Genomic DNA, 72089 nt, shown 5'->3' with positions numbered 1-72089 from the left:
CCCCACACAAGAACTCTAAGATTTCATCTTCAAAACATTTATAGGAATCCAAGATTCAAGCTTTTCATCAAAGATCATCAATTAATGTATGTGAGGTTTTTCAACAAGGATAATTATTTCGTTCTTATGCCCAAAATTTATTTTAAATTTAAATTTACTGAATTTTATATGATTCCCCATGAAATTCAAGTTAGGGTTTACACCTATCATTGTTTTTTTCAAGTTTATAATATTTTCAATGATTTAAAAGTTGAATTCTATGATTATGTTCATATTTTCATGCATAATGCTGAAATTTACAGATTTTATGATGAATTATAAATGTTTATATTACCTAGCATAAATTTTAAGTTGTTTTAACATGAGATTGACGCATGGGTTATTTATCCCAAGATTTAGTATTATTACTTTAAGAAAGATGATGCTTTAAGCATCTTATGAGCAGATTATTTATAGTTTTTCAGTAAAGCTTTGATCTTTCAATCATTGGTTTAGCTTTGGAATCCACTATAGATTATTACAGTAACAGATTTACTCAGATAAATGCATAACTTATTTTTATGTAAATCTTTATGCTAGTTTTAAAAGTAGATTTCCAATGGGAGCATACAGATTTAAGAGGAGTAGTATTTAGCATCGAGCGGGAAGTATGAAATTAGCATGCCTTATCTTCCACAGAACTACAAGCCAACGTAGGTACTGATTGAGATTATTCTCATTTTTATATGGATGACAGATTTAGCTTGTGATCGATCACCTAGATTAGGTTATACTCCTTGGAAAGAGTATGGCACCTCTCCCCAACGTGAGGTTTCTTCGTTAGAAGGTCAAGACATTGGACTCCATGTAGCTTACATGGTTTATGTTGGTTAAGAGAGCCTCTCTAACAGTAAATATTTTCAGAATAAATTTTTATGTTTCACTTAGCCTATATGATTTGAGATTAAGAACAGAATGCAGATTTCAGAATTAAGTGTAATGGCTTACAATATTTACAGTATATGCTTTATTATTTATGATTTATGATCTTCAAATTTCAGATTTACTCAAGCCTATGTGAATCATTTACTTTTAGCATGCATGATTTTATAATTTGTGATGATATTGCTCACTAATTGCATTCACCCCCATATACCTAGTACATCATCATAGTATTGATCCACATATATGTCTATGTGGTACATTGTCTCATAATGTAGGTTCAGGTGCTCAGCCTCAGCAGTGCGAGTGATTTTTGAGTATCTCATCTACATCTCTATGATTGGTGAGTCCTCATAGTTCGGGGACTCAGTTATTCATATTTTTAGTTTATTAATAGATGTTTCTGTATTCATTTCAGACAGTTTAAGTAAGTTGGGGGCCTATCCCAGTGACTCTCTAGATTCAGTTAGTTGAGTCTTGTCGGACTACTAGATTCATTTTTAGATATTTGATTCAGTATTCAGAATCCTTTAGTATTGTTTTACCAAAACTTTTAGTATGTTTCAGATAAGATTTCTACATATATTATGATTTTACATTCATATCTCCTATTTTGAGATCCAGAGTTAGTAAAAGGCAGCCAGGGTTAGCTGTGGACTACTTGTAGTTCGAAGTACCGTGTGGCATCCTGGGAGCTCAAATTTCATGGCATTATACCTAGTGCCTAAGGGAAGGTTCATTTCTTATCTTAGAGCCTGAAAGTTAATTTCCAAGGGGTGTCTTTATCATCTTTTGCATGTTAAGTATTCTAATTTAGAGGGTCCCTCTCTTTAATCTAACTCCGTGGTCTGTGAGTTTCTCGAAGTGTTTCCCGATGATCTTTCTAGTGTTTCTCCAATAGAAAAATAGACTTTGGGATTAACCTTCTACCGAATATTCATCCTATCTTTGTTCCTCCTTATAGAGTGGATCTGACTGAGTTGAAAGAACTTAAAGAGCAGTTGAAAGATCTTCTTGACAAAGGTTTTATTCTCCCTAGTTTTTACCCGTAGGGTGATCCTATTTTTTATGCGTAAGAAGGATGGGTCCCTTCGTATGTGTATGTATAGTCTACCGCCAGTTGAATAAAGTGACGGTGAAGAATAAGTTTCCTCTTCCTAGGATTGATGATCTCTTTGACCAGCTTCAGGGTGCTAAGTACTTCTTTAAGATTGATCTTCTATCAGGCTATTATCAGTTAAAGATTAGGGAGATGGATGTACCTAAAACTACTTTCCAAACCCAATATGGTCATTTTGAGCTTTTGGTGATATCCTTTGGTTTGACAAATGCCCTAGTGGCATTTATGGATCTTAAAAATTGGGCATTCAATAAGTTTTTTTTCTTGTTCATTATTGTATTCATTGATGATATTTTGGTATACTCAAAGTATGTGGAGAATTATGCCAATCACTTTCGTATAGTGTTGTAGATCCTTAAGGATCAGCAGTTGTATGCTAAGTTTTCGAAGTACGAATTCTAGTTTAGTTTTGTTACTTTTTTAGGTCATGTTGTTTCTAGTGAAGGCATTTTAGTGGATCTACAGAATGTTACGGTGGTTAAGAAGTGGCCTAGACCCATGACTCCCACCAATATTAGAAGCTTCTTGGGTTTAGGTGGGTATTATAGGAGATTTATGAAAAGTTTCTTTTCGATTGCTACCTCATTGACTAAGTTGACTCAGAAGAAGGTAAAGTTCTTATGGTTTGATACTTGTGAGGGTAGTATTGAGAAGTTGAAGTATAGGTTGACTTCGACTCTAATTTTGAACCTACCTGAGGGTACTAATGGTTTTATTGTATTGTGATGCATCCCATGTGGGACTTGGTAGTGTTTTGATGCAGCATGGTGAGGTAGTGGAGTATACTTCTAGACAACTTAAGATGCATGAGAAAAATTATCTGACTCATATTTGGAGTTGTTTGCTGTGGTTTTTGCTTTAAAGATTTGGCGTCATTACTTGTATGAAGTTTATGTTGATATATATTCTGATAATAAGAGCCTACAGTATGTGTTCACTCAGAAAGAGTTGAATCTCAGTCAAAGAAAATGGACTGAGTTTCTCAAGGACTATGATATAAATCTTCACTATCATCTAGGTAAAGTTAATGTGGTTGGTTATATTCTTAGCAGGCTATCCATGGGGAGCTTATCTCATATGGATGAGGATAAACAAGGTTTGGTGAAGGATATTCACTAGTTGGCTAATCTTGGAGTTCATCTTTTGGACTTCGAGGAGGAAGATGTAATCGTACAAGAGGTGATGAAATCATCTCTTGGTGCAGAGGTGAAGGAGAAGCAAGTTTTGGATCCTATTTGATGACGATCAAGGATGATGTTGGCTAATAAAAAGTCTTGGCTTTTGAGAATAGTGGTGATGGTATCCTGAGGTACCAAGGTAGATTACGCGTCCCCGATGTTGATGGGTTATGGGAAAGAATTTTAATCGAGGCTCATGAGTCAGTATACTATTCACCCTAGCTCAATGAAGATGTATAATGATTTGAAGGAGATTTATTAGTAGAATAACATAAAGAGAGATATGGCAAATTTTGTGGTTAAGTGTATGGTTTGTCAGAAAGTGAAGGTTGAGCACTTGAGGCCTGGTGGATTGACTCAAGAGATTGAGTTGCCTATACAAAAATGGGAAGTAATTAATATGGATTTTGTTATCGAACTTCAGCAATCTCATAGTCAGTTTGATTCTATTTGGGTCATCATGGATAGGATAACTAAGTCTGCTCACTTCTTGCATGTGAGGACTAGTTATTCCGCAAAAGATTATGCAAAGTTGTTTATTCAAGAGATTATCAAATTATATGGTGCTCTAGTCTGTATCATATCTGATCGAGGTACGTATTTTTTGTCTCACTTCTGGCATTCTTTTTAGAGAAGTTGGGAACTAAGGTAGTATACCCTCAAATAGATGGGTAAGTAGAGAGGACCATTCTAACTTTGGAGGATACGCTAAGGTCATGTGTCATCAATTTTGATGGTAGTTAGATTTACCATTTGCCTCTCATAGAGTTTGCATATAATGACATCTATTATTCCAGCATTTGGATGGCTCCATTTGATGCTTTATATGGTAGGAGATATCATTCTCTTATTGGCTGGTTTGAAGTGGGTAATTCTAGGTTATTTGGTCCTGATTTGGTTCATCAGGCTATAGAGAAGGTAAAGGTAATAAGGTAAAGACTTAAGACTTCCCAAAGCCACCAAAAGTCCTACTTAGATATAAGGTGAAGAGATTTGGAGTTTGATGTTGATGATTGGATATTCTTTAAGGTGTATCCTGTAAAGGGAGTGGTGAGATTTGGAAAGAAGGGGAAGCTTAGGCCACGTTATGTTGGCCTATGCTTGATCTTGAGGACAGTGGACAATGTTGCTTATGAGTTAGAGTTGCCTTCTAGTTTGAGTTTTCTTCATCTGGTCTTTCATGTTTCGATGTTGAAGATGTGCGTAGGTGATCCTTCCTTAGTTGTCCCATTGGAGAGTATTGGCATTTCAAATTCTTTGTCTTATAAGGAAGTCCCGATTGAGATTTTAGATCAATAAATCCACCGATTGCGGACCAAGGATGTGTTTTGGTGAAGATTCTATAGAGGAATTATAAGGTTGAAAAAACAACTTGGGAAGATAAAGAAGACACAAAGTCCAAATATCCATTCCTATTTTCTTCTTGGGATAATCGTGCTCAAGGTATGTGTTTCCTTGATATCTTTGTTTTCTGACTTTGTTAAAGGAAATTGTGTTTTACTTTATGTCTTTGTTTTTTTGTCTTTGTTAAAGGTAAGTGTGGTTGTGTTCCATGTTAAAATTGTGCTAATGGATGCCTTGTCTCATTATTCAGGGATGAATGATCCTAATGGGGGGAGAATATAACACCCCAGATGCCTCGGAATTCTTGAGATTTTACAATCATTACCCAAACTACGACTCTCTCTATGAGTCTTAGGGAGTCATTATGGATCGTAGAACCCTAATCGTATCCCGACCAGTGTGTTAAGTCTTTGTGTTGGTCAGGATTGGCACCTAGTGAGTCGTCAAGACTCATTACGAGTCATTTAGTAAATCTCGTAGCCAAACCAGTAAAGGTGACCAATGTTTCTGTCTTATCTATGATTTGACCTCAAGAATCGTAAGGTCTGAATATGATTAATAGGGCACGAATCATAGTCAGACCAATATTGGTGCCTATGGATATTGTCCAACCTACACTAAATGTCACAAGTCATAGGGTGACCCTACGAGTCGTAAAATCACCTGTAACGACTGGGCAATAGTTTTTCAATCTTTTTGAGGGAACTTTGGACATTTCCCCTCTTCCCTAATAGCGACCCGTGACTTAAAACTCCTTTAGGGTATCATTAGAACTCCAAAACAAATCAAAATAACTTCTTAAACTCTCTCAAATTCTTTCAAGCAAAAACACTAGGGTTTTCAAGCAATTGGCATCTAAGGGCTCAAGGATTGATTTCTCTCCATAATTCTCTGTACTTTCGGGCATATTACTCTTCCCCAAATATTTTTTTGTTAAAGCATATGTTTTAAGGTGTTATTCAAGTGGTTTTGATGTTGATTTTGAAACATGGGTTGAGGGTTTTAAATGTTTGTTCTATGAATAATGCTTCTCATGGTTTACATATGATTGTTCATGCTTATTTATGGTTTTAAACTTGTAGGGTGCATGGGCATGGTGAATAAACTAGGGGATTATGAGTTTCCCTTATTTTATGAATATTGACAATTGAATTGGTAATAACCCCAACCCAATATTGTGAAATTGGTTTTGAGTATGAGTATAATTGCATTGAACTACTTTTGGAGCAATTGCATGTTATAAAGAGGTTATTGAAACATGATGGTTTGATTTAATGAACAGAAGGGTCAATGTTTTCCCCCATCTTGTATTAATGAACAAAGGGAGTTGTTTTCCCCAAGTGAATGGAATTTTATTGGCATAATGATGTTACCTTGCAAGTGTAGTTGGTATGATGATACCAATAGTGTATGCCTTAATGAATGAATTGGTTCAATGAATGGGAATGTGTGAAAAGTGTTTTAGTTGGGATTAAAAGAGGGTTGTGTAGCTGGGCCATGGAAGTAGAGGTACCAAGGGACTAATACTGGAAATCGTGTATGTTGGCGCGGGTGGTCTAAATGACTGAGTGGTTCGAGTCCCCCTTATTAAATGATTGGGTGGTTTGAGTCCCCCATGTTAAATGACTAGGTGCTTAAGTCACCTTTGATATATGATCGAGAGTTCGAGCCCCTTATGATACATTTGTACATATGATTATTCTCTGATTCGTGCGGCTACATGCACTGGGCCCTTTCCGCTAGGGGAAAGTTGAACCCATATAGCCCGAGGGTGCCTTTTTATGACGGCTGAGCTACACAGTCTAGACTAATGTTTTAAGGTTCTATCTCTCTCTCTCTATATATATATATATATGTATATATATATATGTTTACATATATATATATATATATATATTTGCATGCATGTATATGAACATTTACATTGAGTTGAACTAGATTTTGAATTGTCATTACTTTATACTTATTCCTGAGTTATATGCTAGCGCTCAACCCACTAACCGTCTTTGGACGTTGTATCCCCATGCAATGCAGGAACTAAAGATACTTCTTTCTTTCCTGCACAGTGATAGGATTTTCAGATTGTCAGTAGTTAGCTTGAAGTAGTGAGCCTCCCTCTTTCGATGTCTATTGTTTTGTGGTTTATCTTTTATCTTAGATTTTTCTTGAACTTATTTTGTCTATCATTGGGGGCATGTACTGACATTAGTTTGATTTAGTTTTGTCATAGAGGTTTTGTGGATTGCTGCGGATTGGGTATTGATTGTGGTTGCATTTTATACTTCTTGAGTTCTGATTATTCTATCTTGTTATATGTTCAGAATTCAGTCACTGTTAGTGTATTGTGTTCTTTGTGATTAGGCAAAGGGGGTGGTCTTCGGTCCACAGTGGACTTGAGATGCCCGTCACCGTCAGGCCCTGATTTGGGTCGTGACAGAATCCATTTAAAGATGATCTATATACTATACTTTATTGGACTAGCAAATCACATAATATACAGTGTGTATTGCGCTTGTCAAATTACGACTACAATGTGGTTTATTTTCTTTAAATAATTTTATTTAATACTTATGAATTCCTTATATATATTAATGTAAACTTGTATGCATATGTCATCAAGCGATGGTGATCTAGGTCGTCATAGTAAGATTAGAAAATCAAGTAAGAATAGTAGAAAAGTAGCTAGGAGACCTATAGATTCTAGTAATGCATTAGGTGGCATTTTATCTTCTCCACAAATGTAGTCTTCTCCACCAATGTCTTATGTCCTCAATGGAACTGCGCATCCCGTACATTTCATGGCAGAACCCCTTGAATGTACTCTTCTCCTACACCTTGACTGCCTGCATTCCCTATTTCTCACACATTTATGTCTCTAGCAGCGATGCATCTACCATACAACCCGACATCCACATCGTCAGGCACTCCATCTCCACGTTGTTCATCTTTACCTCTCCAGCTGGCAACTTAGAGATAACAGTTTTAAGTCTGACACATAGAAAATTCACTCTGCCCTTCACTCAGTGTTATACACTTCCATCACTATTACTTGCACCATCACACACACCTGTACCAGATACTGCACGGGCACATGAAGGAGCCAATCTAGCATATGGAGATCTAGACGATCTTGATAGAGTAATGATCAAACCTAATGGAGATGGATAAGTTTATTTTGTAAATTAAATTAAATTTATTTTTTATTTTTCTTAATTAATTATTTGTTACTTGATATGTCTATTGTATTTATTGTGCAGGTTCAATATAGCAAAAAGAGAGTGGGCCTACTCTAAAGGAGAACATTAGGAGGCTTTATCAACATGGTTATCCCTTTGGATTCCACGTAAGATATGACCGATGATGATTGAAGAATTTAAGGTATAAAATTTAGTCATTGCTTAGTAAAGGTTTGTATCAACTTTTCATAGTATATCATCTAATGCTAGAAACTTAATTTACAGACATTGTATATTTCATATTCAAAGTACAATAAGATCATTCTATGATTTTTGACATGAAGGTTAGTTCCAGAATGTCCAACTATTTTAGGGTTGCCTGAAAAATGAAAAAGAAGTATGTTTCGCTTCTACGTCATCTTTATGAGGAACTTTAGGCTTATTGGAGGACGCTTAAATTTCAAGCTAAGTTTGAACAAATAAAGAAGACCAGGAGAGAAGAAAAAGATGATTCCTTGCACACTAGGGGTGAAAGAGTCAAGGTATGATATCTAGAGAATTGGTAAGTAATAACATTACCCTTATAATTTACATATTTATATAAAGTTGATTAAATTTTGCTTTATTAAGTTTAGTTATATTTTGTTTGCAGACCAAAAAATTAGGATGTATGCCGACTCAGGAAAATCACTTTTAGGAAATATACATTAAAATAAAGAAAATGAGTCACATTTGGATGAATGAATTGAGCCAAACAAGCCTATGTAAGTTTAAAAATTTTAGATACAAAATACTTATATGTCTCCAATATGTATATGTTAAATTTTGTTCTTACATATGCAGAGTGATCATCAGTTATTTTTGTCTGATTATGATTATATTCAGACTCAACAAGCCCTACCAACTCAACATCTATCATATGTTGTAATCCTAATTTTATCTGATATATGAGAGAAGGGGGACAAAAGTGGAGAGTCTACTGTCTAGGCTCTAGGAACTCAATAGGTAAGAAATGGATGGTGCTGACACTTCACATCAGACCGTGATAGTTGATGGTGTTTAAATCACTACTATGTTGTAGTAGATTGAACAACTTACATAACTAATGGAAAGTTCCTAACTTTGGTATATGTCGAGACAAGAGAGATTGTTCAAAATAGAAACATGTGCAGTATTGTCGAGCCACTCAAGGCATAAGTGAATAACCTTATTGAAATTGTTGACGTGGTGTGTCCCATTCGCCTCTCTTCTCAGTTGATGAAAAGAGTTCTAGTATTGATAGGGAGTATGTGGCACTAACCCTTTGGCATTAGGATTCTTGTTGTTGAACATTATTGAATATATATATGTGTGTGTGTGTGTGTGTGTGTGTGTGTGGAGTGTTTTTTTTTTTTTAAAATAAATTCTGAAGAATTTTTAGATCATTTTGGGAGATTTTAATTTTATATTGAATTTTATGCTCTTAATCAATAATAAGTATGTCGTTAACACTGTAATTGATTTAGAATTGATTTGATAGCAATTAGTGGTGGAATATAGCTGATGCTGAAATAATTTTAATTTGACATGTATAGGATGAAAATATTATAGGTTTTTGCATCTCGTTTTTTCAAAATCCGACGAACTAGATCAACTAGTCCGCTGATTGTCTGGAAAATAACTAATGCAATAACTAGAAAACTGACATGTCTGTCAGTTTCTTGGGTTTGTTAAAAATATAAAATTTATCAAGCAATCGTCTTTGTCTGTCATTTTTTTACGTCAGAAAAATAATTATAAAATCAATCTAATGGAACTAAAAGAAATTGATAGACGTACATCGATTTTAACCGACGCTGTCCGTCAGATTGCTAAAAGCGACGATCCTAATTTTGATGTCAATTTTGATTACAAAAATCAACGCATTTCAAATATTTTGACCTTAATTTGTTTGACAGTTTTTAGTTATGTACTAGTATAAAAAACGAGGGATAATGTTCAATAGTCTCGCGTCTAAGGTCATATCCTACATAAGTTGAAATTGTATCATATTGTATCTAATCAAAACTCTCAGTACTTATTTGACCTACCTCTAACTATCCTTAAACTATTTATAGTCAATCTCCTACACATTCACATCAGAGCATACATACATCTACTCCTCACATATTCGAATCATCTCAACCTTACTTCGCACATGTTATTCTCCACTAAGGCTATAAAAGAATATACTCATGTATTATTCCTAAAATAAAATATTAAATTAATGAAATTATTTTTTTTTTTGATAAACATATTTCAGTCAAAAAATACATTAGAATTTACTAAATAAAAAAGAATATTATTGGTATGAGGTGGGGAAAAAAAAAAGAAGAAATTAGTCCTTATAATTGGAGACTCTTTGTTAAATAAACCCTTTAAATCTATTTTGTAATTAAATGGACCATAAGTTTTTTTATTTAGGAAAATGACCCATTTTATGAATAATTAAATTCTTTTGTGATTTAAATTCTTTTACAAGTTTTAATAATTATAAATTAGTCCACAAATCAAAAAATCTTTCTTCGCGGGAGTTCCTCCTCCTCCTCTTCTTCCACTCTTAATCCATTCTCTATGCACATAATGTGTTGGAGTTATTAAGATCCTTTAACTCTTCTCATTTTGGTAAATTCAATAAGTTTTTTAAAATTTTGAAGGAGAGAAAAGCTACAATCAAGTTAAATCAAATTAAGGTCTATTTCGAAGTAGCATTAGCTAGGGCTTGTGTGCTAATATCAAGACCTCAAATTGAAAGTATACTAACAATTTCTCTATATATTTAGAATTCTATGTAAATAAAAGCTGATTTGTGATGGACAGATCAATAATCGGTCCGACAGATATTATATCCGTCTATAACAGATTGATTGTGGTAATTAGTCCAACAGATTAATTATTTATCATTTTTATTTTGATTTCCTTATTTACAATAATGCTTCATTTTACTAATTTTAAATAATGTTAAATTATTTATTGTAGGTACAAAATCATAAGAAGAGTTGTCTTACTTGTTGATTATTTTTTAAAGTGGGTAGAAGATAAAAAATTTTAGAGATGAAATTCTAAGGATGACACGGTTAGAACAATGCTTGTTAGTGGTGATGTTACATTTGATAAGTTCATGAAAACAATCATTAGAAGAGGTTAACTGAGTTGCGGACATGACCTTATTTGTGTCAAGTATATGACTAATGTAGGAACTTTTTCGAGGGACAAAACACCGCCTATTGAGATAATGAACAATGAAGATGTCCAAATTATTTGAATGGTATAAATGGTGAAGGTGGTAGGTCGATTGTAAGAGTTCCTCGATAGAAAAATATTTGAAAAGAGGATGATTTTTTGTAAATTATATTATTCATTTTAAATTGTACGATTCATACCACCTCTCCTAATAGATAGATTACGTATTTGTCCGATAGATCATAGATTTGTGGAAGATTATATTAAAGAAAATATAAGGTACAACCACTTTTTTCAAAATTAAAGAAATAATATAATATATTAAAAAGAATTTTGGACTTATAATCAAGAATTCATGACCATATGCAAAGATAATGTATCTCTCCTAACAGACAAATTATGTATCTATCCTACAGAGTATAGACTTTTGGGCAATTATATGAAAGGAAATATGAGATATATTCACGTTTATCAAAATTAAATTAATAATATAATATATTAAAAAATATTTTGAACTTATAAGCAAAAAAAATTAAGAATTCATGGCTATATGTAAAGACAATGAAGCTCTCCTAACAGACAAATTATATATCTATTTGAATATCATAGATTTATCGGCGAATATACGAAAGAAAAATATGAGGTACATTCACTTTTTTCAAAACTAAAGAAACAATAGGATATATTAAAGAGTATCTTAAACTTATATGCAAGAAAATCAAAAATTCATGACCATGTGCAAAAACTACGCATCTCTCCTCACAGATTGATCATAGATTTGTGAATGATTATACGAAAGAAAAATATGAGGTACATTCACTTTTTCCAAAACTAAAGCAATAATATGATATATTAAAGAGTATTTTTGACTTATAAGCAAGAAAATCAAGAATTCATGACCATATACAAAGGCGATACATCTTACCTAACCGACAAATTCTATATCTATCCGACAGATTATAGACTTGTGGGTGATTATACGACAGAAAATATGAGGTACATTCATTTTTTTCAAAACTAAAGCAACAATGTGATATATTAAAGAGTATTTTGGACTAATAATCAAGAAAATAAAAAATTCATGATCATATGCAAAGACGATATGCATCTCTCCTAATAGACATATTACGTATCTATCTAACCGATTCTAGACTTGTGGGCGATTATACGAAAAGAAATATATACATTCATTTTTTTCAAAACTAAAGCAATAATATAATATATTAAAAAGTATCTTGAACTTATAAGAAAATCAAGAATTCATGATCATATGCAAAGACAACACATCTCTCCCAGTAGACTGATCATAGATTTATGGGCGATTATACAAAAGAAAACTGTGAGGTACATTTACTTTTTTCAAAATTAAAGAAACAATATGATATATTAAAGAGTATTTTGGACTTATAAGCAAGAAAATAAATAATTCATGACCATATGCAAAGACGATGCATCTTTCCTAACAGACAGATTATGTATCTATCCGACAGATTATAGACTTGTGGGTGACTATACGAAAGACAATATGAGGTACATTCACTTTTTTTCAAAAATAAAGCAACGATGTGATACATTAAAGAGTATTTTAGACTTATAAGAAAATCAAGAATTCATGACCATATGCAAAGAAGACACATCTCTCCTAAGAGACAGATTATGTATCTATCTGATAGATTATAGATTTGTGGGCGATTATACTAAAGAAAATATGAGGTACATTCATTTTTTTCAAAACTAAAGCAACAATATGATACATTAAAGAGTATTTTGAACTTATAAGCAAGAAAATCAAGAATTCATGACCATATGTAAAGACAACACATCTTTCCTGACAGACATACTATATATCTATCTGGCAGATTATAGACTTGTGGGCGATTATACGAAAGAAAATATAAGGTACATTCATTTTTTTCAAAACTAAAGCAACAATGTGATACATTAAAGAGTATTTTGAACTTATAAGTAAGAAAATCAATAAGTCATGGCCATATGTGAAGATGAGCAACTCTACTAATAAACAAATTACGTATCTATCTGACAGATGATAGACTTGTGGGCAATTATACGAAAGAAAAATATGAGGTACATTCATTTTTTTTTCAAAACTAAAACAAAAATATAATATATGAAAGATTATGTTGGACTTATAAGTAAGAAAATCAAGAATTGATGACCATATGCAAAGACGACACATCTCTCCTAATAGATAGATTACATATCTATTCGACAGATTATAGACTTATGAGCGATTATAAGAATGAAAATATAAGGTACATTCAATTTTTTTTAAATAAAATAATAATATAATGCATGAAAGAGTATCTTGAACTTATAATCAAGAAAATCAAGAACTTATGAACATATGCAAAGACGACGCATCTCTCTTAATAGATGGATTAAGTATCTATCCAACAGATTGTTAACTAATCTGATCAATCTATAGTTTGTCTGACAAATATAAAAGACATCTTAACAAAATTACAAACTATCAACATCAATCTTTCTTTTTCTTGTATAAATCTTCATATTTTTTAGAGTCTCCCTTACTTTCTTTTGTCCAACCTCCATTGCATAAGGAAAATTATATTTTGGGTTAGTTTTTCTAGCTCGTTTCACTCTTGTAGTAGCTTCTTCCACAAATTTAGAACCAACAACTTTCTTAGCTATATTGCTTCCTTCCTTTTCAACATTTGTATATTTTCTACAATACGCCACTTTGATAAAATGGACACAAGTGCATTAAAGTGGTTCTCGTCATCTAAGTCGTTGTACAAATAATATTGGAAGAAATCTATCGAGGTTTCACATTCAGGTATCACAAAGATATCATTCTCCTCAGCAGGCTCATTTCCGTCGCTAAATGCTTCAAATGACTCACCCCCTTCATCAGATGTGTTACTAAAGATAATATAAACAAAGTTCATATCAAATTAATGAAAAAAAAAACTCAAAATTATTATCTTTGATTCTTTTATCTCACTTATCAAGTTTCAATATTTAAGTTGCAAAATTTTAAAATAAATAAGGTTCACCTGATTTTCTCGAGCTCGTAATCAACATCTTTAGCATTGACTATTCTCACTAGTTCTTCACAAAAATCAAGTAAAATCTATTTAAAAAAAAATACAAGAATGAATTCTACTTTAGAAAAAAAGAACATTGAAGAAATAATAAGTTTTTAGCAAGAAAAAAGAGAAAAGAGAGAGAACGAAACCTGAAAGGTGAGAAAATTTAACTTTTATCTGATGAGGGAAAATACGAGAAGAGGAGAAGAAAAGAGGGAAAAAATGAGAAGAGGAAAAGAAAAGAATGAGACCCGTCAAGAATTTGAAACTAGAAGAGAAGGATGGAAGATTTTTATCTTTTATACTTCTTCAGTTTTATAATAAATGAATTGTTGGATTTTGACATGTAGATTAAGGAAAAAGCATTAAAGACATAAATTTAACATAACTTTTCATTTTTACCTCAAAAAAAAGAAAAAACTGATCTTGTAATATCTTTTCAAAAGTTAATTGGTTATCAAATAAGGGTAAATTTGAAAAAAAATTCAATGATTCACTTATTTTGAAATACTAATAAGTACTCTAACAATTCACTTATTTCGAAACGGAGGAAGTATTTATCTTCAAATAAGTTTCATAATTTTTAATATATTATTATGATCTATTTTTCAATTAAATTATTTTTTATTTTATTTTTAAATGATTAAAAGATAAAGAGGTCATTTTGCAAATTGAGAACCGAAAGAGCTTATCAGCCAAATTTCTCCTTGTAATTTCTTGCATTGGCAGCAACATTGCGCAACCAACGGCCAATCTCATTGTTTGTGACATTGAAACGAAATATGCCTAATTCATCAATCTTCATAGACCTATGATCATAATCATAATGAATACAACATTATTGTAAATAAACAAATAATTCTTCTTGTATATATATAAGGGAAATACACACATATTCAAAAATAGTTTTGACGTTCTTGTTAGGGATTCAGAGTCCCAATTATCCTTCTTGTTACAAATTATGCTTCTTTTTTTGATTTTGTACATGGGAAATTGCTCAGCAAATTTGCAATTCTCCTGTTTCTGATCATGCATGCGGCCTCAGAAAAATAGGTAATGCCTTTTTTTTTTTTTGGAGTAGGTTGAATTTCTTTATCATTTTCTTGATTTGGTGTCTGGATGTTCAAATGATTCTATGTTGGTTGCCTTCTTTAGAGATATATTTCTTTTTGTCTTACTCTGATAAGGTTGTGCAGTGTGTGGAGGGATTGTTCTTATGAATTAGCTAAAGGAGAAGTTGTCTGCTTCATTCTGCTTTTACCTGACACTTTGTGTCCTGGACAGCATTTTGATTTCGCCTAAAAACTCGTGCATTTTCTATAATCGGATATGGTTCTGACTGACTCAGGGAAAGCTTCAAGATTTTGTTGTTTAACTTGGGAGTGGATTGCAATTGGTGTCTGTATACTATTAGTGAATTGGTTGCCAAGTTTGGATGTATAGAAGGATGCAATTTACAGCATATTAGGTATCCTAGTTTTATGAAATAATTTCCTTGATGTTTGCAAATATTTAAATTGTATAAGAAACATTGTAAATCTAGCTAGCTTTGGTGGTGGTGAGATGTTAAAACTTTTATCCTCCACCTCCAAGTTATAGAATTTGAAATTCCACTATCTGTGACAAAATCCCCTCCAACAAATGCAACATCTTCTCTGGCCTTTTCCAGCAAATGTAACATAGTTCGTCCTAGCCACACCACCAGTATCACTACCTCCAATGGATTCTTCACCACCTCATAAAGAATCTGCTCCTCCAACCAATGTCTCACATCCAACCTCTAGTCCTCCACCTACACCTTCTAGCACACCTGATGTCTCACAACCACCTCCATCTTCTAGTCCACCTCCTAGTACACCGCCACCTTCACCGTCTAGTCTACCTCCTAGTTCACCTCCACCTGCATCTTCTAGTCCGCCACTGGCCTTATCTCCACCTGCAGCTTCTAGTCCTCCACCGGCCTCACCTCCAGCTGTACCAACTCCTTCTCCTCCTACCAGTTCAGCTCCACCACCATCATCACCTCCTCCTGCATTGTCACCTCCGCCAACAATACAGAATCCAGAATCTCCTCCAGTGCAACAATCACCTGCAAATTCATCTCCCCCACAATCTCCTAAACCTCAAAAAGGGTCATCATCTTCACCACCTTCACCACCTTCTTCCAACTCACCTGCAGATGGAGGTTCACCTCCATCCCCCGCATCTAATCCATCAGAAAATTCGCCTCCTTCCCCAGCCTCAGTCCCTCCTAAAGATTTGCCACCTTTACCAGCTGCATCATCTCCCAGTAACTCACCATCTTCTGATTTCCCTTCGAACTCATCAACACCAGCACCTGTAATACAATGGTCACCACCACCTCCATCATTTAATGGTGCAAAACCTTCTCTTACTCCTCCTTCATCTCCAGTTCCTGACGCTGATGCTAGTAAATATAGTTCTGGAAACCATTCAGCAGAAAATCCAAAGTCGTCTGGTGGCAACAGCAATGTTACTGCAGGGACAGTTTCCATTGGCATTGTAATTGTTCTTCTATGGGTTGGTATCATTGGAGCAGCTGGATGGCTCATATGGAAGAAAAAGAAGAAGAATTCTGGCCAAGGTAGTGGTAATGTCAAGCTGATCTCTGCAGGCTCCTCTCCAAAATCAGGTAAATTTTAAGAAACTATAAGTCACTCCTTCTAGTTTGTTATTCAGCACTCAAGATACTTGCAAAAAAAATCAATGTAATATTTGTAGTTGAGACCTTTCAAGTGAAATCTGAGAAGATGTGAAAGTTGTGTGCAGAGGCTGCTTTATTGAAGGTCGCAGAATCAACATCTGATAGAAACGGAACTAGCTCCAATTTCCTCAATTCTCCAGGTGACCCTGGCGGATTCAACAGTGCAAAGACATGGTTTTCTTATCAAGAACTAGTTGAGGCCACTAATGATTTTTCAGCGAAAAACGAATTAGGGAAGGGTGGATTTGGTTGTGTATACAAAGGCTATTTAGCGGATGGAAGATATGTTGCGGTAAAGCAGCTAAATATTGGTGGGAGCCAGGGGGAGCGGGAATTCAGAGCTGAAGTTGAAATCATTAGCCGGATACACCACCGTCATTTGGTTTCACTTGTAGGTTATTGCATTTCAGAGAACAAGCGGCTCCTCGTTTATGACTATGTCTCCAATAATACCCTCTACTTTCATCTTCACGGTAAATGTAACATCTGTAGATTTAATTATTTCATTTGTTATGTTTGGTCACTACAGTAGCTGTTGATACTTGCAATTTACAGCACAAGGGAGGCCTGTCATGAGTTGGGCAACACGTATTAAAATTGCTGTTGGTGCAGCTCGTGGAATAGCTTATCTACATGAAGATTGTAATAATGTTCTCTTACTCAATTCTCATGAGTTATCCATGTTTTATTCACTTCACGTCTTTCATTGGTTGAACAAACCTTCCCCTTAAAGTTAAAAGAGAAAGTAAGGTTAGAAATGTTACCACAACTTGAAGCTGATTGCAGTTGAGATACACCTGCTCATCGTTACTTAGTAGTTTTAATGATCCCTAAAGTTGTGGCAAGATTATGGACAATAATCTAAGCTCCACAAACACCTTCTTCCTATTCTTCTTAAAGCGGGCATTAACGGAAGGATAATACAAAAAAGAGAGAAAGCAAAACATGTAACTATTTTCAGCTCACAGAAGTAGAAGGCCTTCCAGTTAGCATTTCCTTTTTGTAATGTAATGATATTACTAATGCAGTTTAGAATTGAGTTCTAAGGTCCTTTTTCAAGTCATATTATACTCCCTCCGTTTCAAAAAGAATGACCGAGTTTGACTTGGCATGGAGTTTAAGAAAATAAGAAGACTTATGAATCTTGCGGTCTTAAATTAAAGATATGTCAAATGTACCAAAATGCCCTTCAATCTTGTGGTCTTAAACATGTCACGTGGAAAGTTAAAATTTAAAAGTTACTAAAAAAAGAAAGGGTCATTCTTTTTGAAACGGACTAAAAAGGAAAGTAGGTCATTCTTTTTTAAACGGAGAGAGTATAATTTTTTGGCATGATAGTGGAATATCAAAACTGCATGAGGATTGTAATTATTGTTCTGTTCCTGGATCCTTTTGCGTTAGCCATGTTTATCTTTACTTCATTTCTTTTCTGGCTGAACAAAATGTGTTTCCTCTTTCCTGCCCCAAAAGCTAAAGAGCGAAAATAGGAGATCCAAAATTTTACCATATGGTGAATCTGATCGTGATATAAGATTGTCTGTTCCTACTCATGTTACTTACAGTTCTTTTTATTGATCCCTACACCACTAGCTGAACAACTGTGGTAGGTTAATGGATACAATCTGAGCTACTTCTTGGACCAACTTTCTCCTATTATCCCTATAAGGAACTTGAAGTAAAAAGTGAAAATGGAACGTATAAATAGTTTAAGATCAATGGAAGTAGCAAGACCTTGCTATTGGCATTTCAGTTTTGTAATGTAATGATATAACTTTCGTAATTTAGAATAGTGTCCTCAGTTTTTATTCATCTCGTAAGTTACCTCGATATACGACCTTTTGGCAGGATAAGTAATGATATGTAATCACTTCCTATAGTTAGTTACTGAAAAGATGTTTTTGAAACTTAATGTACCAAATGAGGTTTGAAATCGAACTATGACTGAGCAAAACATGATTGGTTCCATTGAGAGAACAGAAAAATCTGTAAGACTCAGTTCTTTATATGCTCTTGCTTTGCAGTTTGCACCATCTAATTACATTCCTAAGATAGGAATATTTTGATCCACGAGCAGGCATAGTCTCCTTGAATATGCTGAGTATATCTTTCAGTAGTACTGCATTATATGTTTCTGGATTTCCAATATTTACTCCATGACAAGCATTTCAAATAAACCTTCACTTATCGAGACATCACCAATCCGTGTTGAAAAGTGAGGAAAACATGTCCAACAACTCTTGTGCAACATAAATTGAGAAGCAAGTGAAAAACTGGGTTTTCCATATAACAAAGCTGAATGTGTTAATCATCACTGAATTATTATGTTATACTGTTTAATAAGAGATGAAGAGTTAAGAAAAGTAGACCAGGCGAAGCTACTATAAGTTTGTGATTGTCTATGCTCATTTCCTTCATTCTGGTTACTTGAGATACCGTAGGCCATGAAACTTTAACAAAGTTATAATGTCAGTGTGGTGCTCTTGTTCGACATATCACTCTTTAATTACAGAGTAAAAGTATGATACCCGTTTTTGGTTTCTTAATTAATTCTTTTGGTGTGGATGACAGGCAATCCTCGTATTATTCACAGAGACATTAAGTCATCGAACATTCTTTTGGATGATAACTTTGAGGCCCGTGTATGTCAAAGTCCTCGAACTCCTATATTTGCATTCTTTGTCTCGTGAGCTGCCTTTTACAATTAATTTACTTCCTACAGGTTTCTGACTTTGGACTAGCTAAATTAGCTCAGGATGCAGAAAGCCATATCATAACACGTGTCGTGGGGACATTTGGGTATGTTTTAATGCCAACTTTTACATGAAGATGTCAGCATAAGACAAATATTTCATTCCATCTTTTCAGTTGCCCATATTTATTCTAATTCCTTAGATTGGAATCAGATACATGGCTCCTGAATATGCATCGACCGGCAAGCTGACTGAAAAATCTGATGTATATTCCTTTGGTGTGGTGCTTCTGGAGCTAATTACTGGAAGGAAGCCAGTGGATACATCCCAGCCTCCAGGGCAAGAGAATCTAGTTGAGTGGGTACGTGTTTAGCCAATCTATTATTTGTATTTTTCCAAGTCCATATTTTCATCAGGTCTGCTTTATTACCTCTTTGTTAGAAATCATGACATTGGCATCCGACCTAAGGCAATAAACTTGCATATCAGCATGCAGACAGTTTCGCAACCTTTTAGTCCTTTAGCTCGGATAACCTATACATTTCATTTGAGTCAGGATTTGGTTGTTCCCCCTGTCGCTTTCCACACTTCACTAGAACTTGGTAGCTGATGTTTGAAGAAACCACCATTTTGCTACTGTACAGTAGGCCTCTAGTTGGTACACTTGTGAAGTTCCTTTTCTTTACTTTTCCCCTTTTGACCATGCAGTGAGGCCTTATCCTGGTAAGAATGAGGTTGCAATGCTGTACGCCCTGAAAAGTTCCTTTTCTTTATTTTTCACCTCATCGTAAGGCCTTATCCTGAGAAGAAGGAGGTTGCAATGCTATAAGTCTGAAAATTGTGAAATCTGATAAGGAACCTAGATAAGATTATCAGAAACTTGAAATATTAGCCACTGGATAGCTTGGTTCCTTTTGTTTGTCAGGAAAGGAGTATATGTATAATACCCAAGTGGTTGATCGTTCGAACAACCTGACAACAACTTCTCTATTTTGATACTAAATTATCCCTTAAGTTTTTTTTTTCTTTGTAGTCAAAAAGCTTTTCATCTTTGAATGGGTTCTGAATTATATTAGCTATTTTTGTTGTAAAAGCGCTGTATTTTTGTGAAGTATAGTGAGCTTCTTTTTTTTTTTTTTTTTTTAAATTGGGGGTAGGGTAATGCGAATGGGGGAGGGGATTACAATGTGGGGAATCGACCCCTCACCAACAAGGTGGAAGTTCAGGTAACTAACCAACTAAGCTACTAAGATTTCCCTAGTGAGCTTGTTTGATGTTTGTGGGATAGAAAATTCATATGACAGTTTAAACATAATGATTCCACTCTGAACTGTGTTTATTTTGAGGTGAATAATCTTTTGCAATATTTGACAGCCTGTATTTATCACATTTCTCTTGAACCTATTAACGCCTGTTAAAATTACCTCAATTCCCTCCCCCTTTCTGTGAGAAAGGGAGTATTGGGGCTTACCAAGGGAACACTGGATTTCATAGAAATGACTTGTTAAGTGATTGATAAGGGCTAAATGAGATGTGATGGCCTGGGGCCCTGGGTACTCTAGCTTTTTTTTCTTTCCTCTCTCTCCTAGCTCTTGTACGAGTTGACCAAATATGGACAAGAAATTTTTCTTCCTTGCCGGAGAGAAATCTTTTGAGACTGCAGATGTTAGCATGAACAACTACAGATGGTTCTCTATCACTGAAAATGGTAGATGTTTCACTAGCAAGATCTCCATCAAGGAAGATAACCTTCATTGGGTCTGCAAAGCCCTAAAGCATGCATCTATGGGCCAAGTAGACCTATGTAGGAGATGAGACAGGTGAATAGAAATTTTTTTATTTCATGATCTGTAGAAGATTTGTTAAGATCGAAGAGCTAATGGGGAATAGAAGACTCACCATCCCTGAAACAAGCTATGGCAAGGGCTGAGAGTAATAGTGAAAAATTAATCTCCTCCTTGGGAGAGCCCCACCTCAACACAGCTCTAGTTCCAGCTCCAATTAAAGTGTCATATGTAGATGCAGCAAGGAAGATGGACTAAACTCAGTATCAAGCTCACCCTATCATGAAGGAGAAGAATATTATCGAAGTTCCCAATGACAACCACTCTCAATATCTTGTGAAGTGCCTTCTAGGCATTTTAAATAATCGCTTCAGCTTAGTCCCTTTGTCAGGAACTCTTCAGACTTTGTTCACCAGTGGGTGGAAAATTTCAGCAGGGCTTAGATTCACCTCCATCTTGCACAACAAGTTCCTCTTTGAAATGTTGTGGTATCAAGAAGCAACAAGGATCAAAATGGGAGAATAGTTTTGGAATGGTAGAAAACTTTCACCGTATTGGTGGTCGCAGATAGCTGGTCAGAATTGACAAATCCATTATTGGAGCACAAACAGAATACGGTTTTGGGTGTCCCATTGAGTGCTTGGTCGAAGGATACTTTCAGATTCATCGGTAGTCTCTGTGGAGGATTTATAGGTATTGATGTTGATACCACAAACAAATGCCTTCTGCATTGGGCTTGTATCTGTGTGAACAAGTCATTTCTGAAGCCTTCTCGGATTCTCGAACCGGAGGTGGGTGACTGGATCTTCAAAATCATGATAATCCCAGATGAATCAACGATATTATTTGCTTTGCTTGGTTGAAATGCCAAGTCAATCATGATTTTTCTCAACCGTAAACTTGATTAACAGCACATGACGCGACAACGTACTCTGCTTCAGCTATTGATTAAGACACAGACCTTTTCTTCTTAGTGCACCAACAAATGACATTTGATCTGTGAGTGAAACAATATCCTGAAGTCTTTTCAGGTCATCAAGTGACCCAGCCCAGTCACTATCTGTAAACCCTAACAATTTCATAAACGTGGTTCTTTTATAGAACACACCATAATCAATGGTGTCCTGCATGTACCTCAAAATTCTTTTGGCTGCTTTGAGGTGAGTTTCAGTTGGTGAATGCATAAACCTTGATAGAACACTTGTTGCATACATAATATCAGGCCTCGTGGCTGATAGATACAATAGAGAACCACTCAAACTTCTTTAAATCGAAGCTTCAACCAAAACAGATTCATCCTCTTTCTTCAGTTTCTCTCTTTGAACTGCAGACATACTTACTGGTTTGCATTTGTCAAGACAAAACTTTTTAAATATTTCAGTAGAATATTTCTTCTTTCTGAGAAATAAAAATTGATTGAAGAATATTGATTAATCTCCATTCCCCAGAAATAAGTCATCTTTCCCAAATCTTTATTTGCTCTCTAAAGTCTATGATAGACTTTGTGGTGCTACCAGTCACCAACAGATTGCCAACATAGAGGGAAACTACGAGAGAATCATCATTTTAAAGTCTAATATACAAGGTTGCTTTATTGCAACTTCTATTAAACCCCAAATTCATTAAGTAGCTATCAATCCATGCATACCATGCCCGAGGTGCTTGTTTCAAGACATGAAGTTCTTTTCTTATCAAGTATACCTGATCACCAACTCCTCTGAAACCTTCGGGCTGCTCTACATAAATTTATTCTTCAAGAAACCTGTTAAGAAAGGAAGACTTTACATCCAGTTGAAATACTTGCCATCCTTGGTATGCTGCGACTGCAAGAAGCAATCTAATGGTATCAAACCTTGTAATTGGTGTAAAGATTTCAAGAAAATCAATTTCATACTGTTGGGCATACCCCTTTACAACCAATCTTGCTTTATTCTTGTTGAATGTGCCATCTGAGTCCAACTTAGTCTTGAACACCCATCTAGTTCCAAGAACCTGCCTGTCGTGAGGTCTAGGTACGAATACCCATGTATTATTCTTGTTAATCATATAGAACTCCTCTTCCATGGAAGCCCTCTATTCTGGAATTTGCAACGTATTGTCTACACTTGTTGGCTCCAATATAGCAACATTGCTTCTGCAATATATATCTTCAATTGATCTGGTACTGTTGGTAATAAACCAAGATACTATCATAATTTGTCTAGGAATTAATATTTGGTATTTATTTAATTCATGTCTACTTAGGATTATGATTTATTTGTCTTAGTTCATATCGGAATAGGTTTTCGAGTCTTAGTTTAATTTGGTTGTCTAGTATTATAAATAGGGTGCTCGGTCCTGTATTTGATGTAAGGAAAATAAGGAGAATTGTTCAATTTATGAATAAAATATTTTCCTTCAAATAATTCTCCTTATAGTATTCCTTATATCAAATATATGACACTATTTATAATACTCGACAACCAAATTAAACTAGGGACTAGAAAATCTACTCCTATATGAACTAGGACAAGCAAATCATAATCCTACTAGACATGAATTAAATAAATACCAAATATTAAATCCTAGACAAATTTTGATTAGTATCTTGGTTTAATTCCAACATAGCCTCCCATAAACCAAGATCTTCAAACTTGAGCATGCCATGCATAATATCATGTCCTGTAGAAGTTAAGTATCTTAGACTCTCCATCAATATCCTAAAATACGTAGTGCCAACTAAATTCCAGGTTGTACTACCTGTTCTGACCCTCATACTCTCCCTTTCCTTCTCCTTAACTTTCTCTTCCTTTATTTGTTGAGCATGAACCATCAACTTGGTGATGTCCATCTCCTTCACCAACATAGTAGTCCAACACTCTTTGACCACAACCTTAGAAACACCAGGCGCAAACTTGTTCATGTGGGCTTGGAATCCACAAGCATAGACGGGAAATACCTTGCCAACTCAGTAAACTTAAGGGGATACTTCTTTATGCCCATGTTACCTTGCTTTAGATTTATGAATTCCTGCATCTTAGCCTCCCTTAGCTCAAGTGGAACGAACTTGTCCAGAAATGCAACAACAAACTCGTCCCATTCTACCAGTTTTGCGTTTGTACCCCTATCTTCCTTCCATTGTTTATATCAGGTGTGAGCCATTCTTTGCAGCTGATAGGCGGTCGGATCAACAATTTCAGTTGGGGTAACACTCATAATATTCGTAACTTTCTGAATATTATCCAAGAACTCCTGTGGATCCTCTTCAGACTTGGACCCAAAGTACACGAGATGTCTCGGACTCTGGTTGCTTCCACATTCACTATCAGGTTGGCTAGTGCCACAACCAGCTAGTTATCCTGGGTGATCATGGACTGGGCTAAGGCTATGAAAGCAACCCTGAATTCGGCATGGGAGACTTGTTCATTTAGAGGTTTTTCTGGAGCTAGTGGTGGTGCTTGCTGATTCTTAACCCCATTATCATTTCCACTCCTCTTTTCATTAGTTCTCTTTGGAGGCATATTCTATAAACTGTAGAGAACGAGTTAGAAGAAAGTTTTAATAGAGTTCACACTCTATCACACGATATGAACATGAAAGAAGTGAAACTTTTTCTAAAGTGTTTCATAGCCTCTCACTCAGAAGTGTGGTGCGCTTCATACCCATGGATAAGAATTTATGTAACGCAGCTTTCAGACACCCTAGGACACATTAAAACGGATGCTCTGATACCAAGTTTGTTACGACCCGAGACGGCCCCTAGTCATAAAATAGTGCTTAGAGTCACAAGTGACCCCTAAGCTAACCCATGGTCTGACATGACACTAAGAATACTGAAAATAACTGATAAAACACTTATGCGGAAGGTGAACTAAATGATGAAATAAATATTCAAAAAGGAATCCAAAAATAATATTTGAGTTTAAAACCATAAGTTGAAACATCTAACTGTATGTCAGAAAGGCTCTACTAAGATGAGTTGTTGGGACAAGCCCCCAGCTAACTCTAACTATTTGACAACTGAAGTAAAATAAAATGAAATGCTGATACTAGCCTCGAATGATGAGGACTCACCAAAATGCTGATGATAATGAGATAGGAGGTCGTACTAAGCGTGATCCGGGTTCTAAGTATTTGAATGTGTATTATGAGACAATATAGCACAAAGAAAGTATATGATCAATACTTTGAATGCATTGAGTATGTTAGATAGGAAATAACTGATATAGGTATAGGTTGAACATGATGCATATGACATGATAAACTGATGCAATAGCAAGTAATGAACATATATTGTATAATAAACTGACTAACTGAATACAAGGTCATGCAAGTAGCTGAATTTGAACTGTGGACTGTAGGAGATACTACTAACCGACATACCCCAATCTAAGCTAACCGGTGTTCAACCTGTAACCCCAGGGTGTTTAGTACCTAGCGAAGGGTACGAACACTGACTGACATGGATCCACTAAACTGATGTCCAAAAGGACTAAGGTGTCAAGCCTGGTCTGATGAGTGACCCTTTAGAACCAACGGTGGTGCCGTAGTTCTAGAATTTAGGGACTTCTACTAAATGTTTCAGCCTAACTGATAGGTGGGCCTTCATCTCTGCGTCCGCTCGGTGCTAAGTACTACTCTCAACTGAATGACACGGACAACTGCAATGCTCAATGATAATAATAATCTGGAGAATAAAAATAATTACATTATCTCATTAAAAAACATATGAGCTGGAGGATTTTATACTCGTAAATATATATGCATGAAATCCTAGGTCATTGGGTATTCATAACCCACCGCTCCGAAGAATGCAACTATTATGCCAATTTCATAACTTGGGTGAATTTAAGGAATTTAATAACTCAAGTCCAAACTTATGGATTTCACAATGTAATTAGAGTTTCTGATCATGGACATGTAATAACACTGAAATTCGTGATAAACGTGGATTACAACTCAATGACACCAAGGGACTGAGATATCAAGGAATTTAACAATATCCATATGAAAAAGGAACTGAACTGAAGAATTCGGTTAACTTTGGGACTCAATAGGTGAAAGGAGATCCATTGATAAAATTCCACATACCTGGAGATGAGAACCCTGAAGAATACTTTGAAATTGGAAGCCCGAAGAAGGTGAACCCTAGTTCTACCTTGGGGAAAGAAATTGCCTCTTTTCTTTATTTGAAACTAAGCGTCAGATGTTTTTTTGAGTAATGAGGGCTTAGGGTAATATTAACCTCAATAATCAACCTTGAAATAACCTAAACGAAATAATTTTGATGTTAAAAGAGTGAGAAGATTGATGTGCTCCTTTAAATTCATATAACAACCCAAACAAGGGCCTCACCATGATGGGTATCTCAAGTTCGCCGAGGATTGAAGACCACCCTTTTGTTTTGGTAAACGGATTTTTCATTTCACCAAAAATGTTTATTACAATACCAGGTGATTGCTGACCAATCACCTCTCACTTCCTATTGCTATTCTCTTACATACATTATACCTAGCTATCAACAAGTACATCAAGGATATGAATTAAGACTCAGTAAGTACTTGTGCCACTTAATTACATAATTTCCTTTGGTATGTATGTGTAATGCTATATCTCTACACATGTGATCACTAGAATACGGTCTCTTCTGAAATCTGAGGTCATTCCTGGCTGTCCATATGGAGTAAATCATCTTGTTGAAAGCTGCTGCAACTACTTCCCTGAATCCTGCTTCAGCCTTCAACCCTGTCATCACCCATTGTACCTCTGCATTCCAGCTGCCAATAGTTCTTGTCTGTCCCAGCCACCTAAGCACTCTTCTCCAGATGTCCTTTGTGATATTACATTCAAAGAACAGGTGATCAAACAATTCATCTGCTGCACCACAGAAGACACATGTTTTAGGAACTTGGATGCCTATCTTCTGTAGCCTCTCCACTGTTGCTAATCTGTGTTGTAAAGCTAGCCACAAATTGAATTTGTGACTTGGTTGTATGTGAGCCTGTAAGATTAGTTTCTTCCATGCCACTCTGGGATAATGTGGAATCTGCAGTAAGTACAGGTTCTTGATGCTGAATTTCTGTCCTCTCTTCAATAGCATTAACTTGTCCACTAAGTGGCCCTGCATTTGTTGTGACTCCATTATCAATGTCCTGGTGTTCAAAATTTGAACTAAGTGGCCCTCTTTGCCTAGCCAAACATTGCATAATAAACCTAACAACAGATGAATTCTGAACATATAACAAGATAGAAAGTAATAAGTTCAAAGACATCTATAAGAGTGTCAACATCAATACCCAATCCACAATAATATCCATAAAGCCTCTAAACCAGAAAACAACCTACGTCGGGACATGCCCCCGACCTTGACAATGACAATGACAATGTAATTGTGAATTCTTCAATTCTAATTTATGGAAGGGAAAACCAATGGAATAATTACGTCTTCCGGAGAATGAAAGCTTATCACTTCACTGCAACGACCGACTCTAAGATCACCTATCACTGTGCAGGAAAAGTAGAAGTGCCTTCGGACCCTGCATCGCGTGGGAATATAGTGTCTGAAGACGGTTAGTGGGGTGAGCACTAGCATGTAACTCAAGATAAGGGTAAAATAATGTCAGTCAAAAGTTCAATTTCAAATTCACTGTACATGCATACATATAACTAATAGATGCTGGGTTAGGAAACAAGGTTTAGCATGATAGTAAAACATTATCCTGGACTATGTAGCTCAACCATCATAAACAAGCACCCATGGGCTATATGTGACACGACCTGAAATCGGTCCTTGTCGTATGGGCATCTTTAGCCCAACAAGGACCGGAGATTGTCCCGTTTACCTAAGATCACCTATCACTGCACAGAAAAAGTAGAAGTGCCTTTGGACCCTGCATCGCGTGGGAATACAGTGTCTGAAGACGGTTAGTGGGGTGAGCACTAGCATGCAACTCAAGATAAGGGTAAAATAATGTCAGTCAAAAGTTCAATTTCAAATTCACTATACATGCATACATATAACTAATAGATGCTGGGTTAGGAAACAAGGTTTAACATGATAGTAAAATATTATAAGGTTTAACATGATAGTAAAATATTATCCTGGACTATGTAGCTCAACCATTTTAACAAGTACCCATGGGCTATATGTGACACGACCTGAAATCGGGCCTTGTCGTATGGGCATCTCTAGCCCAACAAGGACCAGAGATTGTCCCGTTTACCTAACCCAACCACCACATCAATCCACAAGTGAAACACCTAGACATTGAACCATTGGAAAACAACTTCACTTTTGTGTCTCTGAGTTGGGAACGACTAGAGACTTAAGTCATACCCTTGGTCACGACTCGTACACACCTTTTCCTCCCTTCTCGTATCCTAGGCACTCACTATCCTAGGTACGAGTGACCCCTCCTCAATTGTACCCTATGTATACGAGTCGTATCTTGGGCAATCGTATAGAGTGAGACTTAAGCTTGAGGTAAACTGTCTTGCATACGGTTGAAGCTTATGACTAGGGGGTGAGTCGTACCCTTTGGATATGACTCATGGATGTATTGTCGTACCCTTAACAGTGTGTGTTACCAAGGAGAAGCCTAGGGTACGAGTTAGGGTACCACTCGTATCCTAGGGTACTATCACTAGGGGAATTGTATGGAGGAGTCGTACCCCTACACGAGCTCACTTTTCAGCTTTTAGCTAAGGACCTTTCGGTCATTTCCCTTGCCTGAAACCCTAACCCCTCTCACTATATAAGGCATTATAGCCTCCTAAATCTTCATTCTAAAATACCCAAACACTCCTAAACACTCTAAAGACTTCTTGAAGCAAGATTGGAGGCTAGGGTTTGGAGGGTGATCATCTAGTGACAAGAGGGAGTCAACATTATTGGTGATTCAAGTTGTTTAAGGCATGTATCTCTTCCCCCGTCTTAAATAACTCTAAAACCCATGTATTTCACACTTGAATTAATAAGTGTACATGGTGGTTTTGAAATCAAATGAAAAGGGTTTTATTGCTAAATGATGAACAATGATGATTCTTACTTAGACTTATGTTTATTCATGTTATTGATGTTGATTTGCATATGTGGATGCTTGTTGTATGTGGTCTAACATGTGGCTCATGAGTAACCCTAATCTTGATGAATTCCACCATGAAAATGACCTTGTTGAAGGCAAGTACATAAGGTGTTTGTGAAAATGTCTAAGTGAATTGTCGAGTCACATGTTGTTGATGTTTTAAACTAGGGCAATGGTTCAATATATAAGAATGAGTAATAAATGATACTGTAAGGGCATTATGAGCCATGTATTGAGGAATTGATAACTTTGTTGGTTGATGGCTAAGGATAGGGTAAAGCCCTACGCATAAAGATGAACTCGAATTGTGTACTGAACCAAGTGTAGTGAAAATGTGATATAATGTTGTTAATGAAATGTGAAGTTTGTGTGGGTCTTGAGGACCACAAATTGAATTATATGACGAATTGAAGGAAGACATTGGCCTATTGAGATGATTGAGCAACGAAGGCTCCCATGAGGACCATGTGGTCATGTATAATATTGAATTGGCTAAATAAGCCAAAGCCCTTAAATGTGATATAAATTGCATGAGTGTAAATGCATGAACTAATGATTCAAGAGTTCAAATAAGGACTAGTCCCTTGAAATGATGGGTAATTCGAGTTCCTCATCGAATGACATGACTAGTGATTCGAGTTCCTAGACCCATGAAATGATGGGTGATTCGAGTTCCTCGTCTAATGACATGGCTAGTGATTCGAGTTCCTAGACTGGTGATATGACTAGCAATTCGAGTTCCTAGTCCGAAGAGATCTCTTAAGCTTAGAATACCTCGTCAAATGAAACGACTAGCGATTCGAGTTCCTAGACCGGTGATACGACTAGTAATTCGAGTTCCTAGTCCAATGAAATTAAATGGCTAGTGATTCGAGTTCCTAGACCGGTGAAACAACTAGTGATTCGAGTTCCTCGTCCAATGAAATAGAAATGAGACTGGTCTAATGAGCTTGGTTGAAAGTTCTTCACTCTATATCTAATGAATGAATGATTTGAGTTTGCATGCTAAGTCGTTTTCCCTTGTTGTGGCATAATATGATCATGCATATCCATGTGTATGAGTATATGTTCAAGAATGATGTTGAGCCTTGGTCTCTTGATTAGCATGTGAAATGCCTATGTGTAAGGATAAATGTTGAATGATGATTATATATTGACCTATTGTTAAATGATGATGTTATTTTATCCTTACCCTTGAGTAACATGCTAGTGTTCCAATCGCTAACCGTCTCTGGACGCTATATCCCCACGTGACATAGGGCCAGAGCATCATCTTCGTTCCTGCGTAGTGATTAGTGGATCGAAGCGGTTCGTGTATTGACTTTGGAGTGGTAAGCTTCCTTACTTCGGAAGACATTCATCCTTGGTCTTCTATATTTAGACTTAGTTTATTTTGACTTGGTTTGACTATCGTTAGGGGCTTGTCTCGACGCATATATTTCTAAACTTCGGCTTGTATAGAGGTATTTTGGATGACTGTGGACTTGGGCATATTGGGCTAGTGTGTTTATAATTGTGAAATGGTTGGTCTTGTTAAGCCTTGACACATAGTCACATTTACGCTATCTTATTATTATGGTTGGATTGTATCCGACCCTTGTGGATTGACGTTGATGGATAGGTTGGGTTACGGGGCAACCTCCAGTACATGTGTGCTTGAGGTGCCCATACAAAATGGGCCGGTTCCAGGTCGTGTCAACAAGTATCTGATTAACTCCGGCCATATAACAAGATAGCATAAACAAGACTACCAATCATCACTTAAGAAGTGTCTAATCAATCCATTAATGTCAACATACTAAACAACATACCCAAGTCCATAGTCATCCGCAAGCCTCTACTAATCCGATGTCTATAATATGTCAGGACATGCCCCGACAATAGCCCCAAACCAAGTCTAAGACAAGTCTATGACATAAGATAGAAAGACCATGAAATGAATGCCTTTCGAAGTATTGAAGCTCACCACTTCAAAGTCAACACACGATCCGCTCGAACACCTAGGAAGAGAAGAAGAAGCTCTGGCCCCTGTGTCGCGTGGGGACACAGTGTCCGGAGACGGTTAGCGGTTGGAGCGCTAGCATGTAACTAAAGGATAAGGATAAAATAGTTTCATAATTCAAAACCAAATCAAACCACATTTATATATATAGGCATATATGTAGATATATTGATACATCAAGTGTCGGGAAAGGAAGCAAGGCCTTAGCATGCATTTCGAACCATCCAATCATGATACATGAAGTGGAGGACTCTAACCTTCCACTTACGTAGATTAGGAAGTTTGAACTTCCCAATTATATCAAGCAAGAGGACTCTAACCTCAAGTCGTCTTATTAAGCAAGTGGACTCTAACCACAAGCCATTTTTTTAAGCAAGTGGACTCTTAACCACAAGTCATTTTATTGGACAAGTAGACTCTAACCACAAGCCATTGCGTCCATTACTAGTCGACATTGAGACTCTAAGACGTTGTCCATGCATTCACATCCACTTAGTTCAACATTCGAGGACTCTAACCCACTTAGCCAATTCAAGCCTTCAAGGCTACACTTCAACGCCATACATGACCATAAGGTCTTTTTGAACCATTTTTCAATCTATCACTTTAATAGGCCAATGCCGGCATTTCAATCACTATTCAAGTCAAATTGGGGTCATCAAGACCTTTACCAAACAATTCATTCTTCATTAGCATTCTTACACCAAGCTTTAGTGCATATACAATTCAATTTCATGTTTAGGGACTCAAACCCCTTTTAACCAATCAAACCACCAAGTTACCAATTAACTCATTAAATGGCCAATAAGGCCTTTACAAAGTCATTAATCAATCATTCTTACTCATTAACCCATTGCCTTAGTTCAAAATGCTATTAACATATGACTAATCATTTCTCTTAAGACATTTTCACAAACACCTTGAGGGCATACCCATACTATGACCAAAATCAAAGTAAAATTGTCAAGCTTAGGGTTATTCATGACCCATTTGTTAAACCACAATCAACAAGCACCCACATGTGCAAACCATCACCAAATCATGTATAAACATAAGTTTAAACAAAAGTAAACAATACTCATCACTTATGCATCAAAGCCCTCAACATTTGGTTTCAAAACCCACCATTCAAGAATCAAAATCAATGTTTAAAATTGTCACGACCAAAATGGCCATGAGTGGCACCTACACTAATTTTTCTATGGGAGATCTAAATTAAACCATTGCCCAATCACTTAGTCAATATTAAAATGATATTAACATAAAACCATCCTAATAACAATAATTTGGAGCTAATCATCAGTAATGCGAAAACCAAACAATCTACTTACTGAAATTCCCAAGACCCGAAAGTCATCGTACAAGAACCACTAAGAAAGATCATGTCTACGGAGATATCCAAAAATAAAGAAAATAAAGGATGTTTCATTGCCCGAAAGATAGACAAGAACAAATAAGATGACCATCCTGGAGACGGAGTGCTTACCCTTAGATCAAGATCTTCTATCAAACTCTACAGGTGAGGTCGTGTCTGAGCCTCTGGAACACTTTCTGCACTCAACAAAAGAAGAGTATAGGGTAGTATCAGCACAAACCACTGTGCACTGGTAGGTAACATAGGCCAACTCAATTTAATAACACGTACACAACATAAATCAGATAACAAGTAGACAGGCATCATCACACAACAAATACTCAATGAATCAATAACACAACAATATTAGATCAACCAGTGCTCACAAATAAGCCACATAACTATCAAGAGTATCAACCATATTATAAATATCCACAGACTCAACACAATTATGTACACACATACTATGAGACTTACTTCTGCCCAAATAGTCATGACCTGCTGGGAACAATCTATGTTCATGTACCGTACTAGCGCGGTACCCGATCCACCATATACATATTCGTACCGGCGTGGTACCCGATCCACCATATACTTATCCGTACCGGCATGGTACCCGATCCTTAATAACAAGTAATATCAATATCATATCCGTACCTGTGTGGTATTCGATCCACCATAAACAAGTAATATCAATATCAAATTTACACTACCTCCTAGCATACAACACGATGTACCAAGTTTACAAGTACACTTAAAGTCATAAGATAATTCTATCAAGTAAATTTTCAATAATCATTTATACACGCCTCAACAATCCACACATCAACAATTTCAAGCATGTCCGAATACCAATCAACAAGTATCCAATTTAGAAGTATACACACAATTAAATTCGAGTCTAAATTCCAATTAAACCGTAACCTACCTCAACTAAAGAATCCGAATATCACTAGTCCAAAGTGCCTTGTCCTTCCTTACAAATTTGGAACATTCAAAATATGTTCAAACATACAATCTTCATAAAAGTACGAATCTAACGACACACATTTTATAAATTCGTACTCAAAAAAAAAATCTGATCTTATTCATTCTCTATTTCCTTTTTTTTCCAGTTTATGACGTATCATGTTTTGATTTAGACTCGATTTCTAAATCAACCGTTTGAGGGAATTCTTTACAACGTTCACGACCTTCTCCAACGTTACGACTCACCTTACACAAACCGTACCCTAGGGTACGAGTGGTACTTTATCTCGTACCCTAGACCCCTACCATGGACCTTTAAACTGATCAACATATGACTTCACAAGGATCAATCATACCCTAAGGTACGAGAAGTACCCTACAACTCGTACCCTAGGCAGAATGCACTAGGTTGGCCTCTAAACATCATACGACTAGGTAGCTTACTACTCGTACCCTAATATACGAGGTGTATGGTACCTAACCTTACCTTGGACAGAATGTAACCCCTCATACACTGTTTATCATACGAGAGGGGGTACTAGATCATACCCTAGGGTACAAGAAGTATGCACCAACCGTACCCTGTCTAGAAACTCATAACTTAGGGGAATTTTCTAAGGATTCAAAGCCTAGGTGTTTTAATATGGGTTCAGCTCCCCCTGCTGAAAGGGTCCCAGTGCATGTTAGCCGTACGAATCAAGGAAGAACAGGGAATGCCCCGACCCCACGTCAATCCTAGATTTAAAATATATCAATAATGTGAAGCATGCACACAGTTATCAAAACCAACCCTCATGTCGGCAAACGTGAGTTTTCAATATAAGTCATTCGAGAACCACACCTTCACGGCTTAGCTACATAACCCCTACTAAGCCCAATTAAAACAAGTTTCACGTAACTCATTCATTAATAAAGGAATTATACATTAAGGGACACCAAGGTATCGTCATACCATTTATCTTGTAAGCACATAATTATGCCATTGCAGTTCCATTAACTTAGGGGAATGCCTTGACCCCCTTTGTTCATTAAATCAAAACATAACCAACAAGGCTTTCAAAATCCATGTTCATTGTTTAACCATTTATGCAATGCAATAAAATAGGTGAGTAAGTCAAACCAAGTGACAATTCCACAATTCAGGTCATTTATACAAGTGGGTTGAGGAAATACAATTGTTCAAAACCAATTTCTATTTTCAAAACATCAAATTGGGGAATCACCTCGACCCCCATTCCAATTACCACACCCATGCACCCCATTAGTTCAAAAACATTCAATTCAAAGCATGAATAACTCATGAAAACCATGGGAAAACAATTCAAAGATCAACCATTCCAAAACCCTTAACCCATATCAAAACCCACATTCAAATCCATACAATTAAACCATTTAAAACACGTGCTTTTCATAAAATAAAATTTGGGAAAGAGTAACATGCCCAAAAGTATCACAACTATGGAGAGAAATCACTCTTGAGAGATTGACCAACTTCTTGGAAACCTAAGTGTTCTTGACCTTGGGGGTTTGAGAGAGGTTGAGAAGTTATTTTTATTTGTTTCAGAGTGATAATGATACCCTAAAGGGGTTTTAAGTCGTGGGTCACGATTGAGGAATAGGAAAAATATCCAAACTGCCCTTAGTAAAATATTGAAAAATTGCCACCCAGTTGCTACGGGCGACCTTACGACTCCTAAGGTCAACTTACAACTCGTGATCTCCCATCGTAGTCTTGACAATATCCATGGTCACCCACACTGGTCTGGTTACGAGTCGTACCATATGTCTCGTACTCAGACATTACGACTAGTTAGGTCAAATCGTAGACGAGACTGAACATTTGGGCATCACACCGGTTTAGCTACGGATGGGACTATACGACTCGTTAGGAACCAATCGTAATCATAACAAAAACTTGGCCAGTCCACACTGGTCAGGCTACGATTAGGTTCCTATGACCTGTAATGACATCCTACGACTCGTAGGGAGAGTCATAATCTGGGCAGTGAGCTCAAAAAGCTGCTGGAGGGAACATATGGGACCTTTCTATGACCATGAGACCAACCTACGATCTGGGTTATATTCGTGGTTGGGAGCTGGATGAGAGCTATCTGAACATGATCAGACAAGGCTTGGTATGATCATGGGATCTACCTACGGTCGTACCTTGGATCGTAGGTTCGGAGGTTCAATCAAGATAATCTGTGGGACTCACGATTGTGCCGAGGATTGTGGTTTCAAAGCACAATCATGGTTCCCTCTCGTGGTTGATAGATATACTTGTCAACTTTTAGATGTTGGGGTTGTCTCGATCAGACGAGACCATTGTACGGTCGTAAAATGTAACCACGGTCGTGGTTTGTTTTGTGACTTCTCACTACAGTACAGTGCTTCACTAAATTGGTCATAACGTTTAATTCCAATATCGGATTAAGGCGAAACTGGATGCACTAGAAACACAATTCAAATATTTTTTATTTGGTGGGTCTTGAGCTCAAAGATGATTCAGAATCTAGAAGTTATGCTCGTTTGAATCTGATCATTTCTCAAGGAATCAATTGGTAAGGAAGGTTTTTGCTTGGTTACGGGCTAGGAGGTACTTGGGCCAAATCCCTTCTATACTGTTAGAACTTGATGTTTAGTTGTACATGTACTTGAAGCATGGTTCTAGTCTTGACTTGAGTTTTCGGGGTGTTACAGCACATCTGTGATGTGCTCTCAGGGCTGCACATAAACATGCTATAAAATATCAAGTATCAACAATGTCCCTCATCTAGAATTCCTAGCCTCCATTATATAATGCTATATAGGGTCTTCCCTACTAATATAGGTCTCTCCCCAGGGGCAAAGTACAAGCCAGTTGATATTTGGAATGGGGTGATAGAAAGGCTTGAATAAAGACGTTCCTCTTGGCGATAACAATACCTTTCCATGGGTGGCAGGTTGACTCTTATCAATAGTGTGCTTGAAGCATACCCATCTATTTGATGTCATTGTTTCCTATTGGCCTATCCCCAACAAGGTTCAAGAGAAGTTGGACCTGATTAGAAGGATATTTTTTGGGAAGGCAATAGTCAGAATCGTAAATTCAAAATTCCACTTGGTTAAATGGCCCAAGGTCATACTCCCTAAGCCGCAGGGAGGTTTAGGCATAAAGGATCTCACCATTCACAATAAGTGCATGTTGTTTAAGTGGCACTAGAAGTTAATGGTGAATCCTGGATTATGGAAAGAGCTGGTCACAGCTAAGTGGGCATGCTTAATCATTGGTGTACTAAGCAATCAAGAAGTCCTCATGGTACTGGACCATGGACACACCTTGCTCAGGTATGGAACCATTTTGTCCCCAACATACTCTTCAAAGTAGGAAATGGTTCAACCATAAAGTCCTGGCATAACAACTGGGTGGGCAATAACCTATTGAATGAGTTTCCCCTTCTCTTCCAAATTGCAAGAAATCCTGATTCAACAGTGGCGGAAAACAGATTAGGAAATGCCTGGAATCTGCACTTAGAAGAAAACTTCAAGACAGGAAAATAGAGAGTTTCATGGAACCTCTGTCAAGGTTGGAAAATTGCAGTCTGAAGCCTCAGATGAGGGACTCTATAGCCTGGAACAACTCAATTGATAAAGTTTATTCATTCAAGTCTGGTTACACTCGCATCATCTGTAGGAATATGATAATTGAATCATGGCCATGGAAGTTAATCTGGAAAACTAAACTCCCCCATAAAGTAATCTACTTTAGTTGGACAGCCTTACATGAAGCATGTTTGACCCAAAGATATGAGCATACAATTGGAAAATAGATGTTACATGTGTATTCCAGCCTAGAAAGTGTCAACCAGCTAGTGCGATACTGTACTGTAGCCTCTGAGACCTGGAATACTGTTGAGTTATGCATTTAGTTACTGCAGTAATTTTAGTTTAATAAATTGTTTAGATTAGAATGAATTTAAATTTTGAATTTTGAATTTAAACTAAAAGTTATTGAATTTTAGTTTAATAAAACATGAAGAGGAGGGGCATGGATGCCCCGGTCCGTAGGTGTGAGAGGCTAGCGTTGGATGGTTTTAGGCGGGGTAGGGGTAGGCCGAAGAAGTACTGGGGTGAGGTGATTAGGCGGGACATGAAACGGTTACAGCTCACCGAGGACATGACCCTAGATAGGAAGGTCTGGAGGACGCGAATTACGGCAGAGGACTAGGGCCAGTTTGGGGTCGCTAGTGTAGGGAATTACTTGGTGGGGGTTTTATTCCTGTTATGATGCCGTGTTCCGTGTTCCATGTTTTATTACGAATCTGTGTGCTTTCCTCTGCTTTCCTCTGTTTTATATTACTTATGGGTGTCGTATTTATGTTATGTAATCTGCTTCTGTGCTTTACTATGTGTTTGTGTGGTATCTCGTGCCTTGAGCCGGGGGTCTATCGGAAACAGCCTTTCTACTTCTTCAGAGGTAGAGGTATGGACTGCGTACATCTTACCCCCCCAGACCCCACTAGGTGGGAATACACTGGGTTTGTTGTTGTTGTTGTTGTTGAATTAGGTTGTTTTAGTTGTTGAGAATCTTTAGGATTTTAAATTTAAATTATGCAGATATTTTACTGTATGTTGGCTATTTAAAGCCTCTCTATGCTTAAAAAATTTATTGAAAATTGTTGAAAGCTTATTGAAGCTACCTCTCCAGAGGTAGTGGTATGGACTGCGTACATTTTACCCTCCCCAGATCCCACTGTGTGGGAATACACTTGGTTTGTTGTTGTTGTTGTTTTTGTTGAAAGCTTATTGAAAGCTATTGAAAGTTATTCAATCCATTGAGAGCCATTTTAAACCCCTTTTCGCTGTCCATCTTTTTTAAAAAAAACCAACAATGGTATCAAAGCCTCATTAATCTTTCGGGATCTGTGAGTTCTTTCAAAGCACTACCATATCATTTTTAACCCGTCAGAGCTACCCATTTTAACCCGCCAAGGCTATCATTTTCAAACCGTGCTTATTTTCAAAGCGTTGGACTATTTTCAATCAAAAAGATGTCAAACGACAGTCTCTCTTTGAATGCCCCAAAAATTCACAGAAAAAAATAATAAAAATTGTTCTGTAAACAAATCATATCTTGAAACCTATGCTTTATGTGATGTTGTGATGAAAGAAAAATTCTTACAATATTTTATGAAGCCTATGAAAGCTCTTTCAAACAAGACAAGATTGTTGATGTTGTTCTTTAAGCACAAAACCAAAAGAAGAAAATAGAAAGTTCAAATTGAAAAAAAAATCAAGAAAAATTCAGATCAATTGCAAGAACACAAATTGAGGAGGAGCAACTTTTTTAAATTGCAGTAACTAAAGCAAAGGAGGAGTGTTGAGTTTTACATTTAGTTACTGCAGTAATTTTAGTTTAATAAATTGTTTAGATTAGAATGAGTTTAAATTTTGAATTTTGAATTAGGTTGTTGAGAATCTTTAGGATTTTAAATTTAAATAATGCAGATTTTTTACTCTATGTTGGCTATTTAAAGTCTCTCTATGCTTAAGAAATTTATTAAAAGCTGTTGAAAGCTTATTGAAAGCTATTGAAAGTTATTCAAGCCGTTGAGAGCCATTTTAAACCCTTTTTCGCTGCCCCATCTTTTAAAAAAAAAACCAACAAATGCTTTTCTCATTCTTTGGTATAAGTTGGGTCATTCCTCGCAAAATCAAAGATGCCTACAACAACTGGAGTTCACTCAAAGTTGTAATGACCATCACAAATATTTGGTTGATGGTTCCTGGAGCTATTTTTTGGTGCATCTGGTCAGAGAAAAATAGAAGATGTTTTGATGGAATCTCTACTTCATGTGTGTCAAAGTGCTTGATACAGCTCTTTTGCTGGCTCAAGCTGACTCATGTGTTTACCATTGATCTCTTTTGGATTTTGTTAGCTTTAGTCTCTAGTTGATAGAGTTGCCTGTGCTATACTTTTGCTTTGAGTCCTTGTACTCGGCTTTATAAATTTATGCATCTCCTTGATGCATTTGATTATACTAGTCTCTGGGAATGTAGGTTGCACGTTTACTCCAAATACGTGGTACAAAATAAGTATTGCAAGTGAATAATTTTAAATATTATACATATTTTTGAACATTCTTTAAAAAATAACTTTGAAATGAATTTATAAATATGTTCGTGAGTATGAGAAAAGGCTTGACATCTTTTCCAAAGATAATATATGATTAAGTAATTCTGTATCAAGTGATATAACAGAACCAGTCAATTTAAACAGCGGAAATAAAAATTCACTAATTCAAACTGAGAAAGACTTTTATACTTAAAGTAGCATTCATGTCTATGATTAAGATGCATGAAACTTCATTTTCGCGTAAATTATTTATGTAAAACTTGCGTTTCTGGCCAATGAAATAGAGAACGTAATCAAAAGGCCAAAAGGATAAAACTTTATTGATGAAGATAATAGTAAATCTCTAGTGTTGTAATGCTAATATCCTTAATATGGCTATCATTTCTTAGTTTCAATTTGCCAGTCAATATAATACATCAATTTTCTTTTCGTGTTCTCCAAAAGATGCAGCCACAATTTCTTTCTTGGTTTTCAACGGAAGATATAGAACTAGTGTGTTTGGTCCAAGAGACTGTGAAGCTTTTGGTATTCTCTCTTTGAAAAGTTTCCATGCTCTTTCTTTGACTAATTATTGACAGATTCTTTTGTGAATTGTTGGTCATAGGGGAATAGATTTCACCTTAAATAACACTACTAATAATAAAACGTTACATCCTACTATGATATCAATTAATTGTGATGAGCCTCTCCACCTTCCCTTCTCAATTGGTATTGCATTTTGCTATGCTGCATTCATTTTATTGTTGTAAAAATTTGAGAAGAACTTTGAAACTATTAAATTGGCATTCTAATGGTTGCAATAAATATTGAAATATGAAAGTAATTTCAATACAGTAATGAATGTTGTAGTAAGTGAGAATGCACCTGGCCAAGTATTGATTTATTTATCTTAATTTATTTTAACTAAACATGATTAACAATTGAAAAGTGAAGTTATTTTTCTATTTAATATTTAATAAATAATTTGATGTTTTGATATATTTGATTTAGTATAAGGGTAAAATGGTAATCCAACTTTTAACTTTGGGGCTTCCCACTTTTAGTATGATATGATATGATATAATATATACTTCATAAAGAAAAAGAGATATGATGGAATGAAAGTAGGCCAGGGAACTTTTGGTCTCCAAAATCTAAAGTTGAATCAACCCCTAAATACAAATGCCCCAAATTCTGTTCACAAAAGGCTGAAGTTCTTATATCCTCTAGTGAAATATGGTAAAATGAGAAGACGAGGCAAGAGATTAGATGCTGTAGATATGTTGGAACTTTATACTAGCTTATTTGGAGCTTACATGATGGAGTGGTATAGAGAACCTCTGGTTAGTCTGTTTGGATGCTTACTGAGATAGGTTAGGTACTTGCATGAGTTTGTAAGTCTTGTTTTGTAAGGTTTCATTTGAATCCATGGATCTAAGTACATGATTGTTCTGCACACGAAAGTTCTATAGTTTACACCACATATCAAGCTTATTACCTAGGACTTTTAACCACAAATGGTTATCCATTTCATTAGGTATAGTCTTAAAATACTTTGAGTTGATTGATTTCAGTATGATTGACTTTTACCTAAGCATAAGAGTTCAAGTTTTATACATCTTAGTTGACAAGAATTTGGAATTTAATAGATGTCATCTTCAGTTCCTCCGTTTTTATTGATTTATTTCCTAATTTGATGAGGGTTTTTATGCTAGAGATGTTTAGCCGTCTGATAATAATTTTTCTAACCAACTCTGTGTCATGTTTTATGATGATAACTATGGTAACTGACCTAAAGCATGTTTCTTAAGTAATATCTTAGAAAATAATATGATAATCATGTGCGGAATTAATTTCAAATTTGAAATTTAAGGATGAAAATCAACAATCCTTTCTTTGATATGTTTAGCCGCAACTTATTAAGGGCACCAACAACACATTCACAGTTTTGTTAATTGAAAATTTCCAAATCATTATTTTTCATTTACGGAAGCAACTGTATATATCATGTTTTATAGTTTGGTCCTCAAAGTATTTATTAGATTAAATTCAGAGTTGAGCAGTTGTGCCTGATTAGTTTCAGTCAAACTTCATCCAAATGTTACAACCAGCTTAAACGATCAACTAGGTGTCATACAACGGATTTCTCGATACAAAAAACCATTAAGCTTTAATGTGTATTATTTCATTGCCAATTTTTTCGTTCATAGAGAAGGTTGTGTGCACTGAAATCTGAAAGGCAGATTTTCTGCTGTTATGTGTCTCATGGACAATACTGTCTTCATTATATCTGATGCGTTTGAATTCAGTTGTTGTGATAGGATTTTCTCGTCTATCAGTTCACTAACACTACTTTCCTTTCATTTTATATGATGATATTTCACTAGAAATAGGGTTTTAGTTATTAATTTGACTCATATATTATATTAATGGTAGTGGAAGAAAAACAAAAGAGAACAATTCATCAAATTAAGTTGACTTTGAATTGCAAGTTAAAATGCTCGAGAGCTGTAAAAGTTGTATAGAATAAACGTACTAATGGAATAGTTTCAAGCATTTTTCTGATGCCCCAACGGCACCTGAAGGCTGAGGAAACATTGTGGTTTACAGTTTCTTTTGTTTTTTACAACAATCAAACAGCTTGATCAAGTTATCCGCTTTAATTTCATTGATCCTTCAATGTTAGAAAACTGAAAACGATAACAGTAGCAATGTAAAACTAGTTTCTTTTCTGATCATGTTAATTGTGTGACTTCCATTTACTTTTTTCTTCCACGAACTCTTCAGTTTTCTTGTCGCCAGCCTAGAAGCAGTAGCCAGTTAACAAAGCTTTTATTGCCTTAAAAAAATTAGAACTTTCTTTGCTAAGGAAGCATGGTAATATTCTTCTCATGAATTATTATATTATACTGTAATCTTTTTCTGTGGCCCAGGCCCGTCCTTTGCTTGGTCGAGCACTTCAAAAGGAGGACTATGATCTCTTGGCAGATCCATGCCTTGAGAAGAACTACGATGGCAGCGAGATTTTCCGAATGATCGAGGCTGCTGCATCTTGCGTGCGCCACTCATCCGCGAAGAGACCAACAATGGGACAGGTACATAACTTTTGTTCTGTTTTATTGAAAACCTATGCAAGATACCTCCTCATCAAGACTTCTTGTAAAGGGTATGTACATTCTGATCATGGTTATGCTTCGTAGATCATGAGAGCTTTTGATGGTATGGCTATGCATGATCTGTCAAACGGAATGAAAGTTGGTGAAAGTGAAATACACAGCGCGGCACTGCAATCTTCAGAAATAAGTTGGTTTAGGAAGATGGCATTCGGTAATCAAGATTTTAGTTCGGATTTTTTCAGTCAAGGTAATGAGAATGGTAGAGAGTCGGGTGAACATGCTTAGAGGATTTAGAGCAAAGTGACTTATTGAAGCTATGTATGCATCTGTTGATATATCAAAGGTACCTTAGCTTAGAGATGTCTTGGTTTAGCTTTCTTAAGTTCGTTCCTATTTGGCTTGGCATACATGAGTTTTGCTATTTTTATTAGCAATGGAGTAATTTTACTTTTAGAGTGAATTCAGTTGTCATCTATAATTATTGTTCTTTGGGAAGTTTATTCAATTTTTTTTTTATTTTCTTCGAAGTAGCTGAAATGTACAGATAATTTTGAGATGAGTTTGCTTACTTCTCAATCCCCAAATCATCCATCTCCAGGAGAAAAAAAGAAAATAGAAAACCTCACTAGCTAATTTTATACCCCATAATGCTTAATAATCAAATAGTATTATGGTAACTTACATAAATCCCTAAATGATATTACATAAAATCTCAACTATTTTGTTAATTACATTTTATCCTGATTTTTTGAAATGGTAATACATATGTTATACGGTGATACATATAAAAAAAGTGATACATTTGAAATGATTATATATTTATTTAAGTAGCAGATTTTCTTTTAATTTGTGGAGCAAATCACGTACAATCAGTTACATAATGAATTAGTCAGATTCAAAAAAAATTCCAATGCCCTAATTTCTGTCGATTCATTCAGACACATCCAAACAAGCGTAAATACGAAGTTCTTCATCTTCATCACAGAATCCACCAACACAGTTGATGTCTTCTCTAATAACGGTCCACCCTCCTGTTGGCACCTTCGCCCTCTTGATCGTTTCTTGGAGGTAGGGTTGGTGTTGCCGACGCTGGAGCAGTTATGTTTAAACACATCCAAACAAGCATAAATATGAAGCTCTTCATCTTCATCACTTAATCCACCACTTTTGCCCTCTTAATCGTTTCTCGGCGGTGGGTTTGGTGTTGCCGGCGCTGGAGCAGTTATGTTTATTTGGGTAAACATACTTACTGGTTGGAAATATTGTCAACAAGGCTAATGTTGGAAATTGGGTAATGGTACAATCATCTATAATTGGGATTTTAATTGGATCAAACCTGCAATCATCCTCTGCCCTCTTATTCACGGACATCTTAACAAGGATGAAGCCTCTAGGATCCTTAACCATTACATGAGTGGTAACATTTGGAGTTGGGACGCACGTTTTCTCTTTTGACTTCCCTGTTGAGTCTGAAATATGTGTGATACAATTGTTTGAAGTTTGAAATATATCACCCATTAATAGCATATGAATCGCCCAATAATTGATGACGCCGGTGGAGTGATTTTTTGGTAGGCTGTTATATAGAAATTTTTGGTGGTGAGTGGGTCGTTTTTTAGAGGATCGGTGCTGGTTCACCGGAACAGCTGCTCCATTCTTAGATACAGTATGAACAAAATATATCACCCATTAATAACATATGAATCACCCAATAATTGAAATAAATAACTATATCTACCATATGAATCACCATAATACCATATGTATCACCCATTAATATCATATTAATCACCCAATAATTGAAATAAATAACTGCATCTACCGTATGAATCACCATAATACTATATGTATCACTCATTAATATCATATGTATCACCCATTAAAATCATATAAACTGTATCTATCATATGAATCACCATAATACCCATATAATGATATCATATTTATCATTCATATGAATCATCATTAAATGAATAAACATGTATGAATAACTAAATAAATTTATATATGTATCAATTTATTTAAAAAAAAAAGTGAATTAGACTTAATCTTATTTGGGGTTTCAACTTTCCTTGTTCTTGAATTCGGGCTGGGGTTTGTTCTCAGTTTCTGAAATAGAACAGTTAAATTTTTTTCTAGGTTAGTTAGTTACATCTATAGGAAATCTGTCATGTAAATTTGTGTCATATTACATGTTTTAGGAATTAGGAGAAAATTAAGAAGGAAAATGATTTAATTGATGATAATTAGAGAGATCTTAGGGAAGAAAATTATTGAAAAAAAATAGCTTTAATGAGTTAATAGTGGAGTAAAAATAGGATGTGGAGTTTTGTTGATACGTATCAAGAGTAAATTTGAAAATCAAGATTTTATTTAAATATTAAAAAGGTAAGAGATATTGGGTAATATAGTCTCTTAAGATTGAGATTTGTGTAATTTAACCTAAAAATATGTCTTTCTACACCAGTAGAGGTCAATCAGGATAATGTTGATGAATAATGATGGAATACCAAATGTTATATTCAATCATTTTCCCTTTGGAGATACAACAACATATAGCCGGTGAAGTCCCACATCTCTTGAAGATTACACAAAAATATTCTTCTATATTTCTTCCATCTCGGCTTACTTAATATGACTATAGTGCTAATATTTATACTTTTCTGTTCATGTACGCTAGCTTAAATTCTAATTCTAGTTAATGAATTAAGATTACCCATGTATCACGAAAAATAAAAATATTTGACAAAGAATCTAATGGAATTTAACAAGCTGCTGGGGAGCTTACGCTTTCATGTTCTATTTTACTAGGATTATTTTGAGGACAATATCAGTTTATGACTTGATCTTTAAAAAAAAAACGAATCTATATTCAAAGAGTGCATAACCACATGGATAAGCTCGCACTAACCCGTCAATTTCGGATCCAAATGCGAATTTTCCTTAGGAGGTTGGTTGAGGCCGACTTCTGAATTAGCAGGGAAACCATTTCCAAATAAATTGGTTTGATCCTGAGAATCAATTTCAATCGAATCTAAGGGAGCAGTCAGGCTTAGTTTTTGAAAATATAGTAGGATTAAATGGGCTTAGCTTATACAAATCCTCTTTAAACTCATTGAATATGTTTCTCGCATTATCCTGAGTTGGTTTTGAATGAAAGCAGCTTTCATCTAGACTTTCATCTGGGACATGTATGGGGTTTGGGTCCATCGATACAATGAAGAATGGAAAATCAAAAGATGCTGCTTTACTAAAGTTCCTTAATTATGGAAAAAGAGATGGCTGATGCAGAAGGCTTTTCGTTATGATATCTACCATAAGTTTACATACGAAGCTATTATAGTACAAAAGTGCTAGCTCTATTTATCCTTTTGGGATTGGAGCAAGAATGGAACGGAAGAAAGAAAACTCTTCCACATAAGGTAATCTTCTGATAGAAGGGAAGAGGTAGAGCACAATTGATTCTGGGGTACAAGATGCGAAAGTGTTGAAAAGGTAGGAATGAGTTTACAATGTTCGAATAATCTAATCTACCGACTAAAGCTAAGAGGAGAAAGGGAGATGACTCTATTAGTCACATCATCAATGTTTGAGCAAAATTGAGCAAGGACAACCACTTCACAATATTACGTCAATTCAAGGTTTGAACTACTTCAGACTGTTAGGATTTGCCCTGAATTTCCTATTTTATCTGATTTTCTATCATAATTAGAATTACTTGAAAAAGGGTTTCCTTGTTGGAAAAGATCTCTTTTTTCTATTAGGTTTCTTCTTTATTAGAGGAAGCATTTTGTAGTTCTATAAATAGAAGATCTCCCTTTTCATATAATAACACAATAATATTCGCAATGTAGTCGTCTAAGAGTCTTGTTTAGGGGGAAACTTACTCTCAAATGATTTTTATGCTTTTTGATTTAGGTTTTTAATATGTAGGCCAATTGGCCGAATAATAATATGTCTTAGTATTTTTTTGCGTCATCTTATTTATCGACTTAAATAGTTTGCAACTATTAGCTTCCGTATGATGCCCTCTCGATTTCGAACCCAACAAGTGGTATCCGAGCATATGGTTCAAAAGGTCCAATGATCTTGTGAAACGAAATTAAAAATAGGTTCACAGCGGTATCAAATCAAGATGCAATCAATTTAGCGATAATGAAAATCTTTGTATAGCTACATGTGGAGAAAAGTTTCAAACAAATTTTCAACAATCCTGCTGCTAATCCATCTTTAAAACCAGATCAATTTTCAACCCATGTTTATGGGCTCCAACTTTCAACCCCTTCTTACTTTCAATGCTTGAGCTCCTTTCAACTTGTGTATTTATTTTTAACGCATGAGCTCCACTCTTAACCTGTGCTTACTTTAAATGCATGGGGCTCCATTTTCAACTTGTTTACTTATAACACAAGACTCCAATAATATCAACCCATGCTTTTATTTTTAATGCATAAGGCTCCAATTTTAACTCATATCAAATTTTAATCATGGTAAGCAGCAGCGATATGTGAAGATTATGTGAAGAAAAGAATCAAAATTAATTTGCCAGAAAATTTAGGCCAGATTTGTTAGGATTTATCCTGAATTTTCAACTTTATATGATTTTTTATCATTATTAGAATTACTTGAAAAAAGGTTTCTTATGTCTTAGTATGTTTTTTTTTTCCATCTTATTTACTTATCAAATAGTTTACAACTATTAACTTACGCATGACGTCTTCTCAATTTCGAAACCTACACAAACTTGTTTTATAGTTTTCAACTAAAAACTCTTTTGTTGTTCTCTCAATAAAGTTATTTTTCCTGCTTTTTGAGTTAATGAAATATAGATAGAGCAGGAGAGAAATGAGGAACCGAACTTGAATCCAAAAGCAAAGGAGGTGTGTTGGTCGGTAATCGCACTAGCCCAATGAAATGTAGCATGCTCAGATCTAGTAGAATCAACAAAGATAAGCACTTCATGCCAGAGAAGAAAAAATCTTCAACAATGGAGACAACATGTCGTGTTCTCTATTCAATATGGCTAGATGCATATGCGAACACGTCCACCCTCTTAGACATGGAAGAGATATTCGAAATCCAATTAGAATAATCTACTGTCAGATAATATTGATAGTTGTCCTCCTACGACCCTTCCCTTCCCTCATTTCCACAATAAGAAAAAAATTAAAGAGTTTTTCCTGAATATGAATATGAACTACCAAAGCCACTTATTTTTGGGACGCTGGTTCAATATTAAATATGGTGACATATAGTTGTCATCGATGCTAGCTTGATCCTACAAATCCCTATCTTCTTATTGTTTAAGCTTACGTACAAATTATTCAATATGTTTTTTATTATTGTTTTTATTTTACAAGGAAAAGTAGGAGATAGAATTATTAGATATGGAATCAATTTTGTTCGATAAAGTGAAAGTTTAAGTAACTAGAGAAAATTGAAAAAAAAGATGTCTTTTAAGTCTTGAATGAAGGATTGGTGATATTGACCAACTTAAAGGGTCAAACATAATTAGGAAACTTGATTAAGTTAATTGTGGACTTGATTAATACTTTCAAAACTTTCTACTTTTTTAAAAAATACAAATCAACCCACACCCCTCTTCGCCAAATCAACTGTCTCTCTCCTCTCTCTCGACAGTCTCTCTTAACTCTCTCTCAACCAACAGTTCTGCAAAATTTCTTCCTTCAAGCTCTGGCGACAAATAGTTGGGCGAGTTCCTTTTTGACTTTCAACCATTAATCGACATGAAGAACAAAGGAACTTGAGCCAACTTCTCCGGCGACAACAACTTCGAGTTCTACGTCGTCCCATTTCTTCTTTTACAGGTAAAAAATTATGACTTGAACTAACTTCTCTTCTAGTATTGGTTAACAATTTCAATATTTCTTGCTTAAATTTGAAATGTGGACTGAATAAAAGCCTAATTCTGTCATTTCTTCTCTACTCTTTTCGATGTGAAATATAATTTTTTGTTGTTATTGTAGTTCTTGTTGTCGAATTGTTGATTCGATTTATTGGTATTTTTGTTCACCGTTGATGTTCTTCGTGTCCATGTGTTGTGTTGGTGGTGCTGGGTTGATTTGTTATTTTTCTAGGTAAAAATGGTGTTGCAACAGATGAACCATCTGATGCAACAAATTAACCATCTGATATAATAGATTAATCATTTGACGCAACAAATTAACTATCTGACGCAACAGATTAACCATCTAACGCAACAGATTAACCATCTGATCCAACAGATTAACATCTGATCCAAAAGATAAACCATCTGATCCAATAGATAAAACATCTGTTCCAACAGATAAAATATCTGATGCAACAGATTAAACATCTGATGCAATAGATGAATAAAACATATCATTCATCTGTTGCGACAGATAACTCTTCTATTTGGAAGAAATATAAACAATATTGATCAAATAGATAACTCATTTGGCAACAGATGAGTGATCTATTTCAACAGATGGGTGGTCTATTTTTATTGTTACCAATGGATTACTCATTCGCTGCAACAGGTTGCTTATATGTTGTAATAGATATCCTACCTGGTGCAACAGATGAGTGATCTATTTTTATTATTTCCAATGGATTACTCATTCACTGTAACAGGGTGGTTATATGCTGCAATGGATAACCTACCTAGTGCAACAGAGGAGTGATCTATTTTTATTATTTTCAACGGATTACTCATCCGCTGCAACAGGTTGGTTATATGTTGCAACAAATATCCTACCTGGTGCAACAAATGAGCGATCTGTTATAATTATTTCCAACAGATTACCTATCTGCTGCAATAGGTTAGCTATTTGTTGCAACAGATAACCTTCTTGATGCAACAAATGAGTAATCTATTTTTATTGTTTCCAATAGATTACTCATCCCTTGCAACATGTTGGTTATATGTTGCAACAGATAACCTTCCTGGTGTAATATATGAGGGATCCGTTTTTATTATTTCCAACGGTTTACTCATTCGTTGCAACAGGTCGGTTATATGTTGCAATAGCTAACATACCTAGTGCAACATATGTGTGGTCTGTTAGAACTGTTATTTTACTGTTGTGCATATTAGATTTACTATTATCCTTTTTTAACGATGCATTAATTAATTATACTCTATATTATGTTCCTATTAATTTAAGATAATATGGCTCCCAAAAGAAAAGAAATCAAATCAAGTCCAAGTAAAGGAACAAGTGATGCAGCTAGGCTACATCCGCCACTCTATGAGCTTACTTTACAAGTGTTATCTCAATCAAGAGTAGAAGATAATGAACATGGGGAGGAGGAATGTTTAAAAAGAGATAATCCAAATTCTAATAGCCCTTCCATAGAAGAGTTGGTCAAAACCTTCAGCATTGATCGTTATCCTATTAGAATGTAGTGCGATGGTTCCACAGATTTAACGGGTGATTTAATGGTTAAGTCAGCCACGGAAAAATCTTTCGACGCTTTCAGAAAAATACTTTGAGAATAAAAATTAGATTTTTATTTCAGGAAAAGCTACTTTGGGCAATATCTTGATTTGCCGAAGGACAAAAATGCTCGTTTCCAAATTAAAATGGTATATAATCTTCTCAAGCATAGGTTTATGTATAAAAACAAAGATAAGATGGATGAGGTGTGGATAAATTACTGTGGCATGCCTATTTGTTTTGGTTGGAAAGAGTTTGCCATAGTTACTGGACTAAAATATTATCCTCCTTCTCCTTCTCAAGTTATACCTACTCTAACCCAAAAAAACACCCCGCACACCCAAAAAAGGCAAAGGCAAGTTGAGTGATCGTGATGACCTGGTTTTCATTGTTGGTCCAAGCTTCAAAAATAAAAATTTGATAGAAGCGTTGAAAGGTAAAGGACTTTCAAAAAAGCATAAGTAATCATTGTGCTTGATTTGGTTTGTACATAATATTCATTGGGCGAGACACATTAACAACAATATAAGCCTCGATTTAATAAATCTCTTCGAGGATCTTAAGGCATTTAACAGCTATCGTTGGGGTTATGAAAGCTTCAAAATAACTGTCAAATATTTATTGTCTCCGTTAATGCCAAAGACAGTCAACTTTTATGGCTTTCCATGGGCTTTCATGGTAAAAATTTCTTTTATTATAATATGATTCATTTTTTATTAATTATTGCTTTTGATTTATTGGCATCATGTTATAGGCTTGGGCATTTAAAGCCATTCCTTATTTGAGACAAAAAGTGAACTATCAGGAAGAAGTTTTCTGTCCAAGAATCCTGAGATGATTTTCAACCAAAACTGATAAAAATATAAAATTTCTTGATCTTTTCAATCTCTCAAGAAAAGCAATAAGTCTAATTCTAATCAAGTATTTGTTTTAATTAATGATTATTTTAAATGATTTCATCATCATTCTAATATATGTGCTGATTTATTTTAGATTGTCCATCCATGGCTTGTTCTGACCAATTGAGAGGTGAAGATGTCATTTTTTCTTACTTTACGGTCTGTGCAAACTTTATTGTACCCTAAGGTCGTTGATAGAATAAAAATGAAATTGTTTAGAGCAACATCTATCACAAGAAAAATAATTTTGGAGGGTGGGCTTATTGTTGTTGATGATGGTAGTGGTAGTGGTAGTGGTGCTGCTGTTGGGGATAATGATGCTCCTCTTACAATTTTTGAAACAACAAGCCATTATGATTATGATCATACTGGTTATACAAATTTTGTCAATTCTAGCGAATGTTCTGCATGCAAATGTCAAGACTACAAGGTGAAACATGATAGAGTAATTAATGCTATTAACGCACTAACTACTTTTGTAAAGAAAATGACATCTACGAGGGGTGCTATTCTGTAACACCCCAAATCAGGTCCTGAGACGTCACACGGTGCTTAGGATCATAAGTGACCACAAGCGACTGATTAAATATGTATAAAATGACTGAGTTTACTATGTGGAAACATAACAATGAAGGAATCTATGAAAATAATATGGTACAGTTGTACAATCTGATAAAATCTAAAAAGAGGGACTAAAATTACATAATTGACTCTAACTGACATCTGTGAAGCCTCTACTATGCTGACTACAGATATCTGTGACATGACCCTTAACTATCCCAAATCAATACGACTGAATAAATAAAATAAAATACTGCTCAAACTATATGACTGACTCGAGTCCTTCAATCAAGAGGACTCATCACCTGCTGACTAGAAATTGCAAACTGTCTGAGTATGCTATGCGTTCTACAATTGAACTTATACTTATATTATGATACAATGTAGCACATAGACATATATGTGGATCGGTACTTTGAGGATGTACTGAATATATGGGGTGAATGCATAAGTAAGAACATCATCTCATTATCATAATTTGTAAAATAATGCATGCTAAATATAAATGACTCACACAAGCTGGAATATCTGAAATAATGAAATAATAAGAAGCAAATCATACTTTATAAATCTAGCGAGTCATAACATTTAGTTCTGAAAGCTGTACTTGTATTCTGTCTGTAAATCATGCTGTTTAAGTGTAGAAAGAGCTCACTTCTGAAATCTAAAATCTAAAAGCTAAAGTCTATAACTATTATCTTTCTGTAAAGCATAATTTGAGTAAACTTTGTAATCCTTTACACTTAGTTTTCTAAAATCTTATCTATAAATATTTTCTGTTAGGCTTTATTATTAGGGAAAAACTATTCTGCAAGAGAGGTTCTCTTAACCGACATAAATCATGTGAGATCCACGGAGTCCAATGTCTCATCCTCCTAAGGAAGAAACCTCACATTGGGGAGAGGTGGCATACTCTTACCAGGGAGTATAACCTCAGCTTAAGTGATCACTATCTCAGCCTATTATGGGCTCTCAAATCTCAATTCTATGGTGGCACGTAGTTCTAGGGTATGAGACCTTGGAATCATACCTAACTCGGTGCTAAATACTACCTTTTTTTTTATTTGCTACGCTTATCTTGTTGGAAATCCACTTTAAAACTAGCATAAGGGTTTATTATGAAATCAGTTGTGCATTTATCTGAATCAATCTGTAAATAAAGCTATTTTGCTTTCTGTAATCTGTAATAAATCTATAAAGTGGATTCCAAAACTTATCTGAGGATCAAAAGATCAAAACTTTATTGTAAATCTGATATAATCAGCTCATAAAATGCTTAAAGCATCATCTTTGTCAAAATCTCAACATATAAACTTGGGGCTTAATAACCCATATATCAAACTCATGTCAAAAACATCATAATAATCATGCTTGATAATGAAGATAATAATAATTCATCTTAAAATCAGCAATTTACTGCAATAGGCATGAAAATATGAAAATAGACATGCAATTCATCTTTAAAATATCTCAGAAACTCATAACTTTGCAAATAGCAATAATGGGTATGAACCCTAAATCAATACTCATGTAATATCATTCAAAATTATATGAATTTAAGGTAAAAGCTTGGTTTTGGGCACAAGGATGGAAGAAGATCCCTGTTAACAAACCCCACATACCTTGACTGAAGATTAAATGAAGAAACTTGATCTATTTATTGCTATTTGAGTTCTTGGAGATGAGTTCTTGATTATCTTTCCTTGAGAATCCTCAATTTAGATCTTTCTTGAAGAATCTATGGAGGATATTTGATTTCTTAAAGAAGAAGCTTTGGAGCTTTAGGGTTTTGTTTTGAGAGAGAATGGATGGAATTGGGCATAAAGTGCTTAGAATAGGTTTAAATCTTATATTTGTATGGATTGGGGGCTTAGGAATTGACCAAAATACCCTCTTTAAACTTTTAAACAAAACTGGAAAACGTAACATTTTTCCGAACTGGGTGTCCACCGCGATGCGCCACAATCGCAGTGGCTTACTGGAATTTGGACAATTAGGAATTGGGTAGATTCCGCATCGTGGTGCCCCTTTGGAATGTCATTTTCGCCATCTCTGTGATGCCCCATTATCACGGAGGCTCACTAGAAATTGCCAAATATGAAATGGGACCCCTCCGCGATGCGCCATGATCACAGAGCTTCACTGGAAAGTGCCAATTGTGATTTTTGCTTTCTCCGCGACGCGCTGAGAGTTCAGGTGGTGTACTATCACCTTAAAAATGCTCTAACTTCTTAACTGAGTATCGGATTTGGGCAAATTTGGTATCAATCGAAATCTTGAAAATTCCATATGCATAAAATGATATTCATTTTTAAAGCTAGTCATTGACATTCTAGGATAGAGCTAGGAAAAGTATGGGGTCTTATAATTATCCATATGGTGTATCAGTTGCGGTTGACGGGTAATTTGTTGCAACATATGATCCATCTATCACAACAGATGACACATCTATTTTAATATCTTTCTTTGAGGCAAATTATTTTAGTTGAAAGAAGATGTACTACAGCATCCATAGGGTTTAAGAGATCAACCTTCTTATTTTTTTGATGCACTTTGTAGCCAACCACCTAAGGATTCTTAGATGAGAAACCTCATTCGGGTAATTCTTGAACTGCTTTCAGAGGGCGGGAATGGCTTCAAATGCCCAAGCCTAAAAAAGGTAAACAGGAATCAAGAAAAAAAAGTCATAATAACTATATTCAATATAAATTAATGGATGACCAAAAATAGTGATTAATTTTACCATAAAATCCCAAGGAAAGCCATATAATGTGATTGTCCCTGGGGATAGCTTTATCAGTAAATATTTGACAATTAAGTAGTAGCTGTCATATCCCAGGGATAATCGTTAAATTTCTCAAAATCATCAGCAAGCACCAACAAATCATCTTCTATGACTTTCTTGATGTCTCTTGCTAATATAATGAAATGGACAAACCAAACTAAGCATAATTTTTTCCAATACTGCTTTGGTATGGTTTTATCCTTGAGATTTGCTATCAAATACCCTGATTTATAGCAACATCCAATAATGCCCAACAACCCACCTTTTATTTTCTTGCATTTGTTGGACCTCTTGTGGGGTGTTTCCTTGATGAGAGGTTCTTCTAGACGATCGCATCTCAAGCCCATCACTGTGGCAAACTCTTTCAATCCAAAACGAACCGGCATACTACAGTAGTTGATCCAGATTTCATCCATTTTTTTTCGGCCTTCATCAAATCTTTATCATTCCCCATGTACTTGATCCTGTGCTTGAGAAGACCATATACTATGCTCATTTAGAAACAGAGAGTGTGGTCCTCAGGCAGCTTAAGAAAGTATGCAAAGAAGCTCCTCTTAAAAAGTTTTTCTATGTTTTCATTCTTCATAATACTCCTAATTCATCAAAACCTTTCCCCAACTAACATTTATACAAGGTGATTCATCTCAAATCCTTGTGGGAACTTGAAATTTAGATTCATGAACTTCGGAGGGACTTGGGCTACTTTAGAGCAAGGCTGAGGAGGGCCCTGCTATAATACCCCAAGACTCTAACCAATAGTGCAACCATGAATCAAGCTCATGAGAAATAAATTATAATATTTTGGGTTGTTTTATGATCAAGGATGGTGTGTATTAAGGCCTTAAAGATGTCCTAACGATTGGGTGAATCAAAACATTCCTTACCGATTGAATTCTTGAGAAGGATATTGGTATAGTCAACTTCAAATGATCATATCTATTATTATACTTGGAATTTTTGAGCTCATGACCTATCAACAGATAGATAATTAAATTAATTTTCCAATTATACCAATTTTGCCAAAATTTGATATCGGAGAAAAGAGTTATACCCATTTTACTCCAGCATGTCAATCTGAAAAAGGGTGACGACGTTTTTGATGGACTGTCACATTTCTGATGACATTTCTGATGATGTCATCATGTTTCTGACGACATTTCTAACGACGTTAGCCTTAGGCAAAAAATAATAAAATTCAACTCTTTTATGACGATATTTTATGATGGCCTATCACGGGTCTTACGGCCTGTCACGGATGTCGTCAACTATTTTTTTCAGCAATTTACAGACATTTTTGCAAGGGTATTTTGGTCTTTTCCCATATTTTGGAGGCCTCTATAAATATGAGAATCCGGTTCAAACCCTAATTCCATCATTTTCTCTTCCAATTCTCTTGAGATAATATATCGAGGATTATATCAAGAACATAAATCTTCTAAGAATCATCCATAAATCTTCAAAATTTCTTCAAGAACTAAATTCCTCATAGTGTGGGCTTTAAGAATTATTTATTTCAAGTGTGGATAAAGTCTCAAGCACTAAAGTTCATCCAATTTCAAAGATTAAGGTATGTGGGATTTTGAACAAGAACACTTCTTTAGTTCTTATGCCCAAAGATTTAATTTCTATTGAATTTCATGAATTTTGCAAAGTGGGTTTACACCCAAATTACTTTATCAAGGATTTATGAGATTTGAGCTATACAAGATTGACACATATGCCTACTTTATTGCCTTATTTCTTAAATTAAGAATTTATGTCATGAGTTGTATATTGTTATCAGGAAATGATAATTTCTAAATGATTTATGATAAGTGTCATGATTTATGTTTTTTCATGAGAAGTTTGTGTAGTGAATATATATTGATATTGAGCTTGAGAGTCAAGAACGAGTTCTATGGTGTTTTCTGGAAGATTTGATACTTGATATGATTTGATAAGCAAGTGTACTTGATGATGAGAAAGATTATTTTGAGATTTAGTCAAGTTAGGAATCCACAAGTTGATTATGATTTACAAGTGAGATATATATTTATATTTTGGTCTTCATGATAGACCCTTGAGTTGATTAAGGTGGATTTCCTAACGTGTTCTGAGCTTAAGTTTGGAAGTAGTATTTAGCACCGAGAAAAAAGTATGGGTTTAGCGCATCCTACTTCCCTAGAACTATTTGCCACCATAGGATTAAGATTAAGGGCCAAAGGCCAAGACAATTATCACTAAAGTTAAGGTTCTACTCCAATGGCAAGGATAGAATAGATCTCCCCAACGTGGCCAAGACGTTTGACGCCATGTAAGCTCATATGATTTATGTCGGTTATAAGAAAATCCCAAGTCCATAATAGTCCAAGTTTCATGAGTTACCGAGTCACTCTACGTCATAAGTCAAAGAGTTTGACTTGAATCCAACGGTTTGTGAGATTTATGAAGCATGTGGAATTATTGATGATTTATGGAAAATATGTTTCAGGTAACTCAAGCGAAGAGAGTCATTATTATCGGCATGCATGATTTTCTTATATATTTATGATATTATTTAAATATTTCCTGCACCCCCACATACTCAATAAATTCCCAAGTACTGATTTCCATACTCTTCTGTATTCTATATTTTCTCGTGATGTTGGTTCAGGTGCTCAGTCTCAGCAGCGACAGTGATCTTCAAGTACCTTCATCTACATTCTTACAGTTGGTGAGTCCTTATGGTTCGAGGACCGATGTTCTCAATTTTTGTCTTGATAGTAGATGGTTGTTATTTCCAGTTCAGTACGGGTCAGTTGGGGATCTGTCCCAATGGCTCCTCAGTCTTATGTAGTAGAGGCTTTATCAGACTAGAGTACCAGTATGTGTAGAACTTCAGCATTTTTATTTTACAGGATAGTATTTCTTTGTATTCCAGTATGTTCATGACATAATTATTCTTCTTTATTACAATTTGATTATTGTCATAGTGAGTTATAGAGGAGATGACAAGCTCAGAGGGTTAGCTTGAGGTTGTGTGTGGCCTTAAGCACCGTGTGACATCTTGGGATGGGATCTTGGGGTGTTACAAGCTTGGTATCAGAGCCTAAGGTTTAAAGAAGTCCTAGGGAGTCTGACAAGCTGCGTTATTTAGAGTCTTGATCATCGGTTTGTAGTGCGCCACATCTATAAGCAAGAGGCTACGAGATGTTTTAGGAATAGTCATTTCTTTATTTCAGAAGTCTTTTGTGCCTACAACTATTTTTCTCTGCTATTAATTCGTGCTCTCTATGACAGAAAACGCCTCCTCATAGAGATCGTAGAAACAACGAACGACCTCAACCCATTGATTCTTTAAATGAGACGGTGACTCATGCCGAATTTCAGCCAGCTTTTTAGGTGCTAGCGCAGGCAGTTACTGCCAATGCTCAGGCCAATGTTCAGGCCGTTGTTCCACCTTTGCAAGAAGGTAATTCTATAGTAGCTCAAGTTTGGGATTTTATGCAGATGAATCCGTCAGAGTTTTATGGGTTAAGGGTAGGTGAGGACCTATAGATGTATCTTAATGAGGTAAAAAATATCACCCAAATTATGCATGTAACAGAGGAAGAAAGTATAGAGCTAGCTTCCTATCGCTTGAAAGGTATTGCTTAGGATTGGGTGGAGTTGTAGAGGAAGAGTAGAGGGGAGGATGCCATTCCCATGACTTGGCAGTTGTTTCAGGATACGTTCTTAGACCGATTCTTTCCCCTGGAGCTGAGGGAAGCAAAACTAGAAGAATTTATAAAATTGAGACAAGGCTCCATGACAGTTAAGGAATATTGTCTTAAATTTAACCAGTTGTCTAAGTATGCTCTAGGTATGATGGCTGATTTCAGGACCAGTATGAGCAAGTTTTTGACTAGTGTATCGAGTTATGTTGTGAAAGAGTGTAGGTCCACTATGCTCAATAGGGATATGGATCTTTCTAGATTGATGATACATGCCCAGCAGATTAAAGCAGACAAGATGAAAGAGAGAGAGCGAGTGAGAGGGAATAAGAGAGTTAGATAAGAGCAACAGGGGTATAGTCAGAGTAGATTTTTTGGAGGGATCTGCCCTCAGTTTCAGAGCCGTTCTTTTATACCAGCACCATCATCAGCTAGTACACCTGCATCCAGAGTCAGGCAGGAGCAGGGTAATAGACCTACTATGTCTAGGTCTTAAGAAAATGTGAGTAATAGACCTAACTATCCCCCATGTGCTATGTGTGGTAGGACGCATCCTGGAGAGTGTAAGGATGAGCAAGAGGTTTTTTTAGTTATGGCAAGTTGGGCCATAAATTCAGGGATTGCCCATATGCTAGACAGGGGAGCCGTGATATTTGTCCCTAGAGTCAGGATATTAGTGCTCCAGCCCCTTGGGTTTGTCCTACTCCTCCTCAGTGTGCCTCGTCTAGTACTGTCGGTGGTCAGAGCCAAAATTGCTTTTATGCTATACCACCCCGCCAAGAGTAGGAGGATTCACTAGATATTGTTACTGGTATGCTCTGTGTATTTTATTTTGATGTGTATGTGTTGATGGACCATGGGTCAAGTCTTTCTTGTGTGACTCCTTTAGTGGCTGTGAATTTTGAGATCAATGCTGAAAAGATTCCTGAGTCTTTTCTAGTTTCTACTCCAGTAGGTGAACCTGTTGTTGCTAAGCAAGTATATAAGAAGTGTCCTATCCCTGTCCTTCATAGAGTTATATTTGCAGATTTAATTGAGCTAGACATGGTTGATTTTGACATTATTCTGGGTATGGATTGGCTTCACTCTTGTTATGTATCTATAGATTGTCGTAGCCATGTAGTCAAGTTTCAGTTTCCCAATGAGCCAGCCTTTAAGTGGTCCAAAAATTCTGTATCTCCCAGGAGTCATTTCATATCCTATCTTAAAGCTAGGAAATTGATATCTAAGGGTTGCATCTATCATTTGGTTCGATTTAAAGATACTAAGTTTAAGACTCCGACCATTTAGTAGATCAGCATTATTAATGAGTTTTGTGATGTTTTTCCAGAAGATTTCCCAGGGGTAACTCCCGATAGAGAGATAGAATTTGGGATTGGATTTTTCCTCGACACGCAGCCTATTTCTATTCCTCCATATCGTGTAGGCCCTGCAGAACTTAAGGAGTTGAAAGAGCAACTCAAAGATCTTCTAGATAAGGGTTTCATAAAGCCTAGTGTATCTCCTTGGGGTGCACCCATTCTATTCGTGCGAAAGAAAGATGGTTCATTGCGGATATGCATTGATTATCGTCAGCTTAACAAAGTCACAATTAAGAACAAGTACCCTCTTACTAGAATTGATGACCTGTTTGATCAGTTGGAAGGTGCTAACTATTTCTCAAAAATAGACTTGAGATCCGATTATCACCAACTTAAAGTTAGGGAGTGTGATATTCCAAAGATAACTTTTTGCACCTGATATGGTCATTTTGAGTTCTTGGCCATGTCCTTCGAGCTAACAAATGCCCCAGCAGCCTTTATAGACCTCATGAATCATCTTTTTAGACAGTACCTGGATATGTTTGTTATTTATGTTCATAGATGATATTCTTGTATACTCTCGAAGTGAGAACGACCATGCAGATCATCTCCGAATAGTCTTGCAAACCCTTAGAGATCATCAATTATTTTCCAAATTTAGCAAGTGTGAATTTTGTCTAAGGTCAGTTGCTTTTTTGGGTCATATTGTTTCTTCTGAAAGTATTCGAGTTGACCCTCAAAAGAAAAAAGCTGTGAAAAATTAGCTTAGACCTATTTCCCCATCTGATATTAGGAGTTTTGTAGGTCTAGCTGGCTACTACCATCGTTTTGTTGAGGTTTTCTCTTCCATTGTGTCTCCTTTGACTCGGTTGACCCAAAAGAAAATTAAATTCCTATGGTCTGACTCTTGCGAGAAGAATTTTCAGGAGTTGAAGACTCGACTCACTTCAGCCTATGTGTTGACCCTTCTAAATAGTGTAGATGATTTTGTGGTGTACTGTGATGCTTCTAGAGTTAGGTTGGGTTACGTGTTAATGCATAAAGGTAAGGTTATAGCCTATGCCTCCAGACAGTTGAAACCATATAAGAAGAACTACCCGACCCATGACCTCGAGTTAGCTGCAGTGGTTTTTGCCTTGAAAATCTGGAGACACTATTTGTACGGTATTTATGTTGTTGTCTATAGATATCACAAAAGTTTGCAATATGTGTTTACTCAGAGAGAGTTGAATCTTTATTAGAAGAAATGGTTGGAATTGTTAAAGGACTATGATATAAATGTACTGTATCACCCGGGCAAGGCCAATGTAGTAGTAGATGCTCTTAGCAGGTCGTCCATGGGTAGTGTAGCATAGGTCGAGGAAAATAAGAAAGAGTTAGCTTATAAGGTGCATCATCTGTCTAGGTTGGGAGTTAGATTGCTTGATTCAGCTGAGGGTAATGTTTGGGTCCAGAGTAGTTCGAGTTTTCTCTAGTTTCGAAAGTAAAGGAGAAGCAAGATATGGATCTTAGTTTGGTCAGACTGAAGGAGTTAGTTAAAGACCAAAAGGCGGAGGTTTTCTTCCAAGGGGGAGATGATGTATTGAGATTTTAGAATAGATTATGTGTGCCTGATGTTGAAGATTTAAGGCAGAGAATTATGGCTGAAGCACATGGCGCGCGATATTCTATTCATCCTGGTGCTACCAAGATGTACCGTGATTTGCGAGAAATCTATTAGTGGAATGGTATGAAAAAGGATATATCGAAATTCATAGAGAAGTGTACAACTTGCCAACAGGTTAAGATAGAACACCAAAGACCCGATGGAATGATGTAAGAATTCAGTATTCCTACTTGGAAGTGGGAGGAAGTAAATATAGATTTTGTGACTAGTTTACCTCCTTCTCGATGTCATCATGATTTTATTTAGGTCGTTATAGATAGGTTGACTAAGTCCGCGCATTTCTTGCCAGTGCATATATCTTTCACTGCTGAGGACTATGCTAAGCTATACATTCGAGAGTTATTCAGGTTGCATAGAGTTCCTTTGTCTATTATCTACGACAGGGGTACTCAATTTACTTCTTATTTTTTGAGGGCTTTTCAGAAGGGTCTTGGTACCCAAGTTAATCTTAGCCCCGCTTTTCATCCGCAGACCGATGGTCAGGCTGAAAGGACCATCCAGATCTTGAAGGATATGTTGAGGGCATGTGTTCTTGATTTCAAAGGATGTTGGGATGAACATTTGCCATTGATTGAATTTGTTTACAACAATAGTTTTCATTCTAGCATTGGAATGACTCCATTTGAGGCCTTATACAGAAGGCGATGTGGATCACCCATAGGTTGGTTTGAAGTGGGCGAAGCCGCTGTGAGTGGACCTAATGCTGTGTTTGAGGTTATGAAGAGAGTTAAGCTGATTCGAGAAAGGTTGAAGACAACCTAGAGTCTTCAAAAGTCATATGCAGATGTGAGAAGAAGAGCTCTTGAGTTTGAGGTTAACAATCTAGTGTTCTTGAAGATTTCATCCATGAAGGGGGTGAAAAGATTTGGTAAGAAAGGGAAGCTTAGTCCCCGATATGTTGTCCCTTATAAAGTTTTGAATAGTGTTGGGAAAGCAGCTTACGAGATTGAATTGCCTGTCGAGTTATCAGCTTTCCATCCTATCTTTCACGTTCTATGCTCAAGAAGGACATTGGTGATTTGGTTGTTGTTGATCTGTCAGAAAGTTTTGATGTTCAGGATATCCTTTCTTATGATGAAGTTTCGGTTGAAATCCTAGATTATCAAGTTCGTAGACTAAGAAATAAGGAAGTTCCCTTGGTCAAAGTTCTATGGCGAAATCAATCAGTCGAGGGTGATACTTGGGAAGCAGAAGTAGATATCCAAACCAGATACCCTCATCTCTTCTTCGCGAGTTCAAATTAAGCCGAAGGCACTATTCTTCCCTAATCCAGTGTATTCAGCTATATGCTTATTCTCTCTATGATTCATGCATTTTGTAAAGTACTCGAAAGTTTAGAATAAAGTAATCCCTTTTAGTGAGTCGTTCCAGCTATACGTCCTCATTTTCTCTTGTTCTTGGCCTATCTAGCCACATTCGAGGACGAATGTTTCCAAGGGGGAGATATTGTAATACCCCGAGACTCTAACCAATAGTGAAACTATGAATCAAGCTCATGAGAAATAAATTATAATGTTTTGGGTTGTTTTCTGATCAAGGATGGTGTGTATTAAGGCCTTAAAGATGTCCTAACGAGTGGGTGAATCAAAACATTCCTTATCGATTGAATTCTTGGGAAGGATATTGGTATAGTAAACTTCAAAAGATCATATCTATCATTATACTTGGAATTTTTGAGCTCATGACCTACAAACAGATAGATAATTGAATTAACTTCCCAACGATACCAATATTTCCAAAATCCGATACCGGAGCAAAGAGTTATACCCATTTTTCTCCAGCATGTCAATCTGGAAAAGGGTAATGATGTTTTTGATGGCCTGTCACGTTTCTGACGACATTTCTGACGACGTCGTCACGTTTATGATGACATTTCTGACAACGTCAGCCTTAGGCAGAAAATCATAAAATTTGACCCTTTTGTGACGACATTTTGTGACGGCCTATCATGGGTCTGATGGCCTGTCACAGATGTCGTCAACTATTTTTTTCACCAATTTAGAGACATTTTTACAAGGGTATTTTGGTCTTTTCCCATATTTTGGAGGCCTTTATAAATATGAGAATCCCATCCAAACCCTAATTCCATTATTTTCTCTTCCAATTCTCTTGAGATAATATATCTAGGATTATATTAAGAACATAATCTTCCAAGAATCATCCATAAATCTTCAAAATTTCTTCAAGAACTAAATTCCTCATAGTGTGGGCTTTAAGAATTATTTATTCAAGTGTGGATAAATTCTCAAGCACTAAAGTTTATCCAATTTCAAAGATTAAGGTATGTGGGGTTTTGAACAAGAACACTTCTTTCGTTCTTGTGCCCAAAGATTTAATTTCTATTGAATTTCATGAATTTTGCAAAGTGGGTTTACACCCAAATTACTTTATCAAGGATTTATGAGATTTGAGCTATACAAGATTGACACATATGACTACTTTATTGCCTTATTTCTTAAATTAAGAATTTATGTCATGAGGTGTATATTGTTATCATGAAATGATAATTTCTAAGTGATTTATGATAAGTATCATGATTTATGTTTTTCCATGAGAAGTTTTAGTGAATATATATTGATGTTGAGCTTGAGAGTCAAGAACGAGTTCTATGATGTTTTCTGGAAGATTTGATACTTGATATGATTTGATAAGCAAGTGTACTTGATGATGAGAAAGATTATTTTGAGATTTAGTCGAGTTAGGAATCCACAAGTTGATTATGATTTACAAGTGAGATATATATTTATATTTTGGTCTTCATGATAGACCCTTGAGTTGATTAAGATGGATTTCCTAACATGTTCTGAGCTTAAGTCTGGGAGTAGTATTTAGCACCGAACGGAAAGTATGGGTTTAGCGCATCCTACTTTTCCAGAACTACGTGCCACCATATGATTAAGATTAAGGGCCAAATGCCAAGACAGTTATCACTAAAGTTAAGGTTCTACTCCGATGGCAAGGATAGAATAGCTCTCCCCCAACGTGGGCAAGACGTTTGACTCCATGTAAGCTCACATGGTTTATGTCGGTTATAAGAAAATCCCAAGTCCATAATAGTCCAAGTTTCATGAGTTACCGAGTCACTCTAAGTCATGAGTCAAAGAGTTTGACTTGCGTCCAACGGTTTATGAGATTTATGAAGTATGTGTTATTATTGATGATTTATGGAAAATATATTTCAGGTAACTCAAGCGAAGAGAGTCATTATTATCGGCATGCATGATTTTCTTATATATTTATGATATTATTTAAATGTTGCCTGCACCCCCACATACTCAGTACATTCCCAAGTACTGATTCTCATACTCTTTTGTGTTTTATATTTTCTCGTGATGTAGGTTTAGACGCTCAGTCTCAGCACCGACAGTGATCTTCGAGTACCTCCATCTACATTCTTATAGTTGGTAAATCCTCATGGTTCGAGGACCTATGTTTCCAATTTTTATCTTGATAGTAGATGGTTGTTTATTTCCAGTTCAGTACGGGTCAGTTGGGGATCTGTCCCAATGGCTCCTCAGTCTTATGTAGTAGAGGCTTTGTCAGACTAGAGTACCAGTATGTACAGAACATCAGTATTTTGATTGTACAGGATAGTATTTCTTTGTATTCCAGTATGTTTATGACATGATTCTTCTTCTTTATTATAGCTTGGTTATTGTCATAGTGAGTTATAGAGGAGATGACAGGCTCAGAGGGTTAGCTTGAGGTCGCTTGTGGCCTTAAGCACTGTGTGACAGCTTGAGATGGGATCTTGGGGCGTTACACCTGCTGCTGCTGGATGAAAATAAACTAATACTAATATTAATAATGAAAATAATAGTATTAGTAATAATAATTAGGTTATATTTTTTTAGCGTCTGTACATTTTTTAATATCAGATCTACTGAAGGGTATATTTTTTATTGTATATATTTGTATATAATGGATTAAAAGATCTATGTTTGGTCGATCTTGACTTTTTAATTCTTATTTAATAATTAATTGTCATTCTGTTTATTCTTTATTGTCAACATGTCGACGATTGGAGGTAGGAATTGAGCATTTATGGCAACATAGGTTAATCAGATGTGACAGATGGATCATATGTTGCAATAGGCGGTTATTAATAAAAAAAGTTATTGTTGTTATTGAGAGGGTGAAAAGTCACGACTTTCCAATTATTTAATATAAAAAATGGTTCGTAAATAAATAATCAGAAAATAGATGATAAACATAATTTATAACCGTAAAAGAACGGTTATTTAATTTTAATAACTGATCGTGACTTTTCACCATTTTTGTTTTTAAATATATTTTGTAAAATTATTTATTTGTTATATAATAAAAGAAAGTCACGACATTGGATTAATTAAAGTTAATATATTGATTGTTAAGAAAAAGGTAAACAGTTGTGACTTTTTGTCTAAACACATTCAAGAATGTTTGCTGAAGCATCAAATTCCTCATCTATTGCGACTGATGAATCAGCTGTTAGAAGAAATAAAAAAAGTTCCTAAAATAGATGGTCGATTTGTCGCAACAGTTGGTATATCCATTGTAACAGATGTGTTATCTGATGCACCAGATATATAGTCTGTTGCCACAACTCAATAAAATTGATTATTATTTTATTAGAGAAACATTTATTGATAAAAAGTGTCTTCAATTTTTAAATCGAGAAAAATTTATTTAAATTTAAGAACTAATTAAAAATAATAAGATGAAAAGTCATGACTTGTCACAATAATAAAAAATCACTATCTTGATTTAATTAAGTTATTTCTTTTCACAGAAAATAATAAGAAAATAAATGATAAACACAATAAAAAAGCGTTAATAAAAATAAATTATTTAATTTGAATAATTGACTTTAATATTAAATAGGCGCCATTTTTTTCACAAAAAATATTTTTATTTTTAAATCTATTTTGAATTTATATATAATAAAAAAGTCAACAAATTTGGATTAATGATATGGTGATAGTTTAAAGAAAGATAGATCATATGTTGCAACAGATAGATTATCTGATGCAACAGGTTGTCTATTTAGTGCAACAGATGATATATCTGTTGTCACATATGAGTTATCCGATGCAACAGAAATAAAAGATGTTGTCATAACTCAATAAAACAATTCTTGGAAAGAATTAATTTATAATAATAAGCTGAAAAGTCATTACTTATAACAAATTTAATTAAGTCATAACTTTTTATAGTAATAAAAAATATAATTAATAAATTGAGGTGAACAATCGCGCCTTTTTTCCTAACTCATTCAAATTCAATCCTCTATAAATAGGTCCCTCCTTACTCAATTTATTTATTGCATCTTATCTTTCATATTACACCTTCTACCACTTTCTCTTTCCTGACTCAGGTAAGTTTTTTTCTTGCTTTGTGTGTAAATATACTCAATTTGTAGTATATGTTGTATTACATTCGGATTCTTTTCTTTACTTTTAGTTATATTTTTTGTCAATTCATCTGTGTTCTAGATATCGCTGATCCAGTGTGGGACGTTGATTTTTTGCAAGATGCCGTGAATGAACTTCGAATACAGGTTCGTGACCTGCAGTGGGAGTTCGGAGCAGTGAGAGCAAGGATGCTCCGTGAAATTCGTAGGCTGAGAAGGGTCCTGCTGTTGTCGGTTGAAGATTGATCGACTGACAATAATAATAATAATAATAATAATAATAATAATAATAATAATAATAATTAGATTTTTTTTCTTTTAGTCTATATATATATTTTTTTTTAATAAAAATAATTATGTTTGATCAGCTTTGAATTTTAATTCATATTTAATTTTTATTCTGTCTATTATCTTCTCGACAAACATGTCGGCAATTGGATGTAGAAAATAATGTTGAATCCAGTAGCAATAGCAAGAGCTGAAACATATTTGGTTACCTGTTGGGTTTGTGGCAGGAGCTAATTTGTGTTGTTCCAAACAGATTAGTCATCGGTTGCAATAGATAATCATTCTGATGCAACAGATAATCAGTCTGATACAACAGATAATAAGTTTGTTACAACAGATAACTAGTCTATTGCAATAGACTAGTCTGTTGACTGACTTTGACGTTATAATTCATATTTAATTTTTATTTTGTCTATTATCTTCTCAACAAACATGTCGACGATTAGATGTAAGAAATTTTTTTGAATCCAGTAGCAATAACAAGAGTTGGAACATATTGGTTATCTGTTGGGTTTGTGGCAGGGGCTAATTTATGTTATTCCAAACAGATTATTCATCTGTTGAAACAGATTACTAATATAATGCAACAAATAATCAGTCTGATGCAACAGATAATAAATCTATTGTAACAGATAACTAGTCTATTGCAACAGATAACTCTTATATTGCAACAGATTACCCATCTATTCAACTCAGGTTATGGGCACTAGAGAACCATAAACATGAATCCAATTTATGAGTCTTCCGTTGCAACAAACTATTCATCTGATGCAATAGATGAGTGATCTGTTTAAATTGTGGGAACTTATGTTGGATTCATGGTCGGGTTGTATCCATTGTTGGAAAAAACAACAGTAGATGTGTACCCAGATGACGAATTCGACTAAAAATCATAATTTTACTTACCAAAGTCACCTATGAAGTAATGCCGAAGTGAAAAGTGACGAAGGAAATAAAATTTGACCTAAGAAATTAGCTAGATAGCAACAGTAGCGGTAATAACAACAACAACAATGGTCGACAAGCTGAAGATAAAGATGATAATAAAGTAGAAAACGATGATAATGAAGCAGCAACAACAATGAACAACAATAATTGTAAAGAGAGAGAAAACAACAACGGACAAGAAGAGAGAGAAACACGCCTTTTTCTCTCGGTTTCCTATTATATTATCTAACATATGGATTGAAGTGTAAATTCAAAAACTTGTGGGTTATTTTCAAACTTCCCCAACTTTCTTAATCCATAATAAAGTAATTGTCCCCTATACTCAATTAATAAGACTTGAGTCACATACATCTCATTTTCAAACTTTCTTGTCACCTACAGCTCAAAGCCCTAACCAATTTACCTACTAAGCTAGTATTTGGACATGTATTTAATGATTTTAAATTAGTGCTTGGACATGCAATTTGAGATCATGACTTCATATCCCAAATTCTTTGAAAATCATGATTTCAACTTTTATAAATACAAATTTTACTCATAAGTTTATATTTTATAATAAAAATTTTCATTTTAAATTTTGTTAAAAAATAAAAAAAGTTATGCTCAGGGTGAAAAAATTGTCCATATCATGTGAAAGGATTATATTCAATAATACCTAGTTACTATTATTGTTGACTAATGAATCTTTATACGATTATGTATATATAGAAGTTTGTAACTGCAAATAATTATTTATGAAAGAAATATGGACATATGTGATTTATCAATTTAGTGTCTTAGGAATTAGGATATTTCAAATTCGATATCCTATTTATTAACTAAGGGTTACTCATTTGGTTACATTATAATTATAAGAATTGGAGAAAATTTAGTAGTTTATACTTGTGGGATTTTTATGAGAAAAAATACAACTTAAAAGATCCAAACTGCACCCAAATAAAACTTCAACTTCATATCCAATAATTTCATAGTGCACGTAGAAACAGGTCCTTAAGATTCTCCTTATTTAATGTGATGTATCCAATTCCTTTACAAATTTACATTAGCCTTCAATGGTATTCAAACTTGTCACCAGTGTAACAGTGAACCATACATCAAACATCAAAGACAAATTCGTCTAATACTACCATTTTACAAAGACGACATACTCCGTCCCAATTCATGTCAGGAGTGTTAATTGTGGAATAAAAATATAATTAGTCGAGCTCAATACTTAGTTTATAATATTTAGCCATAAATTATTCTAGCCATATAAATAAGAAATGGAAAGAATAAAAAAATCCCATATTTAGCCGTAAATTATTCTAGCCATATAATTAAGAAGCGGAAAGAATAAAAACTTTACCATTGTAGCCTATAATCACGGTTCATTATTTCCAAGAAAATTCAATTCCTAAAATTTCTCCCACAATTCTTTTTTTCATTATCTCCAACATATTTATTTTTCATATTGAAAAAAAGACAATACTTCCTCTATCCCATTTTACTCATTCCAATTTGACATTATACATTGATTAAAAAAAATAATTAATAACATGACTATTTTACCGTAGTAATCCTATTAAATGATGTTTACATTTTAATTTGGAGAAAAAACAATTAATACTAAGGGTAAAAAAGGAAAAAAATTGTCTTGTCTTGATTAATGAAAAATGATAAGTAAAATGAGAAATTAAATTAGGAAATTTGGGACGAATAAAATGAGACGGAGGGAGTATATGTTATCACATTCTAGACAAAAATTCTAGAAAATTTATGTGTATAGTAAATGTAGTAATTAGTGTATGATCAATGTATAGTATATAAACATTGATTATAGACATGATATACAATGACTATATATGACATAATCTTTACACATTACTACTATATTATATATATTTCATGTGTATAGTAATTATATGAATTAGAAAGATATAGAGTAAAGCATCTAGTATCACCTTGAACTATGACCAAATTTTCTATGACATACCCTAACTTCATAAGGGTCCTATTATTCTCCATCCCTCTCCGAACTAAATTTTAGCGTATTTTTATCAATCTTTTTAGCTGACGTGACACATTTTATCAATCCTTTCAGCCGACGTGATACCTTTAATGTGAGTCTCATTTTATGCAATAAAGGTGCCACATCAGTACAAAAAGGTGACAAAAATATGCTAAAATTAAGTTCAAGGATAATAGGATCCACTTGAAGTTAGAGTGCGTCGTATCAACTTTGGCCATAGTTTGGGGGTTACTGGATGCTTAGATATATACAATCTCATTTAAGGAATGTAGATATAAAAAAGATTTATATATTGTTATCCCTATCCTACAATTACTCAAACAATTAATTTGGCTAATAAAAGTAAACAAGTCATGGAAGCTGATTATAACGAGGTTATCAAAATACAATATGATTATTTCAAATTTAAACTTATATAGGCTGGTAATAAGCTAATTTTCCTTTAAATTTTGTGAGTCAAACAATTTTTTTATTGTAATTTTTTCACATACATTTAAATATTTGTTTTATTAACTATTGTAACTTATTTTTTTTTACAAAGTTTCAAATACGAAAATTTTATTTTTAAAAATTAAAAAGATTTTTATCTCTGATTTATAATCAAAATTTTAAAAATTATCTCAAAAATTAAAATAATGACATAAATTATCTATGTTATTGCTATAAATATTTTCCACCTCTAAACTACTCCATAGACTAGGATAATGATCATGCAACTTGTATTCACGTGAGAATCACTTGGATTAGAGCTTAGACGCACAGGAACAATGATTAGAATTCTAGCACGAAAATACGAGGTATTACATTATCTCCCCCTTGGGAACATTCGTCCTCGAATGTGGATAATTAACCTGAAACATAGAGGAATATTAGTCTTCAAGCTATCATGTGTAACTGATAGAACTGAATCACTGGATCTCAAGTATAATGAGCTACTGAACTGGTCTGCAAGTGCATGAATCCTCAAGAAAAATAACTATATGGCTAAGATAGAAATGAGAGTGTCAACTTATGAGTAACCATTACTTTGCACTGGATCTGATCTCATGAGAAAAGATGAGAGGTTTATGACATAAAAACTTGGGGTATTACAACATCCCCCTCTTGGGATCGTTCGTCCCCGAATGATAATAATTTGATTAAAATACTAGGAAGAGACTGTGATACTACACAGGATACTTACCAACTGAATCATGACTTAATATCTGAAACTAAAACTGATGCATAAACTGAGCTGAATTCATAATTTATTTGGACAGAAACACATTGCCTCTTGGAATGTACATACGTATAAGACTGCGGATAGTAAGACTAGCTAGAAAATTAAGAATCTATAGGAGCTTATCTCCTTACTTGTTTAACTAGATTACAGGATATATGGACTGGATCATATTGACTACCCATACTCAAATGGAGTATTTCTTTAGCACTTTTCTATGAAATTCTATTGACATTAGGGAGCAAAGAATTTTGGGCATGCTCTGAACAAGACATTTGACTAAGGAATTACAACATTGATATAACTCTATAGCATGAAATATAATTATATAACTCATAAACTAGGATAGGATTGCTAGGCCGTAGGCGACGCAACTTCTTACTTTCAAGCATAGCATCACTTCTCAAGTTCTCTCTCAACTATACTATTCCCCTTAAATACTATACTCATTTTATTCAACTTATAATTCTCATATTGGCACAGCGAAATCGTTCTACTAAGGTCTAAACTAAACTAAGTTCTCTCACCATGATCAATCCTAACACTAAATCACAAGATACAACATGCCAAACTACAATACTAGTCTAAACCACAAGGTTCAATATTCTATATCTTCTTAGAGCTCACACCCTAAGCATAACATGCCTTACCACTTTAATGACTAATTTAAAACTCTTGATATGGATTCACTAGTGCATATTGCATTCATCATCTTATACCCAACATGACATTCAATCCTATCATTAAAAATCACATATAACTTTAAGAAAAATACCCCTAAAGGCATACTCCACATATTGTCGAGATTAAGCCATAATTTTATCATTCTACTATCTACACATAAGTGCTAAACTCACAAGAATAAACTAATTTTGAACTTACCAAGTTCATTCTTGAACAACCCATCCATATGCTCTCCTTAACTTTCTAGCTTCAATAATCATCATCAAAGACTTACATTCCCATTTGCAACCATATCTACATCTCTAAACACATAATCATAGCCTACCAAGATCATACTTCTATACTTATATTCTTTCCAAACCATGAGAATAATAATCATACTAAAAAGGCTCAACATCTTCAATCATAACTCCTTAACTTAGCTATCAAGAACATCATAAA

At 35.2% G+C, this 72089-nt stretch overlaps 1 protein-coding gene across 4 annotated transcripts; it reads left to right on the top strand.

The window, feature by feature from the left end:
* Positions 1–14674: 14674 nt before the first annotated feature.
* LOC107870746 (proline-rich receptor-like protein kinase PERK9) lies at positions 14675–43300 on the top strand. Of its 4 annotated transcripts, none has more exons than XM_016717369.2 (9): positions 14675–15061; positions 15357–16661; positions 16799–17206; positions 17289–17375; positions 19302–19372; positions 19453–19529; positions 19637–19784; positions 42623–42784; positions 42890–43300. In XM_016717369.2, the coding sequence occupies exons 2-9, from the start codon at positions 15728–15730 to the stop codon at positions 43088–43090; spliced, it is 2088 nt and encodes a 695-aa protein (XP_016572855.2). In that variant the 5' UTR covers positions 14675–15061; positions 15357–15727; the 3' UTR covers positions 43091–43300. The 4 variants fall into 4 exon arrangements, with proteins under 4 accessions (XP_016572855.2, XP_016572853.2, XP_016572854.2 ...); XM_016717367.2 differs by having other exon boundaries at positions 15205–16661; XM_016717368.2 differs by having other exon boundaries at positions 15196–16661.
* The last annotated feature ends 28789 nt before the right edge of the window (positions 43301–72089 follow it).

The sequence above is a fragment of the Capsicum annuum genome, chromosome 5 (genome assembly GCF_002878395.1).
Source record: "Capsicum annuum cultivar UCD-10X-F1 chromosome 5, UCD10Xv1.1, whole genome shotgun sequence".
NCBI lineage: Eukaryota > Viridiplantae > Streptophyta > Magnoliopsida > Solanales > Solanaceae > Capsicum > Capsicum annuum.
The sequence above is the reverse complement of the archived record's forward strand: the minus strand, read 5'-3'. Positions and strand labels throughout refer to the sequence as shown.

What these genes read in the sequence shown, in the direction of transcription:
- LOC107870746 (XM_016717369.2), top strand. Translation starts at nt 15,728, where the DNA reads ATGGATTCTTCACCACCTCATAAAGAATCTGCTCCTCCAACCAATGTC. An exon ending in ATGATAACTTTGAGGCCCGT is followed by an intron (nt 19,373 to 19,452) that starts GTATGTCAAAGT and finishes TACTTCCTACAG; the next exon opens with GTTTCTGACTTTGGACTAGC. An exon ending in CGTGTCGTGGGGACATTTGG is followed by an intron (nt 19,530 to 19,636) that starts GTATGTTTTAAT and finishes GATTGGAATCAG; the next exon opens with ATACATGGCTCCTGAATATG.